Here is a 72,089-nt window from a genome sequence, read left to right on the forward strand (position 1 = left end):
TAGCGTAAAACAGGAAAATGCATGCTAGTAATCCTTGCATCAAAAACCTTCCTGGTTTCTCCCACCGTGATAGTGTTAATAAAAGCTTCTACTTCGTTACGGTGTGGTTCATCCAAGGTGCCCTCAAAGGGTATTTTGCAAACCTCGCAAAATTCAGCTAATGGCATCTCCTTAACAACGTCATATAAATGAAACTCTATTCATGGAGGTGATTTCTTAGGGAAAAAGTAGAAGTTTTGCACAAAAGTATTTGTGAGTAAGAGATTCTGATGATGTTGGTCGCGGAAGAAGTCGGTGAGGCCAGCATTCTCAATCAATAAATAGAAATCCTCATAAATCCCGACTTTCCTCAAGAAGTCATCGGAAGGCCATTCACACGGCCGGACCTCCGCGATGCAAGGCAAATTAAATTTGGGCTTCTGTTCTTCTTCCTATTGTTTTTCCTTTGAGCTTCGACTCGACGAGCCCCTCAAAAGTCTCTTCATTATTTCTGAAAAAATCTGAAATTTTTAGTAACTTCAAATAAAAGTGAACCAACTTCAATAAAATTGATATCAACTACTCCCACAAGTGCCTAGAGCCTAAATCAAGCATTAGAACTACTTGGGACCATATGAATTTGACATGCAAGCTCAAGATCATGGTCACCTATGCAACATAAATTTGCAATGAATAGAGCACTAGAACAAAAACTAATCGGACCAATGGAGGAGTCACATACCAAGGAACAATCTCCCCAAACAGTTTTGCGAGAGGTGCTTTGAGCAAGGAGATCGAAAATCACAGCAACAGGGGCTGGAACTCGTGCTTGAGTTGGTTTTCCATGTTTGTGTGAGGCAGAGGAAGAAGATGGGTGCAGGGATAAGTGGAGGAGGGCCACCGTGGGCCCACGAGGCAGGGGGGCGCGCCCAGGGGGGTAGGGTGCGCCCTCCACCCTCATGGCCAGGTGGCAGCTCCCCCCGTGGTAATTTTTGCACAGTAAATGCTCAAATATTCCCGAAAAAAACATATTAAATTGGCATGGCATTCTGTGGACTTTTATTTTCAGGATATTTTTATATTGTACGGATAAATCAGGAAACAGACAGAAAAAATACTACTTTACTTTATTTCTACTAAATAACAGAAAATATAAAGAGGGTACAGAAGGTTGTGCTTCTAGTTTCATCCATGTCATGTTCATAAAAAAGAATCCACTAACAAGGTCGATCAAGTCTTGTTAACAAACTCATTCCGATTAACATGGAGCCGGAGAAATTTCGAATAACACTATGTTACCTCAACGGGGATATGGACATCCCCAATAATAAGTATATCATATTTCTTCTTGACAGCAGGGAGAGGAAATTCAAAACCTCCAAATATAATCGATGGAATTTTTTCAATAGAGTTGATACTATAAACTTGAGATTGTTTCCTCGAAAAGTGTACCGTATGCTCGTTACCATTAACATGGAAAGTGACATTGCCTTTGTTGCAATCAATAACAGCCCCTGCAATATTAAGGAAAGGTCTTCCAAGAATAATAGACATACTATCATCCTCGGGAATATCAAGAATAATAAAGTCCATTAAAATAGTAACATTTGCTACCACAACAGGCACATCCTCACAAATACCGACAGGTATAGCAGTTGATTTATCAGCCATTTGCAAAGATATTTCACTATGTGTCAACTTATTCAAGTCAAGTCTATGATATAAAGAGAGAGGCATAACACTAACACCGGCTCCAACATCACATAAGGCAGTTTTAACATAATTTCTCTTAATGGAGCATGGTATAGTAGGTACTCCGGGATCTCCAAGTTTCTTTGGTATTCCACCCTTAAAAGTATAATTAGCAAGCATGGTGGAAATTTTAGCTTCTGGGATCTTTCTTTTATTAGTAATGATATCCTTCATATACTTAGCATAAGGATTTGTTTTGAGCACATCAGTTAATCGCATACGCAAAAAGATAGGTCTAATCATTTCAGCAAAGCGCTCAAAATCCTCATCATCCTTTTTCTTGGATGGTTTTGGACGAAAAGGCATGGGTTTCTGAACCCGTGGTTCCCTTTCTTTACCAAGTTTCCTAGCAACGAAGTCTCTTTTATCATAACATTGATTCTTTGATTGTGGGTTATCAAGATCAATAGCAGGTTCAACTTCTGCATCATTATCATTACTAGGTTGAGCATCATCATGAACATCATCATTAACATTTTCACTAGGTTCATGTTCATTACCAAATTGTGTTTCAGCATCCGACATAGAGATATCATTTGGATTCTCAGGTGGTTCAGCAATAGGTTCACTAGAAGTTTGCGAAGTCCTATCATTTTTCTTTTTCTTCTTTTTTGAAGAACTAGGTACATCGATATTATTTCTCTAAGAATCTTGCTCGATTCTCTTAGGGTGGCCTTCAGGATACAAAGGTTCCTGAGTCATTCTACCAGTTCTAGTAGCTACTCTAACAGCATAATCATTTTTCTTACTATTCATTTCATCAAGCACTTCCTTTTGAGCTTTGAGTACTTGTTCTACTTGAGTGGTAACCATAGAAGCATGTTTGCTAACAAGTTTAAGTTCACCTCTAATAGTAGCCATATAATCACCCAAGCGTTTAATCATATAAGTATCTTGTTTTAATTGTCTACCAAAATAAGCATTAAAGTCATCTTGCTTAAACATAAAGTTATCAAACTCATCCAAGCACTGACTAGCAATTTTAGTAGGAGGGACTTCAGCTTTATCATATCTATAGAGAGAATTTACCTTTACTACCTGTGTCGGGATATCGGGATCAGGAGGTTCTTCAGTGAATAAAGAATTGAGATCATATACTTCTTTAACAGGCGGTAAATTAAGACCGTGTATTTCTTCAATAGGAGGTAAATTCTTAACATCTTCAGCTTTAATACCTTTTTCTTTCATAGACTTCTTTGCCTCTTGCATATCTTCGGGACCGAGAAATAGAACACCTCTCTTCTTCGGAGTTGGTTTAGGAATAGGCTCAGTAATTGGCTCTGGAGCTGGCTCAGGAGGTGCCCAATTATTTTCATTTATCAACATATTATTCAATAGAATTTCAGCTTCATCCGGTGTTCTTTCCCTGAAAAGAGAACCAACACAACTATCCAGGTAATCTCTGGAAGCATCGGTTAGTCCATTATAAAAGATATCAAGTATTTCAGGTTTCTTAAGAGGATGATCAGCCAAAGCATTAAGTAACTTGAGAAGCCTCCCCCAAACTTCTGGGAGACTCTCTTCTTTAATTTGCATGAAGTTGTATATTTCCCTCAAGGCAGCTTGTTTCTTATGAGTAGGGAAATATTTAGCAGAGAAGTAATAAATCATATCCTGGGGACTACGCACACAACCAGGATCAAGAGAATTAAACCATATCTTAGCATCACCCTTTAATGAGAACAGAAATATTTTGAGTATATAAAAGTAGCACGATCTCTCATCATTAGTAAACAGGGCGGCTATATCATTTAACTTAGTAAGATGTGCCACAACAGTTTCGGATTCATAGCCATAAAAAGGATCAGATTCAACCAAAGTAATTATATCTGGATCAACAAAAAATTCATAATAATCCTTATCGGGAACACAGATAGGTGAAGTAGCAAAAGCAAGGTCGGGTTTGATTCTATCTCTAAGAGATTCCTTACTCCATTTAATTAGCAGCCTCTTAAGTTCATATATATCTTGGTAGGCAAAAATAGCTGCATAAGATTCCGCATCAAAAAGATAACCCTCAGGAATAGCAGGCATATCTTCATCATCACTTTCATCATTGTATTCAGATTCAATAATTTCTCTTTCTCTAGACCTAGAAATTTGCTCATCTAGAAATTCACCAAGGGGCACAGTAGTATCAAGCATAGAAGTAGTTTCATCATAATTATCATGCATAGCAGAAGTGGCATCATCAATAACATGCAACATATCGGAACGAATAGCAGAAGTAGGTTTAGGTGTCGCTAGCTTACTCATAACAGAAGGTGAATCAAGTGCAGAGCTAGATGGCAGTTCCTTACCTCCCCTCGTAGTTGAGGGATAAATTGTTGTCTTAGCGTCTTTCAAGTTCTTCATAGTGTCCAACAGATATAAATCCCAAGTGACTCAAAGAATAGAGCTATGCTCCCCAGCAACGGTGCTAGAAAAAGGTCTTGATAACCCACAAGTATAGGGGATCGCAACAGTTTTCGAGGGTAGAGTATTCAACCCAAATTTATTGATTCGACACAAGGGGAGCCAAAGAATATTCTCAAGTATTAGCAGCTGAGTTGTCAATTCAACCACACCTGGAAACTTAGTATCTGCAGCAAAGTGTTTAGTAGCAAAGTAATATGATAGTGGTGGTAACGGTAACAAAAGTAAAGACAGTAAAAGTAATGTTTTTGATATTTTGTAGTGATTGTAGCAGTAGCAACCGAAAAGTAAATAAGCGTAATCCAGTATATGGAAAACTCGTAGGGACCGGATCAGTGATGGATAATTATGCCGGATGTGGTTCTCATGTAACAGTTACAACATAGGGTGACACAGAACTAGCTCCAGTTCATCAATGTAATGTAGGCATATATTCCGTAAATAGTCATACGTGCTTATGGAAAAGAACTTGCATGACATCTTTTGTCCTACCCTCCCGTGGCAGCGGGGTCCTATTGGAAACTAAGGGATATTAAGGCCTCCTTTTAATAGAGAACCGGAACAAAGCATTAGCACATAGTGAATACATGAACTCCTCAAACTATGGTCATCACCGGGAGTGGTCCCGATTATTGTCACTCCGGGGTTGCCGGATCATAACACATAGTAGGTGACTATAGACTTGCAAGATAGGATCAAGAACTCACATATATTCATGAAAACATAATAGGTTCAGATATGAAATCATGGCACTTGGGCCCTAGTGACAAGCATTAAGCATAGCAAAGTCATAGCAACATCAATCTCAGAACATAGTGGATACTAGGGATCAAACCCTAACAAAGCTAACTTGATTACATGATAAATCTCATCCAACCCATCACCGTCCAGCAAGCCTATGATGGAATTACTCACGCACGGCGGTGAGCATCATGAAATTGGTGATGGAGGATGGTTGATGATGACGACGACGACGAATCCCCCTCTCCGGAGCCCCGAATGGACTCCAGATCAGCCCTCCCGAGAGAGATTAGGGCTTGGCGGCGGCTCCGTATCGTAAAACGCGATGATTTCTTATCTCTGATTTTTTTCTCCCCGAAAGCCAATATATGGAGTTGGAGTTGGCGTCGGAGGGTCTCCAGGGGGCCCACGAGGTAGGGGGCGCGCCCCCACCCTCGTGGACAGGGTGTGGGCCCCCTGGTCTTCATCTTTGGCGAGGATTTTTTTATTATTTAATCTAAGATATTCCGTGGAGTTTCAGGTCATTCCGAGAACTTTTATTTTCGGCACAAAAAAAAACATCATGGCAATTCTGCTGAAAACAGCGTCAGTCCGGGTTAGTTCCTTCAAATCATACAAGTTAGAGTCCAAAACAAGGGCAAAAGTGTTTGGAAAACTAGATACGACGGAGACGTATCACCGGACAGTGAATCCGCTCTACCTTCTTTGTCCATCCCTGAAAAAATCAGTAGGGAGGCTTAGGCTTCTTCCTCGAATATGCAAGTAAAGGATGTACCTTGGAAACATGAAATAACTTACCAGACTAGCGGGATGGGCCAAGTCGTGCCCACGGTCCTCGGTCGTATCCGGCCACGTCTTGCTGGACTTTAAAAGCACCTTCCAGATGTCTTCGTGCGTAGTGCCGAAGAAATGCAGCAAAGTCTGGTGCTTGGCCGAATCGAACTCCCACAAATGGCGAGTCTGGCTTTGGCATGGAAGGATCCGGCGAACAAGCATCACTTGGATCACATTAACAAGCTTGATATTCTTGTCCCCCATGCTCTTGATGCGCGTCTGAAGCGCTGTCAGCTCGTCTGGCGAAGACCAATCCAGGCCCTTCTCTGGCCAGGAGGTGAGCCGCACCGGGGCTTTGGATCGGAATTCAGGAGCCGCGACCCAGGTGGTGTCACGCAGCTCAGTGACATAGAACCACTGTTGTTGCCACCCTTTGATGGTCTCTATAAAGGTACCTGTTGGCCATGTAACATTGGGCATCTTGCTTTCCATGGCGCCTCCGCACTCTACGTGTTTGCCACCCACCATCTTCGGCTTCACATTGAAGGTTTTTAACCACAATCCGAAGTGTGGTGGGAAGCGGAGGAAAGCCTCGCACACGACAATGAATGTCGAGATGTTGAGGAAAGAATTTGGGGATAGATCATGGAAATCTAACCCATAGTAGTACACGAGTCCGCGGACAAATGGGTGGAGAGGAAATCTCAGCCCGCGGATGAAGTGGGAGATGGACACTACCCTCTCATGGAGTTCCGGGGTTGGGACGATCTGTCCCTCGGCCGGAAGCCGGTGGGCGATTTCCTTGGCTAAATACCCCGCCTCCCGGAGCTTCGTAATATCCTTCTCCTTGATGGAGGAGACCATCCACTTGCCCTGTGCTCCGGATCCAGACATGGTTGGAGTGCTTTTTGGGGGTGGAAAGGATGATAACTTGGGCGCTGGAGCTCGAGAATGGGAAAGGCAGAGAGAGAAGGCGTGGGTGAAAGAGGTGAATCCTTATCTCTTTATAAAGGCAGTGAATATCAAGCGCCTCCCCACTCGCCCTAAAAACTTGCTTATCCCTGATAACCCACAAGTATATGGAATAATTGTAGCCTATTTCGATAAGTAAGAGTGTCGAACCCAACGAGGAGCTAAAGGTAGAACAAATACTCTCTCAAGCCTTATCTGCCACTGATACGACTCTACGCATGCTTAGTGTTCGCTTTACCTAGAACAAGTATGAAACTAGAAGTACTTTGTAGGTGTGATAGGATAGGTTTGCAAGATAATAAAGAACACATAAATATAAACTAGGGGCTGTTTAGATAAAGAAGCAATAAAGTAAATATAGCGAGTGTGGAAAAGTGGTGGTAGGAGTTGTGGAATTGTCCCTAAGCAATCGACTACGTTACTAGACCGCTAATCACTATTGCAATTCTATTTGAGGGAGAGGCATAAGCTAACATACTTTCTCTTCTTGGATCATATGCACTTATGATTGGAACTCTAGCAAGCATCCGCAACTACTAAAGATCATTAAGGTAAAACCCAACCATAGCATTAAAGTATCAAGCCCCCTTTATCCCATATGCAATCAACCTACTTACTCGGGTCTGTGCTTCTGTCACTCACACCACCCACCATAAGCAAATCATGAACATATTGGAAACCCTACAGTGGGGATCCCTCACGCTTGCGCGACACGGAGAGCACTATAGGACATCACCAATAATAAAACATGCAACTCAAACCAATCATAGCAATTCATCAATCACCGATAGAACAACGAAAATCTACTCAGACATCATAGGATGGCAACACATCATTGGATAATAATATGAAGCATAAAGCACCATGTTCAAGTAGAGGGTACATCGGGTTACGGGAGAGTGGACCGCTGAATATAGAAGGGGGAAGGTGATGGAGAGGTTGGTGAAGACGGCGGAGGTATTGGTGTAGATCGCGGTGATGATGATGGCCCCCGGCAGCGCTCCGGCGCCACCGGAAGCAAGGGGGAGAGCCCCCCTGATACGTCTCCAACGTATCTATAATTTTTTATTGTTCCATGCTATTATATTACCTGTTTTGGATGTTTATGGGCTTTATTTTACACATTTATATCATTTTTGGGACTAACCTACTAACCGGAGGCCCATCCCGTATTGCTTTTTTTTGCCTATTTCAGTGTTTCAAAGAAATGGAATATCAAACGGAGTCCAAACGGAATGAAACCTTCGGGAGCGTGATTTATGGAACGAACGTGATCCAGAGGAATTGGAGTGCAAGTCAAGAAGCAGTCGAGGCCTCCACGAGATAGGAGGGCGCGCCCCCTGTCTTGTGGGCCCCTCGGGCGTCCACCGACGTACTTCTTCCTCTTATATAAGTCTACGTACCCCGAAAACATTCATGAGGCACCCGAAACACAATTTCCACCACCGTAACCTTCTGTATCCGCGAGATCCCATCTTGGAGCCGTCGCCGGCATTCTGCCGGAGGGGGGATCCACCATGAAGGGCTTCTACATCAACATCCTTGCCCCTCCGATGAGTTGTGAGTAGTTTACCACAGACCTACGGGTCCATAGTTATTAGCTAGATGGCTTCTTCTCTCTTTTTTGATCTCAATACAATGTTCTCCCCCTCTCTTGTGGAGATCTATTCGATGTAATCTCTTTTTGCGGTGTGTTTGTCGAGATCCGATGAATTGTGGGTTTATGATCAGATTTATCTACGGATAATAATAGAATCTTCTCTGAATTCTTTTATATGATTGAGTTATCTTTGCAAGTCTCTTCGAATTATCGGTTTGGTTTGGCCTACTAGATTGATCTTTCTTGCCATGGGAGAAGTGCTTAGCTTTGGGTTTAATCTTGCGGTGTTCTTACCCAGTGACAGAAAGGGTTGCAAGACACGTATTGTATTGTTGCCATCGAGGATAAAAAGATGGGGTTTATATCATATTGCTTGAGTTTATCCCTCTACATCATGTCATCTTGCTTAATGCATTACTCTGTTCTTATGAACTTAATACTCTAGATGCATGCTGGATAGCGGTCGATGTGTGGAGTAATAGTAGTAGATGCAGGCAGGAGTCGGTCTACTTGTTATGGACGTGATGCCTATATACATGATCATGCCTAGATAATCTCATAATTATTCGCTTTTCTATCAATTGCTCAATAGTAATTTGTTCACCCACTGTAATACTTATGCTCTCGAGAGAAGCCTATAGTGAAACCTATGGCCCCCGGGTCTATCTCTTATCATATTTGCTTTCAATCTACTTTTATTTGCATCTTTAGTTTCTGCATCTATATTATAAAATAACAAAAATATATTTATCTTATCGTACTATCTCTATCAGATCTCACTTTTGCAAGTGGCCGTGAAGGGATTGACAACCCCTTTGTCGCGTTGGTTGCGAGTTCTTTGTTTGTTTGTGTAGGTTCGTGGGACTTGTTGAGAAGCCTCCTACTAGATTGATACCTTGGTTCTCAAAAACTGAGGGAAATACTTACGCTACTATTGCTACATCACCCTGTCCTCTTCGAGGAAAACCAACGCAAGCTCAAGACGTAGCAAGAAGGATTTCTGGCACCGTTGCCAGGGAGGTCTTCGCTCAAGTCAAGACATACCAAGTACCCATCACAAACTCATCTCCCTCGCATTTACATTATTTGCCATTTGCCTCTCGTTTTCCTCTCCCCCACTTCACCTTTGCCGTTTTATTCACCCTCTCTTTCCCAATCTCCTCTGTTTTGCTTGTCTTTTTGTTTGGTCGTGTCTCCATATGCCTTCTATGTGCTTGCATCTTTGCTTGCTAAAAATCTATTGATATGGATCCACTTAAAGTGTTCTACTTGTATTATCTTCGATCCTTATGCGCTTGTGCTAAAACCCCAACTAGCCTAGTTGATGGGAAATCTTTAGATGCGCATGCTCATTTTGTGCGTCATCGTTTGTATGAAAAAGGGAAGGTCTTATGGTTCCATATAAATAGTTTGCTATGCTATGCTTGGAATCTTTATGAAATTTGTGATTTTACTTGTTGCTCTAAGAACCCTAAAAAACACCTTCCCTACCTATGTGAGTTGAATGGTAATGAAATTTTATCTTCTTATGCAAAGGGTGTTTATAGTTACTATGATATGGAACGAATTGAAGAATTTGTCGTTTTTAAGGGTGCTCATGAAGTTGCTTCTATGATTGAAAAGTATGATTTTACTCTTAACAAGTCTGAAAATTTTGTCATACTTAAATATTGCAATGAAAACTTTGCTCATAATGTCCATGTCCAAGAATTTATTGAAAGAATGACCATTGCTTTGGAAGAAAATAATGATATGAATGAATCTATAGATAATGATGATTCCGATGATTTGATCGAAATATCCCTTGATGAACATGATGCTTGCTATCCTTGTGGCCATGATGCCAATATTTATGAAGATGAGTTTGCTATAGTTCCTTATGTTAAACATGAGATCGTTGCCATTGCACCCATACTTGGTATTTCCTTTAATGAAAGGCATGATTGCAATGATTTTACTATAAATTCTCTTGATGTCAATTGTGCTAATAATATGCAAAACCCTAAGCTTGGGGATGCTAGTTTTGCTATGTGTACTACTTGTTGCAATGATCATGATTGGGGCGATTCTTCTTTTGATTTCGAATTTTTTTTAACCCCCATGATGAATCTGAGATTGATAACAGCGTTTGCAACAATATTGAAAGTGGGTTTGGAAGAGTGTCAACTTTAGATCCCACATATTTGGTGTATGTTCAGTCTTATGATATTTTTCATAAAAGTGGGTTTGGAGAGGTTATGACTTTAGTTAATGTTAATCCCACTATTTTGGAAGAGTGTCAACTTTGCATGCATGTGGATCGTGTTGAGAATATTTTATGTGATAGCTATTTTGTTGAATTTTCTTATGATCCCACATGTAATTATTATGAGAGAGGAAAATATGGTTGTAGAAATTTTCATGTTACTAAATTACCTCTCTTCATGTTGAGATTGCTATCACCTCTTTGTTCTTCCTTGCATATGCTAGTTTTTTCTTGCCTTAATAATTTGTTTTCTTACAAGATACCTATGCATAGGAAGTACGTTAGACTTAGATGTGTTTTTAACATGTTTTATGATGCTCTATTTATGCTTCAATTCCTGTCTTTTATGTGAGCATCATTGAAATCTCAATGCCTAGCTAGGGGCGTTAACCGATAGCGCAAGTTGGGAGGCAACCCAATTTTTCTTTGTGTTTTTGCTTTTGTTCCTGTTTAGTGTTAAATTTTGTTTCTACTTTCTATTTAGATGTGTTTTTATCTTTTAATTAGTGTTTGTGCCAAGTAGAACCTATAGGATAAACTATGATGATAGTTGATTTGATTCTGCTGAAAAACAGAAACTTTGTGCTCACGAGAAACAATTCAATAAATCACAGGAACGAGATTTTGCATTGATTCTTTTTGATGCTGATCAATAAACAAATTTTTCAGTACGTCCTATTTTGGTAGGATTTTTAGAGTTTCAGAAGTTTGCGTTAGTTACAGATTGCTACAGACTGTTCTGTTTTTGACAAATTCTGTTTTTCGTGTGTTGTTTGCTTATTTTGATGCATCTATGGCTAGTAAAATAGTTTATAAACCATAGAGAAGTTGGAATACAGTAGGTTTAACACCAAAATAAATAAATAATGAGTTCATTACAGTGCCTTATGTGGTGGTTTTGTTTTCTTTCACTAATGGAGCTTATAAGATTTCCTGTTGAGTTTTGTGTTGTGAAGTTTTCAAGTTATGGGTAAAGCTTTTATGGACTATGGAATAAGGAGTGGCAAGAGCCTAAGCTTGGGGGTGCCCAAGGTACCCCAAGATATTCAAGGATATCCAAAATCCTAAGCTTGGGGATGCCCCGGGAAGGCATCCCCTCTTTCGTCTTCGTTCATTGGTAACTTTACTTGGGACTATATTTTTATTCGCCACATGATATGTGTTTTGCTTGGAGCGTCGTGTATTATATTATTATTTGCTTGTTAGTTTACCACAATCATCCTTGCTGTACACACCTTTTTGGAGAAGCCTATTTGATTAGAATTTGCTAGAATACTCTATGTGCTTCACTTATATCTTTTGAGCTTGATAGTTTTTGCTCTAGTGCTTCACTTATATATTTTAGAGCACGGTGGTGTCTTAATTTTGGAGAAATTGCTAGTCTCTCATGCTTCACTTATGTTATTTTGAGAGTATTTTAGAACAGCATGGTATTTTCTATGGTTACATATTTGGTCCTAGAATGATGAGCATCCAAGTTGGGTATAATAAAAACTATCATAGAAAATGAATTGGATGCTAGGATCAGTTTGATGCTTGATAATTGTTTTGAGATATGAAGGTAGTAATGTTAGGGTCATACTAGTGGATAATTATGAAATTGAGAAATACTTTTGTTGAAGTTGGCAAGTCCCGTAGCATGCACGTATGGTAAAAGTTGTGTGACAAATTTGTTGCATGAGGTGCTCTTTTGAGTGTCTTCCTTATGAGTGGCAGTCGGGGACGAGCGATGGAATTTTTTCCTACCAATCTATCCCTCTTGGGGCATGCGTAGTAGTACTTTGCTTCGAGGGCGAAGTAGACTTTTGCAATAAGTATATGAGTTCTTTATGACTAATGTGAGTCCATGGATATACGCACACTCATTCTTTCACTTAGCTAGCCTCTATTTTACCGCGAAATTTTCGCCGGTAGCATAAACCCATTATTTACCTTCCTCAAAACAGCCACCATACTTACCTATTATGGCATTTCCATAGCCATTCCGAGATATATTGCCATGCAACTTTCCACCGTTCCGTTTATTATGACACATTTCATCATTGTCATATTGCTATTTGCATGATCATGTAGTTGACATCGTATTTGTGGCAAGGCCACCCTCATAATTTTCATACATGTCACTCTTGATTCATTGCATATCCCGGTACACCGTCGGAGGCATTCATATAGAGTCGTATTTTGTTCTAGATTTGAGTTGTAATTCTTGAGTTGTAAATCCATAAAAGTGTGATGATCTTCATTATTAGAGCATTGTCCCAGTGAGGAAAGAATGATGAAGACTATCCCCCACAAGTCAGGATGGGACTTCAGACTTTATAAAAATAAAAGAGGCCAAAGAAGCCCACAAAAGAAAAAAAAGAGAAAGAAAGAAAAAAAGGAAAAAAAGAAAAAAAAGAACAAAAAATGAAAATGAGAGAAAAAGAGAGAAGGGACAATTGCTACTATCTCTTTTTCCACACTTGTGCTTCAAAAATAGCACCATGATCTTCATAATAGAGAGTCTCATATGTTGTCACTTCCATATACTAGTGGGAATTTTTCATTACAGAACTTGGCTTGTATATTCCAATGATGGGCTTCCTCAAAATGCCCTAGGTCTTCGTGAGCAAGCAAGTTGGATGCACACCCACTTAGTTTCTTTTGGTGAGCTTTCATATATTTATAGCTCTAGTGCATCCGTTGCATGGCAATCCCTACTCACTCACATTGATATCTATTGATGGGCATCTCCATAGCCCGTTGATACGCCTAGTTGATGTGAGACCATCTTCTCCCATTTTTTGTCCTCACAACCACCATAATAGGCCACCATAGTGCTATGTCCATAGCTTGCGCTCATGTATTGCGTAAGAGTTGAAAAGCTAAAGTGCGTTAAAAAGTATGAACCAATTGCTCGGCTCGTCATCGGCGTTGTACATGATGGGAGTATTTTGTGTAATGGAAATGAAGCATGGCCTAACTATATGATTTTGTAGGGATAAGCTTTCTTTGGCTATGTTATTTTGATAGGACATGATTATTTGTTAGTATGCTTTGAAGCATTATTATTTTTATGTTTCATAAGCTTTTATCTTGAGTCATTTGGATCTGAACATTCATGCCAAATTAAAGAAAATTACATTGAGAATTATGCTAGGTAGCATTCCACATCAAAAATTTCTTTTTTATCATTTACCTACTCGAGGATGAGCAGGAATTAAGCTTGGGGATGCTTGATACGTCTCCAACGTATCTATAATTTTTGATTGTTCCATGCTATTATATTACCTGTTTTGGATGTTTATGGGCTTTATTTTACACATTTATATCATTTTTGGGACTAACCTACTAACCGGAGGCCCGACCCGTATTGTTTTTTTGTTGCCTATTTCAGTGTTTCGAAGAAAAGGAATATCAAACGGAGTCCAAATGGAATGAAACCTTCGGGAGCGTGATTTTTGGAACGAACGTGATCCAGAGGACTTGGAGTGCAAGTCAAGAAGCAGCCGATGCCTCTACAAGATAGGAGGGCGCCCCCCTGTAGGGCGTGCCCCTCTGTCTCGTGGGCCCCTTGGGTGCCCACCGACGTACTTTTTCCTCTTATATAAGTCTACGTACCCCGAAAACATCCAGGAGGCACCCGAAACACAATTTCCACCACCGTAACCTTCTGTATCCGCGAGATCCCATCTTGGAGCCGTCGCCGGTGTTCTACCGGAGGGGGGATCCACCATGGAGGGCTTCTACATCAACATCCTTGCCCCTCCGATGAGTTGTGAGTAGTTTACCACAGACCTACGGGTCCATAGTTATTAGCTAGATGGCTTCTTCTCTCTTTTTGGATCTCAATACAATGTTCTCCCCTCTCTTGTGGAGATCTATTCGACATAATCTCTTTTTGCGGTGTGTTTGTCGAGATCCGATGAATTGTGGGTTTATGATCAGATTTACCTATGGATAATAATTGAATCTTCTCTGAATTCTTTTATATGATTGAGTTATCTTTGCAAGTCTCTTCGAATTATCGGTTTGGTTTGGCCTACTAGATTGATCTTTCTTCCCATGGGAGAAATGCTTAGCTCTGGGTTCAATCTTGCGGTGTTCTTACCCAGTGACAGAAAGGGTTGCAAGACACGTATTGTATTGTTGCCATCAAGGATAAAAAGATGGGGTTTATATCATATTGCTTGAGTTTATCCCTCTACATCATGTCATGTTGCTTAATGCGTTACTCTGTTCTTATGAACTTAATACTCTAGATGCATGCTGGATAGCGGTCGATGTGTGGAGTAATAGTAGTAGATGCAGGCAGGAGTCGGTCTACTTGTTATGGACGTGATGCCTATATACATTATCATGCCTAGATAATCTCATAATTATTCGCTTTTCTATCAATTGCTCGACAGTAATTTGTTCACCCACCATAATACTTATGCTCTCGAGAGAAGCCTCTAGTGAAACCTATGGCCCCCGGGTCTATCTCTTATCATATTTGCTTTCAATCTACTTTTATTTGCATCTTTATTTTGTGCATCTATATTATAAAATACCAAAAATATATTTATCTTATCATACTATCTCTATCAGATATCACTTTCGCAAGTGGCCGTGAAGGGATTGACAAACCCTTTGTCGCGTTGGTTGCAAGTTCTTTGTTTGTTTGTGTAGGTTCGTGGGACTTGTTGAGAAGCCTCCGACTGGATTGATACCTTGGTTCTCAAAAACTGAGGGAAATACTTACGCTACTATTGCTGCATCACCCTCTCCTCTTCGAGGAAAACCAACGCAAGCTCAAGACGTAGCACCCCCTTCTTCTTCTTCTTCTTCCTTGACCTCCTCCCTAGATGGGAGAAGGGTTTCCCCTCCGGTTCTTGGCTCCCATGGTGTGGGAGGGGCGAGAGCCCCTCCGAGATTGGATCTATCTCTCTGTCTCTCCCTGTTTCTGCGTTCCCAGATTCTGCCCCTTCCCCGTTTCTTTTATATCCGGAGATCCGTAACTTCGACTGGGGTGAATCTTTCGCCCAGATCTTTCTCATAAAATTAGCTTTCTTGCAGAAAAAGAAGAGCATAACCCGCCTTATGGGGGGCCCAGGAGAGTCCAGGGAGCGCCTGCCTCCCTAGGGCGCGCCCCCTATCTCCTGGCCCCCTCGGGCACCGTCTCGTGTTGATTTTACTTCCCAAAAATCACAAATATTACAAAATAATTCTCCGTCCATTTTTATCCCGTTTGGACTCTGTTTGATATGGGGTTTCTGCGAAACATAAAACATGCAACAGACAGGAACTGGCACTAGGCACTGGATCAATATGTTAGTACCAAAAAATAGTATAAAAAGTTGCCAAAAGTATATGAAAATTGTAGAATACTGGCATGGAACAATCAAAAATTATAGATACGACGGAGACGTATCAGCATCCCCAAGCTTAATTCCTGCTCGTCCTCGAGTAGGTAAGTGATAAAAAAGATAATTTTTGAAGTGGAATGCTACCTAACATAATCTTGATCATATGTATAATCATGGCATGAATATTAAGACACGAGTGATTCAAAGCAATAGTCTATCATTTGACATAAAAACAATAATACTTCGAGCGTACCAATAAAGAAATCATGTCTTTTCAAAACAACATGGCCAAAGAAAGTTATCCTTACAAAATCATATAGTCTGGCTGTTGCTCTATCTTCATCACACAAAGTATTTAATCATGCACAACCCCGATGACAAGCCAAGCAATTTTTTCATACTTTAATAATCTCAAACTTTTTCAACTTTCACGCAATACATGAGCGTGAGCCATGGATATAGCACTATGGGTGGAATAGAATATGATGGTGGAGGTTATGTGGAGAAGGCAAAAAGGGAGAAAGTCTCACATCGACGCGGCTAATCAACGGGCTATGGAGATGCCCATCAATTGATGTCAATGCGCATTGTAGGGATTGCCATGCAACGGATGCACTAGAGCTATAAGTGTATGAAAGTTCAACAAAAGAAACTAAGTGGGTGTGCATCCAACTTGCTTGCTCATGAAGACCTCAGGCATTTGAGGAAGCCCATCATCGGAATATACAAGCCAAGTTCTATAATGAAAATTCACACTAGTATATGAAAGTGATAACTCAAGAGACTCTCTCTATGAAGAACATGGTTCTACTTTGAAGCACAAGTGTGGTAAAAGGATAGTAACATTGCCCCTTCTCTATTTTTCTCTCATTTTTTTATGTTTCTCCTTATTTCTTTCTCTTTTTTTCTTTTTGGTGGGCTTCTTTGGCCTCTCTTTTTTTCATGGGCTTCTTTGGCCTTTTTTTTTTATAAAGTCCGAAGTCTCATCCCGACTTATGGGGGAATCATAGTCTTCATCATCCTTTCCTCACTGGGGCAATGGTCTAATAATGATGATCATCACACTTTTATTTACTTACAACTCAATATTACAACTCGATATCTAGAACAAAGATATGACTCTATATGAATGCCTCCGGCGGTGTACCGGGATGTGCAATGATTTAGCATAGCAATGACATCAAAAAGCGGGAAAGCCATGAAAACATCATGCTAGCTATCTTATGATCATGCAAAGCAATATGACAATGAATGCTCAAGTCATGTATATGATGATGATGGAAGTTGCATGGCAATGTATCTCGGAATGGCTATGGAAATGCCATGATAGGTAGGTATGGTGGCTGTTTTGAGGAAGATATAAGGAGACTTATATGTGATAGAGCGTATCGTATCACGGGGCTTGGATGCACCGGCGAAGTTTGCACCAACTCTCGAGGTGAGAAAGGGCAATGCACAGTACCGAAGAGGCTAGCAATGAGAGTGCGTATAATCCATGGACTCAACATTAGTCATAAAGAACTCATATACTTATTGCAAAAATCTACAAGCCATTGAAAACAAAGTACTACGCGCATGCTCCTAGGGGGATAGATTGGTAGGAAAAGACCATCGCTCGTCCCCGACCGCCACTCATAAGGAAGACAATCAATAAATAAAATTATTCTCCAACTTCATCACAAAGCGGTTCACCATGCGTGCATGCTACGGGAATCACAGACCTCAACACAAGTATTTCTACTAATCCATAGTCGCCCACTAGCATGACTCTAATATCACCATCTTTATGTCGTAAAACTATTGAAAGGAATCAAACTTATCATATTCAGCCATCTACAAGTTTATGTAGGATTTTATGACTAACCATGTGAATGACCAATTCCTGTCATCTCTCTAAATAGATATAAGTGAAGCAAGAGATTTTAATTCTTTCTACAAAAGATATGCCCACGCTCTAACAAATATAAGTGAAGCAAAATAGCATTCTACAAATGGCGGTTTTCTATGTGAAGAGAAACATGCAATTCAAACTTCAAAAGATATAAGTGAAACACATGAAGCATTCTATAAAGCCATACTCAAAAGATTTAAGTGAAGTGCAATGAGCATTCTACAAATCAACCAAGGACTATCTCATACCAGCATGGTGCATAAAATAAAAGTGAAAACTAAATGCAAAAGACGCTCCAAGGTTCGCACCTATCACATGAACGAAACGAATACGAAAACATACCGATACTTGTTGGAGAAAGAGGGGATGCCTTCCGGGGCATCCCCAAGCTTAGACGCTTGAGTCTCCTTGAATATTTACTTGGGGTGCCTTGGGCATCCCCAAGATTGAGATCTTTCCTCTCTTCCTTTTCCTCATATCGAGACCTCCTTGATTAGACACTTCATCCACACAAAACTTCAACAGAAAACTCGGTAAGATCCGTTAGTATAATAAAGCAAATCACTACTCTAAGTACTGTTTCAAACCAATTCATATTTTGTTTTTGCATTGTGTCTACTGTAATATAACTTTTCATGGCTTAAATCCACTGATATAAATTGATAGATTCATCAAAACAAGCAAACTATGCATCAAAAACAGAATCTGTCAACAACAGAACAGTCTGTAGAAATCTGAACATTCACCATACTTCGGGCACCCCAAAAATTCTACCAAAATTAGGAAAAATAAAAAATTTGTACAGAAAGACAGTGCAAAAGGAATAGAACCATTTCACTTTCCAGCAAACAACGTAAAATCAAGCACTACAGCCAAAGTTTATTTCCTGCACCGTACAAATCAACAAGCATTGCAAACCTTGGCACATTATTTTTGTGAAAAACTAACGCCCACACGTGTGGGCCTTTGCACATCGCCCACACGCCTTCATCACCACTCATTTTTCCACGTATGAACAGATGACATCAACAGAAATCTGTTTGGTTTTCGGCTTAAAAATGTTTTATCTCCTAATTAAAAAAGCGAATTAAAAATCTGTTTTCACCATTAAATCCGTCTCGACGAGATCTTCAAAACTAGACCCCATGTTGATATATTTTGACGAATTTTTTTTTGCCCAAAAGTTGCCATGATGTTTACACTGTAGTTGCCATAGTGCTTAAACTAAAGTTGCGATGTGGCAATTTTAGTTTGTAGATCATGGCAATTTTAGTTTTTCGATGATGGCAATTCCAGTACTTTGACCATGAAAATATTTTTTTGGATGAACCATGGCAATTTTAAGTGCATGTATCATGGCAATTTTAATTTATGGTGCATGGCAAGTCTAGTTTCTTAATTCCTCGTTTTATAATATGTCAAAATTTACTTTTAAATGTAGAAGAAAATAGCTGAAACATATCATGACAACTTGAGTGTAAACATCATGGCAATTCATGTGCAATAGACACGACAACTTTTAATCCAAAAAAAATCGTCGAAATATATTGATATGAGATCTAGTTTCGAATATCTCGTCACAAGGGATTTAATGGTGAAAACGGATCTTCAGTCGGATTTTTCATTTAAGAAATAAAACATTTTATAAACAGAAATCCAAAAAGATTTCCACATGCATGCATGCGGTGACATGGCGTAGTCTGTGTGCTATAAGGCGTGTGGACGGGTTTGGGTCCCACCACACATGTGGGCGTTAGCGATGTCCTATTTTTATAATACAATGGAATTGTACAAGGGGATATTTATTTTTGATGAAAAGTTTCTATAATCAAGATTCACAAAGTTTCTGTGAGCATGAACAAAGTTCAAGGAGCTCTCCCACTTCAACAATGCTTGTCTCTCTCACTTTCACTTTCCTTTTTGAAAAGTTTTTAGGTTCCCCTCTTTATTTTTTTTGTTTTTAGACTATATAAAAGCACTCAACAGAAATAAATGACTCTCTAAAACTTCCAGGTTGTCTCCCTGGCAGCGCTTTCCTTTAAAGCCATTAAGCTAGACATATAGTGCTCAAGTAATGGATCCACCCGGATCCCAAGGTATATCAAAGCCAATTTTAATTAACAATGATTTATAATTTAGTAGTAAGCACAAAGTAACATATATCATGCAACAACAAAGTCTAACTCTCTTCCTATGCATTGGCATGTCATAAAAGAACAATTCATGTACACATAATAAAGGCCAATGCATAGTATAAACAGTTTCTTGCAATTTCATCGCATGGTAAACATAAAGAGGCGGAGATGTAGTTCCTCTCTCATAATAATTGCAAGTAGGAGCAGCAAGCACATGCATATTATATTCATCAAAATCATCATGTGCAACGGTAAAAGGCAACCCATCAATATAATCCTTAGTAAGCACAAACTTCTCCGATATAGTGTAATTGGGATAATTCAAAAAGATAATAGGACAATCATGTGTGGGTGCAATAGCAACAATTTCATGTTTAACATAAGGAACTATAGCAAGTTCATCTCCATAAGCAACATTCATATTGACATCTTGGCCACAAGCATAGCAAGCATCATCAAAAAGGCGTATTTCAATAGAATCAACGGGATCATAACAATCATCATAGCAATCATCATTCGGTAAGAACGAAGGGGAATTAAACAATGTATGAGTTGAAGAGTTACTCTCATTAGAAGGTGGGCACGGATAGCTAATCCGCTCTTCCTCCTTTTGTTCTTTGCTCTCCTCATCATCTTTTTCATCCAATGAGCTCACAGTTTCATCAATTTCTTCTTCCATAGACTCCTGCAAAATATTAGTCTCTTTTTGGACAGCGGAGACTTTCTCAATAAATGCATCAATATTGTAATTGTATTCATAGTTTTTATAGCAATATCTAAGAATAACAAAATTTTCAGGTCTGTAAACTGAATCATCAAAATCTTCAAACTCTTTAAACATAGATTCAATCTCATAAGCACCCATAAAAGCAACGAATTCTTCTATTTGTTCCACGTCATAGTAATCATAGATACCATTAGCATAAGAAGCCAAGGTTTTATTATCACTGAATTCGCATGAAAAGGGAATGTGTGGAGCCTTCATCCTAGAGAAACAAGTATAATCATATCTCAAGCATAGTTGCCTAGCATACCAATACAACATAGAAATTTGATCCCATAATAGTTTTCCTTTTTGTGTCAAGCGATAAACCCTAAAGTATTCACATTGATCCAAGGTGTCTCCCATAACAAAATTGAATGGGGTTTTCTCAAGATTATCAAAGTAGTACATAATTTCTTTCTCATAACGAGCATCGAGGGTTTTAGGAGGTTCCCCATCTCCATGAGTAGCAAGTACACCTAATTTTTTTGGTATTTCGTGTTCCATATCCATAACTAAAGATAGAGAAAAACTTAGAACAACAAGTAAAATTTACTTAGTGATAAAGAAAACAAGCATACATGAGAATATTCACCCCACGTTGTGACACCCCGGCAACGGCGCTAGAAAAAGGTCTTGATAACCCGCAAGTATACGGAATAATTGTAGCCTATTTCGATAATAAAAGTGTCGAACCCAACAAGGAGCTAAAGGTAGAAAAAAATACTCTCTCAAGCCTTATCTGCCACTGATACGACTCTACGCACGCTTAGTGTTCGCTTTACCTAGAACAAGTATGAAACTAGAAGTACTTTGTAGGTGTGATAGGATAGATTTGCAAGATAATAAAGAACACGTAAATATAAACTAGGGGCTGTTTAGATAAAGAAGCAATAAAATAAATATAGCGAGTGTGGAAAAGTGGTGGTAGGAGTTGTGGAATTGTCCCTAAGCAATTGACTATGTTACTAGACCGGTAATCACTATTGCAATTCTATTTGAGGGAGAGGCATAAGCTAACATACTTTCTCTTCTTGGATCATATGCACTTATGATTGGAACTCTAGCAAGCATCCGCAACTACTAAAGATCATTAAGGTAAAACCCAACTATAGCATTAAAGTATCAAGTCTCCTTTATCCCATACGCAAACAACCTACTTACTCGGGTCTGTGCTTCTGTCACTCACGCCACCCACCATAAGCAAATCATGAACATATTGCAATTCCTACAGCGGGGATCCCTCACGCTTGCTCGACACGGAGAGCACTATAGGAAGGCACCAATAATAAAACATGCAACTCAAACCAATCATAGCAATTCATCAATCACCGATAGGACAACGAAAATCTACTCAGACATCATAGGATGGCAACACATCATTGGATAATAATATGAAGCATAAAGCACCATGTTCAAGTAGAGGGTACAACGGGTTGCGGGAGAGTGGACCGCTGAATATAGAAGGGGGAAGGTGATGGAGAGGTTGGTGAAGACGGCGGAGGTGTTGGTGTAGATCGCGGTGATGATGATGGACCCCGGCAGCGCTCCGGCGCCACTGGAAGCAAGGGGGAGAGGCCCCCCTTCTTCTTCTTCTTCCTTGACCTTCTCCCTAGATGGGAGAAGATTTTACCCTCTGGTCCTTGGCTCCCATGGCGTGGGAGGGGCGAGAGCGCCTCCGAGATTGGATCTATCTCTCTGTCTCTCCCTGTTTTTGCGTTCCCAGATTCTGCCCCTTCACCATTTCTTTTATATCCGGAGATCCGTAACTCCGATTGGGGTGAATCTTTTGCCCAGCTCTTTCTCATAAAATTAGCTTTCTTGAGGCAAAAGAAGAGCATCAACCGCCTTATGGGGGGCCCAGGAGAGTCCAGGGCGCGCTTGCCTCCCTAGGGCGCGCCCCTATCTCCTGGCCCCCTCGGGCACCGTCTCGCGTTGATTTTACTTCCCAAAAATCACAAATATTCCAAAATAATTCTTCGTCCATTTTTATCCCGTTTGGACTCCGTTTGATATGGGGTTTTTGCGAAACGTAAAACATGCAACAGACAGGAACTGGCACTGGGCACTGGATCAATATGTTAGTCCCAAAAAATAGTATAAAAAGTTGCCAAAAGTATATGAAAGTTGTAGAATATTGGCATGGAACAATCAAAAATTATAGATACGACGGAGACGTATCGATCCCCAAGGGTCGGATTACCCACGCCCGTATTGATGAGTATCCCGCAATAAGGGGACACGATCTCTACTTTGACAAGACGTGCCAATGGAACCGCATCTCGAGATGTGGAACAGCAGGCTAAAAACGGTTCGAAATAATGACCGGGCGTGACGTGATGTCACGCTACAGAAAGTTGTCAGCGGATTGGACTCGTGAAATATTATACTATCTACAGTTGTGTGTGGAATTCGTTTTGCGGAGCCGGATACAATTCTTATGTTCAAAGACTATTTTGGAGTATTCGGAGAAGGAACCCGCCTTGCAATGCCGAAGACAATCCGCGCGCCCGACACCTCGTCGCTGAAGCCTGGTTCAGGGGCTACTGAGGGAGTCCTGGATTAAGGGGTCCTTGGACGGCCGGACTATGCAACATGGGCCGGACTGATGGGCTATGAAGATACAAGACCGAAGACTCTCTCCCGTGTCCAGATGGGACTCTCCTTGACGTGGAAGGCAAGCTTGGCGCACGGATATAAAGATTCCTTTCTATGTAACCGAATTTGTACAACCCTAGTCCCCTCCAGTGTTTATATAAACCGGAGGGTTTAGTCCATAGGGACAATCATAATCATACAGGCTAGACTTTTAGGATTTTAGCCATTATGATCTCGTGGTAGATCAATTCTTGTAATACTCATATTCATCAAGATCAATCAAGCAGGAAGTAGGGTATTACCTCCATAGAGAGGGCCCGAACCTGGGTAAACATCGTGTCCCCTGCATCCTGTTATCATCAACCTTAGACGCACAGTTCGGGACCCCCTATCCGAGATCCAAAACCCTGAAAATGTTTTCAATGTTTCCAAAATGTCCTTAAAAATGTTGATATTATTTGGAAAGAGTTTAGACTCAAAACAAGAGAACATGAATAATTTTTAGATTTATTTTGGACTTTAAATTTAAATCAATAAGTATTTGAATTTTGGTTTATATTCATAACATATAGAATATAAATTCAAAAACCTTTGGATCTTTTGATGTGCATTTGGCTAGGTCCGAAAAGGCAATATAAAAATATTCAGAAGAATTTGGTACTATTTGAATTTAGTTTTGAATTTAAAGCAGTGGCAAAGAATTAATAAAAATAGAAACAGAAAACAAAAGAAAAGACAGAGAGCAGGAACTTACCTCGCGGCCTAGAAGCAGCAGCCCAGCCCACCAGCCGAGCCGAGCCATCGTCTTCCTCGCCCCTACTGGAACTGGGCGTGTCGCCCGCGCTAGCGTCCAAGGCCACCTCCTGCTTGCTCCCCCAAGTCTATCATCTCACCCAGGACACACTCGGGAACTCCTCTCGCTCTTCTCTCTCTCAGGATCTCTCTCCCTCCCCTCTAGCTCTCGATTCCGAGTAGCCCCGAGAGCTCCCGCCGGCCACCTCGTCCGCATGGCCACTGTCGACGACATGTCGCACCACCATGTCTACCAAAACCGTCATGATTTTAAGATTCACCAGGCCGATGCACGACTCTGGATGCCCTTCTTCGTCGCAATTATCGTTGCCACCGTCATCAGCATCCACCGACCACCATTGTTCTCATCATGTGAGGTTTACCGCCTATGAGCGCTGGCTACGCTGATGAGATTGTGTTGTTTGATGGAAAATTCTCTGGCAAAATTGATCGATGTAATTCATGGGAAATGGAAAGTGGCACAACCTGACATTAGAGTAGCATTTTCAAGCGCAAGGCTGCAAAATCAGCAAAAGTATGTGACATGCTGCAGTATCTCGTATCAGTGAACCTTCTTGTTAAGCTACCTGGTCTAGATATTCTTGTCCTGCAACCTAGTATACATGATAAAAAGGACGAAATACAAGACACGTTTTCTGAATGAATTGCCATATTGGTCGTCGCCAGATTTCAGAAAGAGAAAAGTGTAACACTTTAGCTGAAAGATGCTTTTCAGAAATCATTTGCTGAAAGATGCTTTTCCTTAATCAATGAGTATGCAAGCGCCACACTTTAGCTCACGAGTGATAGGCTATGATATATGATGATCCAGCGATAGGCTTAACAGGTAACTTCTCTCCACACTGTGATATAGATACATTGTCTTCTGTATGTCGTGCAGACTGGATACCACTCCGAACTTAGCTAAACAGAGAACTCGCATTTTTCTCAGGAGACAACATCTTCCACTGTGCAATGGGATTGGATTATCTCTTTCTAATATGGTCTGCCAATAGCAAAAGAAATGGCCTGCCAAGGGATGGCAAGGTTCAGAATTAGTGCCTTTGCGATCATGGCCAATCTGTTTCTGCCTTGCACCAAACATGTCAGATTACAGAACCCTGTGAAGGGGCTGTACCTCTGCGGCAGCGCCGTGCACCTAGGCGGTTGGGTGATGGGTTGCCCTGGCCCGCAATGCTGCTTCCGTGTTTTTGGATCATCTCAAGGCAAGATAGGTGTCATTCATGGAACATGGAAAATTGCAGCTGACACCAGGGTAGCATTTTCAGGCTAGGATGATCTCAAGATTGCAACAGCCGCAAGAGTATCTTAATATTGTAATCTCTGGTATGGAATGCAAACCTTGTTGTTAAGCTATCTGGTGGAGACACTTTTTCCATGCATACTTACATTATAAACTAAGACATTTTCTAAACGGATCCCAGTACACCTATTCTGTGGAGATCTTTATTTTCTTATGTGGGCGGTAAAAGGGAATATTTCTAAGTTATATGTTTACATCTATTTCCTTCTTTATCGGTATAGTCTCTTGAACCTTAATTGATCAAGAGATGGAGAGCTCCATACATGGTAGGATCTACAATGGATTCCAACAATTTGATCAAGAGATGGATAATTGGAGGAAAGCAACATGAAGTATAACTAGATAAGGAGCTCTCTCAGCACCTGTGTTTGCTTATCTTTTGGCTTCCTCCAATATTCCAGACTGTTCGATAGACTGATTTCACACTTGCGAATCGCTAGTCTTGAATACAATCTTGTTGGGACTATTTATACAATGGACTTCCACGAATTTTTCACCCTTCTTTATGCAGTTGACATCCCTTACCCATTTCATGCAGTTTTAACCATTTTTCGCAAGTGGAAATGAATACGAGCGGTAGGATCGTCACATGATTTTGCACTTGCAGTGTGTGTATTCACATGATAAAACAGTTTCTGGATGGCTTACTCCATACTCATGTCTTGCTTTGGTAACACAAAAACAACATATCATGTGGAATATTTCATCCTTTTGTAAGATGTTGTTTAGATAAAAAAAATAGAGGGTCTGGATGATTTTTTGAATATGTGCATCTTGCAGCAAGATGGAGAGGCCGGGCGTGCCATCTTTCCATCATCTTAAAAATTAACTCTTAAACGTACCCACTCACCTTTTGAATTTGGATATCAGGGGTCATGAGTTCAATTATGCTTTCTTTTGCCATGTTGTATGGACGTAAATTATCCACACTATTCTCATCATGTGAGGTTTATCGCCTTTGAGCCGTGGCTGGTGATCAGATGGCAAATTCTCTGGCAAGATTGATTGATGTAATTTATGGGAAATGGAAAATGACGGTTCACAGCCTGAGACTAGAGTAACATTTTCAAGCACAAGGCTGCAAAAAGCCGCAAGAGTAGCATTTCAAGCACAAGGCTGCAAAAGCAGCAAGATTATCTGTGATACGGTAATCTCTTGTATCAGAATATGAACCTTGTTGTTAAGTCATCTGGTAGAAACACTTTTGTCATGCATACTTACCGGATGATACGAGACTCTATTGCCTTCTTTATCATCTCTTGGACCTTTATTGATCCGATATGAAGAGAACTAGAGCTTCACACATGGTACATTCAAATTTGGATTCCAACAATTTTTTTCCTAGAGATGGATAGTTGGAAGAAAACAATCCAACAGAGTATAGGTAGATAGAGTGATTTTCCACCAGCCGTGTGTTTGCTTATCTTTTGGCTTCCTCCAATATTCCAGACTGTTCAGTAGACTGATTTCACATTTGTGAGTTGCAAGTCTTGAATGCAATCTTGATGGAAGTATTTATACAACATATGTTGATGAACTTCTCACCCTTCTTCATGCAGTTGACATCCCTTGCCCATTTCATGCAATTTTAACCATTCTTCTCAAGTGGAACGAATACGAGCAGTAGGAAGGTCACATGATTTTGCACTTGCGGTGTGCGTATTCTCATGATAAAACAGATTCTGGACGAGTCACTCCATACTCATGTACATGGGTACAAATGGCGAGTGGGCGTGTTGGTGCTGGTTGCGGAAGGGGACGAACAACATCGGCGGTGGAGGTGGAGGGTGTGGATGCAAATCAAGGGGGGGAAGGGGCGAAGTGGAAGAAAATGGGACCGGGAGGAGGGATTGGGTGGGCAGGGGGTGTCGGAGTCCTATGTTTTAGGTGTCCGGACTCCCACAAACCTCCCCATTTTGTCTCCAATTTGTGGGATAAATTGCGTCTTGACCGCCCCGCGAACCAATAAAAGACCATGTTTAATGGCTACTGTGGTCCGGACAGATGCGGGCAGTTTGCGGGTCCGTCTTGGAGGTGCCATAACACTATAGTCGTCCCACACAAAATATGTTGCATGAGTTTGAGAAACAGATTGTTATTTGTCTGTATGGTTATGTTGCAATATTTCATTTGAAACTCCAGAACTGTGGGGATTCACACTTGTCGAAATTAAACCCTTCAGTTCATTTTGCTCCTTTAGACATGAATAATGCCATTTATAATAATCTTGGTTAAGTCTCAGTCGATGCTTTATTCATGAAATCTTACATTTAGATCTGTGCGATTTTTTCCCAGTTTTTCTCTCTCTTACATGTTATGTCACTTAACTGAGACTTGGCTAAATCTCAGTCTACTAAGACCTAGCCACACTTTTTCATAAAAGTGTCCTGTCCACGATCACAACAATCTGTGTAGGCATGCAGGCGTTCGCGTTCGCATCATCCGCATCCGTTATGATTATTAGAGTAGCATGTCAACTAAAGGGAAACAGACCAAATTAGTTTCTCTAGGCTGCATGCTAGCATATGCGGACCATGCGAACGCGTCCGCTTGCATGACTAAATCTGGCCCACCTGAAGAATACCCGATTTGAATGACTTGTAAAAATAACATCATATTGACACACCGGAATAGCCCAACTACACTAGGAATCATGAAGCGAAGCACGCAACCTAAACTGTCAAGTCATTGCCCACCCATTTGCGTGATGTTTAAGGTCCCACTGAAGACTGACAGCATATTCTACTTAATGAGACATATGGGGTGTCCAACCTGGGGTTTGATCCCCAGTGGACTGGGACAACTACCTCATGAGCCTCAGTGAAAACAATAATATTTGCGTTGTTGTATATCTGAATGTGAACCTTGCTGTTTAACCACATGGTACATTGCAAGCACTCTCGTCATGTGTACTTACTTACTTGTGCAAGTAAAATGAATGAGATATGAGACACATTTACAATTTACGACAATCTGTTCAGTAAATATTTATATAACATTTTTAATCATACTCCCTAGTTTAAAGTTGTTTTCTTTTCTATCCATCAGGTCTCTCGAACTTCCAGTTGATGACTCCCAAGTGTGGGAGAGAACACAAAAGGCAATCACATTAGTGGACGCATAACGAGTCTTCAAAATTCTCATTTGTACTAACTTAATCACACCATACTCACAACCAAACCCAAATGTTCAATCTGCTGACGACCAATTCTAAAGCTAGTAGGCATGTAAATACATCTGCTGCTGTGTCTATGTGAGCGTAGGAGTACACCACCAATCTGCAGAGGAAGACACCGGCAATCCCAATATTTGAACTGCCGAGTAAATATCATATGTGCAACAAGCATTCCGTGGCACGTGGTTGCATCTTCTATCTAAAGATTTGAAATGCCACGACAGAATAACCTTTAGGCTACGAACACTGGCTCACCATGTCTTGCTTTTCTCCAATATCTCAGAGTAGTTGGTTGATTGATTTGGCATCCGTGAATAAGTCTTGAACAAGCTAGACCTGAACAGGGGTATATATATAAGTTGGGCATCATGGAATTCCTTCTGTTCCTCATGTGATTGACATTGAACTCCTCATTTCATGAAAGGTTCAGCCTATTTGTTCTTCTTGTTTTCCAAGAGGAAACGAAACATAGAAATAGAATGATCACATGATTCTGCAGCATATACTTTCGCATGATAGAAGAGATGATATTGATCAATACTTATCGCACATTTTCCTAACAAAAATGATGCATATAACCATGCCCAGGGGTGTAACCAGACCCAGGGCTGCTAAGCCATGGCCTAGGGCGTGTGATGTGGTTTTATCGTGGACTGTAGCTATAGCAGCGCACTGTAGCTATTGTGGCTACTGTATATACATTGCTGGCCCGAGCATAGGAGGAACCCGCAAAGTCCTTTTTGGCGGTTCCGTCACCTAGCGGCGAGGAATCCGCCATCCAATGCGCGCGTCAAGATGCGTGCTGCTGGGACCACTTTATTCTCATTTCTGCTATACACTATATATACATCTCCAAATACAGCTAGTGGACCCTGCAATTCTGTCATTGATAGGCATGCATGGTAGGAATGTGACAGTCTACTCACACACTCTCTCTTCTCTTAAATCCACCCTTTTATTTCACCTTTATGAAATTAAATCATCCATATCTTGTAAACCATAAGTTCCTTTATGTTTTTTTTATATTTGAACTCCTGATGCCAGGCCTTTTAAACAAGGCCAATCTTGGATACATTTTAAACACATTTAAATTTCCATGTGTGAAACAAACCTATTTCACTGGATTTTTTGGAAAAAAAAACTATTTCAATAGAAATATGTTAACCCAACCTATTTCACAGGAACCTATTTATCACAAATATGAAACTGAAATGCCAACTTTATGAAATTGATTATGTAAAAATGTGTAACAATTTCTTTTCAAAAGAGTGAAAATCTTATTTGAAAAATGTGCAATTGATATAAATGTGAATTTTTTGTGAAACATGAGAGTGAAATGTAAAATGTAGGTTCTGATTGTGAAATAGTAACCAGAAATGGTGAAATTATAATGTATTAATGCGAAACTGATTTTTTTAGAAAAGAGTGAAATATGTTACTTAAAAAATGTGTAATTGAAATAAATATGATTTTTGTGAAACAGGGCAGTGCAATGTATAATGTAGGTTCTGATTGTGAATTAGTACCAGAAGAAGTGAAATTATAATGTATCAATGTGAAACTGATTTTTTTAAAGAGTGAAAAATGTTATTTTAAAAGTTTGTAATTAAAATAGATGTGATTTTTGTGAAACGGGGCAGTGAAATGTAAAATTTAGGTTCTGCATTGTGAAATAGTAACCACGGAAAGTAAAATTATAATGTATCAATGTGAAACCAATTTTTTGAAAAGAGTGAAATAAGTTTTTCAAAAATGTGAAATTGCAAATAGATGTGATTTTTGCAAAACAGAGCAGTGGAATGTAAAATATAGTGGATCATACATTTTGAATTGTGCAATAGTGAGTACTACAAAAAGTGAAATTATAATGTATTTTTGTGAAACTGATTATTTTTGAAATGTGAAATATATGTTAGAATTTAAATGTGGTCGAAAAATATAGAAGACTGGTCTCATTTTAAAGGTTTTAACGCGAGGAGTTCAAAAAAAGTTTCAAAAAATGAATATATGGTTTGAAAGATATGTGTGTTTTAAATTATCCAAGAAGAAAGAAATGCTTGGATATATTGTATGGGAGAAGGGAGGATGATTCTTTCGCACAATCCTCATGCATGCAAAGTACACTGGTGGGGGCCAGCTGTTGAAGAGAGAGAGAGAGAGAGAGAGTAAAAATACAAAGGTAGGAAATCCAGAAAAAAATGCAATACAATGATACTTGGCGTACAGATTGTTAGATGGCAGCTTCCTATTGGACATCACCTTGCCGGTACCGCGCAATTTTACTTTTCGAGGAGGAACCTGGCTACTACAGTGCCCACACCCATGTCCGTGAAGACTTGAGTGCCGCTCCATCAAGTGAGATAGATCAACTTGCTGACACATGTCGGAACTTGTTTTTTTAAGGAACGTCGAATCTTGTTATGTGTGGCATGAGCTGTGCTCGCCAGAATGGGCCAATTCTGTTTTGATTTCCCATGCGAATGTAGGCCATTTTAGCCAGGCCTATTTCTTGCCAGCTGCGAGATGTAGGTCCGGCACGCCTCTGGCGCGAAGCTACTGGCTGCCCTAGTACTGTAGCTATGGAGTGTTTTTCCTGTAGTTTTTATTGAGGATTTCACTGTTGGTAGTGGTGTTTTTATTTTCTCTGGTTTTTCTTTTTTTATATTCAGTTTTCTTTACTTCTTTTTCAGTTTTACTGGTTCTCTTTGTTTTTTCTTCCGTTTTTTCAAGACATGTCTACATTCTTTGTATACATCTGGAACATTTATACACATTTAACATTTTTTAGATATATGTTTTGATGTGTATTTTTTCATACAAATTTTGCATTTTCGGTAATACATATAGAAGATTTTTTGTATGCATTTACCTATTTTAAATACAGATTAACTTTTTTCAAATATTTTTTTTGGATAGGTGCTAAATGTTTTCCAAATTCATGTTGAAACATTTATTTGGATGATACAAAACATTTTCTTAAACTATGCAAAATAAAATTCACATCGTATAAACATTCTTTTGAAATGCCTTAAACATATTTTGAAACTTGTTGAAAAAAAGCAACATACATTGAATGGTACAAAACATTTTTTCTGAATTTCATGAAGATTTTTCAAAAAAATAAATCACGTACATTTGTTTATAATGTAGGACCAAGTCCCAGTTTGCCCCCTCTTCAAAGCACACAAGAACAAGATCCACATCACACATGTGTCGTACAAGAAAATTATGGTAAGATAGACATATATCTGAAATTAACAAGAGGAAATAGATAGTAGGTAGTTCTTCCCAATCCCTAATGGGAGTCGAGGACTTGAGATGTAGATCTTCCCTCTAGACTGGGTTGGACGTTGAGGCCAGATGGCCATCCAAAGAGTTGTTTTGTCTAGGCTCACTAGTGGAAAACGGGGCATTAGCCCCGGTTGGTAAGAGGTCCTTGGGCTAAAAGAAATAATCCTCCCACCAATGCAACTCGTGATTCGATCCACATCACACATGTGTTGTCCAAGAAAATTATGGTAAGATACACATATATCTGAAATTAACAAGAGGAAATAGATAGCAGGTAGCTCTTCCCAATCCCTAATAGGAGTCGAGGACTTGAGATGTAGATCTTCCCTCTGGACTGGGTCAGAGGTTGAGGCCAGATGGCCATCCAAAGAGTTGTTTTGTCCAGGCTCACTAGTGGAAAACGGGGCATTAGTCCCGGTTGGTAAGAGGTCCTTCAGGCTAAAAGAAATAATCCTCCCACCAATGCAACTCATCGGATTCAAACTCAAGACCTCACGTATTGCCTCGCGCGTAGCTTACCACCCCACCTACACAACACATGTGACTTTGGATGGGATGCTTTCCTTTTGAACTAGCCTATGAAGGACCTTTAGTCCTGATTGGTAACACCAACCGGTATTAATATAGGACATTTAGTTAACACCTGGGTACCTGAGTATACATAGGGTCTTCGTTTGAGGTAGTAACCGTGTCTCATATTTTAAAGGTAGTTCAAAGATGAGCTGAGTTCACCTCGGTTTCAATGTCATGTGCACGTGCTCTAGTCATCAGTCCACTTGGCGCTTGGATGTTGATGTAGGATCCAATGGTGATGTCCATGGGGGTGCTCCGCACCAGAAAGTTTTGGACTAGGAGGCTTGTGGTTGACGACAATGGCTAATCTCTTCTGATTCCTTGTGCATGTATATACTTTGAACATGTACTCTGCTTCCTTGTTCTAAGTGAATGTGCAATGCTCACGCCAACCATTAGAATATTTTTTTGGCATCAAACTAATGAAGTTACTTCATGTTATATTATATAAAAAATTTCTATTAAATAAGTTTCCTCTAGCCAAGGTGAAAGATCTTTTCTTCGTAGTACCATCCAGCAAGCGCACTTTTTACCGAAGCTAACATGGAACTTTCTGCTCCTGTGTATCGATCTTCATGTTCTTTTGCTTATGTTTTTCATGAACGTCAAACCTGCTAGCTAAGTGCTTCAACTCTTAGTTACCTATATCAACATTCACAAGCTACAACCCCCGCAAAAAAAAAATTCACAAGCTACAAGACATGAGACACACGGGGGGGACCGTAGAAGTTGATAGAGAACGTAATATGATGGAGTTTTAACTCACGAAAATGTAGAGAGAAGAGTATTCCTGCTGTTCTTCTCTGGCTATGAATTTAATTTATGTATGCAAAGCAGCCACGGTGTGCGTGGCGGCTATCGGTGGCGTGGCATCCGCGGCGTCGGTGTTGTGCGGTTGGGGCTGCAGTGTTTGCTGGATTTGGGCACGACCCAGATTGGATGACGTTGTGGTTCTCCAACTTGGCCGGATGCATGGCAGGCTATACGTCATGGGGTCAGCCCTCATGGCATTGATCTGCGGTGCTACTTCGGCTGTTGCGGCTGCAATTGTGGCTGTGGTGGTTTGGCCCTAGCAATCTTCGTCCATCATGGTATCTTCCTGTCGAACATCGACCTTTTCGATCTGGCCGCTGACACGTTCCGGTCTTCCCTGTCAGAGATCTATATGGATTGGCAAATGTCGCCCTAGAGATCTAGATCGAAAAGGCTCCGGTTGCGCGTGCTTATATTATCAGCCAACACGGCTTCGAAAGGGCGCGACGCGAAGCTTCGCTTTATTATCGAAGTCGTGGGACATGTCTAAGTCAAGATTTTCAAGGCGTTGATAGAGCTGGAGAAAGTCATGGCGGCTGCGATTGGAGGTCTTGAAGCGTTGGCGGAAAGATGTACTGGATGCGGTGAAGACTGTGTGCTAGGTATTTGGTGGATTGCAACAGCGGCCTTGGCAAGCGGGGGCGGCGGCACTAGAGGTTTGCAATTTTGGTGGTGCTCCTCGAGTACCGAGTCTCGATTCCCACGGTGAAAACCTAAGGTCTGGCCTTTATTGGTTGTACCTGGCATTGAACTTGTTGAAGGCATTGTTTCTTTGGTGAACTTGGACTTTCTCCAGGGTGAAAACTCAAGATCTTCGATCAGGCAATGACAACGCTTATGCATTGTTTCCTTCTTGAAGGCGTTGCTTTTCGGGAACCTTTTTTGCAAGTCGGGTGTTGTCTTTGGTGGTGGTTAGAGGGTTTTTGTTGCTGGTCACCGATCACCATGGCAGGGCTTTTTTCTTCTTTTCTTCTTTCTTGTTTTTTTTTGGCTGTGTGTATCTTTGATGTCTTTGGACATCTTGTTGGTACAGAGGCCGGGTATAATTGGTATCTTCGCGGTATTAATATATTTCCTTTCTCGAAAAATGCAAAGCAGCCACAATATGTGTAGTTTTCCCATATTTTGAGATAGCTGCAAAAAACCTTCTAATTAGGAAATGGGTGTAATAAAAGGGATTTTCAGGGGCCAAACTGTTAGGGTTCAGTTTTCTATCTCGGGATTGTCCCAGCCGCCAGGTTAAAACTGAATCTATAAGGGCATCTCCAGCCGTTGGCCCCCAGGGGGCGTCAAAAAGCGCCGCCTGGGGGTGAGCCGACGCAAAAAATGGCCCTGGGGCGAGTCGGCCCCCAACCGTCGGCCCCCAGGGCCGCCCCTAGGCACGTATTAAAAAAAAGATGAGACGTTCGGCGAAGTTATGATAAAAACTAGTTAAATTTCGGCTAAACATGGCAAATTTCGTCTAAACATGGCAAATTTCGGCGAAATTCGCCATTTTCATGACATTAACCTAATCTAAAAAAAGAAAGGGGTTGAAGTCGTCGCCGCCATCGTCGCCGTCGTCGGCCTTCTCCTCCTTGACGCGGGCGCCCCTGCTGGACCCGGAGTCGCCATGGCGGACTGGCGGCGGCGCGTCATCGTCGTCGTCGTCGCTGTCGCGTAGGACGACGACCCCGTCTTCATCGCGGCCGCGTCGGCGCTCTTCGAAGCGGCGCAGTACTCGGCGAAGTACTTCGGCTTCGCCACGGCGTCGGGCAACGGGGGAATGGGTACTCCCCTGGCGCTGAGCCTCCACCCCGATGGCCCGGCGCGCATGTCCGGCGGCGCCGGGATGTTCGCCTGGAACAGGAGCCATGACTCCTGTTCGCAGAGCGAACGGCGGCCGAAGCTGTTGGCCGCTGCCTCGTCTCCGGGGAAGCGTTCTGCCATGGCGACGGCGGGGCGGTGTGGGCTCAGGGGAGGTAGAGGGAGGGGCCGAAGGGCGGCGCTCGGGAGAGGCAGGGAGAGGGAGGGGTTGGACGGCGGCGAGGGGGGACTGGTCTGGGCACAGGCGAGTGGAGGCCGCTGACTTTTATAGCCGGGCCGCGCCCGTGTGTACGCGTGCGAGGGAAGGGAGGCGTCAGCGCGCCGCCCCGTGAAGCGCCGCCCGTGAGGAATCAATGGCAAGGCTGACCGGCGGCAGCCTTGCCATTGATTCCCCGCGGGAACCGAGGCCATTGGGGGAAGACGAGGCGCCGAGTCGCTGACGCGGCTGGCCCGCGTCTTTTTCGCGCCAAAACAGCTCGCCCCGGCGCCCCGGGCGCCCCCCAGCGCGCCGGTTCGGGCTGGGTCCGCCGGCGCTGTTTTCAGCCCAAGCCGGCGAAAATCGAGCTCCTGGGGGCGTGACTGGGCCGTTTTTTCGGCGGGCGCGAAAAAATCGCCTGGAGAGGCCTTCCTAGGGGCGCGGCTGGAGATGCCCTAAATCGGGATCCCCTTCACACTCTCATAGTCCCATCCCTCCTCATTTCTAGTCCATTGTCCAAACAACATCTGAACCTAGAAACCCGGGCCTGCCATGGCGGCGGCAGCGGACTGGTCGAGCCTTCAGCAGGACCTCCTCAGCCGTATCTTCCTCCTAATCGCATGCCTCGCCGACCGCGTCAGGGCCTCCACCGCCTGCAAGCACTGGCGCCGCGTTGCGCTGGATGACCCGCCCACGCTTCCCTGGCTCCTCACGCCCTCCACCGCCGGCATCTCCTGCTACCGGATCTTGGGCGGCTTAGACCATCCGCGCCCGGCCATCCCCGGCGAGGTCCACGGGGCGCGTTTCTGCGGCTCCTTTCCCGGCGGCTGGTTCGTGGTCGCGCAACGCCACTGGCGCGCCCACGCCCTGCTCAACCTCCGGTCCGGCGAGCGCGTTCCCCTCCCGGACCGCGTGCGCATCCCCCTGTATCCCGGCGTCCTTAAGTGCCCAATAGTAGTCCGCGTAGCCGCCATGTCCGCCCCGCCATCGTCTGGCGACTGCGTCGTCGCTGCCCTAACGTCAGGCCCGACCACCTTGGCGTTCTGGCGGCCGGGCATCGACTGCTGGTTGCGGGCGCCGACGGGGACGCTCGTTCCGTGCGACGCCCAAGACCTGGCGTACCAAGACGGATGGTTCTGGGCCGTCACCCCCCGGGATCTGCTCGTGTGCTACAAGCCGGAAACCGCCGACGGAGACGGCGCCTCTCTTACCATTCGACATCTCGTCTATGGTCACCCAACGACCCCGACGGCGCCCGGGGAGGCCGTCTCCCGCTACCTCTTGCCCTCCGCCTCCGGCGCCCATCTGCTGATGGTGAAGAGGTTGGTCGCGCCGGCGAGAGGCGGCGCCACGTTGCGCTTCGAGGTCTTCAGCCTACACAAGGAACAGGACGGACGGTCGGCTTCCTGGCGCTCCTACCCGATGAGCGGGCGGCTGCTCTTCGTCGGCCGCAGCTGCTCCAAGGCATTCGACACCGGGCACGCCAGCAGCCCGGGCTACATCTACTTCCTCGACGACGTCTACCCTAGGGGTCCGCGCAGCGTCCTTCAGCACAAAGTGTATCCCTGCGTGGACACCGGCGCCTGGTGTTGCTCCCGTCAGGAAATCAAGCGCTGCCTGCCATGCTCGCCTCCCTCCGACAGCTCGCCCTGCATTTGGTACCTTCATTGAGATAGCCAAGCCAAGACAGCAGGTTCATGCATTTTGAGACATCATCAAGATTTATTTCGATCAGCAGGTTCAGTCTGAGACTTGATGGAGTAGATTCCCATTGCTAGTAGTTCCGATCTCGATCAGTTTCCCATCAGTATAATTAGAGCCGGCCGGTGTCTAATATAATGTTGCTCTTATCGCTGCCATCGTCTGTCGTCATTGTTGTAATGGGGTTATGGGAAATTGGAAGTTCCATGCCCAACAATTGGCTGTTTGTACTTGATTTGAAGATTGTTTTCGAACTCATTTCATCTATAAATATATATATTGTTGTGTCATTGTTGTCGTTGCAATATATAAGCCTAGTTATGGAATGAAATTGGAAGTTCCATATCCATTTTGTTGTATGTACTTAACCTGACGACTGTTTTTCAAGCTCATTTCATCTACAAAATTGATAGGAGTAACTCTTTAGACTTTTGGCACCCAGGCGCATATGCTCCTGGTTTTTAAAATGGGTTTTAAACATATTTTAAAATGTCACAAAATTCTGACAAAATGTTTCGCTCGTACATCTTGACATTATACGTACTCACAAAGTCATTTCGCGAAAAACCGTCAATTTTTGTGTTGCATGTGAAAAAGACAAAATTTAGTATTAAAAAGGGCTCTTCAGGAGACATTTCTTTGTCTTCTTTACACAAGTCACAGAAAATGCCGGTTTTCCACAAAACTTGGCGTGCGCATATAGAATATTGAGATGTATGCATCAAATTTTTGTTCGGATTTTTTTGACATCTTGACATGTTTTTCCAATGACAGGAGCATATGCTCCCATGTGCCAAAGTGAATTTCCAATATATATACACGCACATACTCGCTGTTTGATTTCTGCGTGCTTCTCATTTTTTTTCTGGCTCTCCTAGCTAGTAGTTACTATTTCAATCATGTAAGAGATATTCTGCAGTCAATTCAAATTGAGATTTGAGATTCATCTATAATGCGGAAATAATATTTCCGTAGTATAGATAATGTGCAACTGCATATTTTATGTGCGTTCAGGTTTTTTTTTCGAAAAGGGGACTCCCCGGCCTCTGCATCAGAACGATGCATACGGCCACCTCAATAAATAAAATAGGTTCAACAAAGTCGTATAGTCTTCAACAAAATAAAAGCAAGCTCACCTAGAACCTCGAAGCTAAACCAAGAAAAAACCATAAGCCAAGAAAAAGCCATAAGCCACAACCGGCTGGTAAAATGAAGATAAGAAAACTAATTGCCTATCCTATTACATGACCGCCAACCAAACCGGTTGAAGATATCCCGCGCTACCATCTCCCACCGGACAGATCCAGTAACCAAACGCTCCCTGGCCTCCGTCGGAGTGAGTAAGGACCACATACGGATCAGCGCCGTAGCACGGAATACAACCTGCAAAAAATGAATAGTAGTTATCCTGTTAAAAATCAAGTCATTTCTGCAGTTCCAAATTGCCCATAACAACGCATACACTCCTACACGAATATGCCTAGCTGTATCGGACTCTATCCCATCCAGCCACGTTCCAAATAATGACCCAACCGTACTCGGAGGAGTGATGTTAAAAGCAATTTGCACAGAGCGCCACAGAATTCTCGCCAAAGGACAATCAAGGAAGAGATGCTTAATGGTCTAATCATGATCACAGAAGCTACACCTAGTAGATCCAGTCCAATTGCGCTTGACCAAGTTGTCATTTGTTAAAATTACCTGTTTATGGACAAATCACATAAACACTTTAATTTTTAAAGGCACATGTACTTTCCACACATGTTTGGTACTAGGAATAATAGTGGAGTTGATGACATCGTTGTACATCGACTTTACAGTAAATTGTCCATTCCTAGTAAGCTTCCAACAAAGCTGATCGGGCTGCTGAGCTAGCTGAACTTCCATCAGTCTACGCACCAGATGGAGCCAAGCTTCCCATCTCTCACCAACAAGCACCCGCCGAAACTGAATATTAAGGGGAGTGGACTACATAATTGTTGCAACTAGCACATCACATCGCTGGACAATACGATACAGGGTTGGGTACTGTATTGCTAATGGTGTATCACCCAGCCAATTGTCCTCCCAGAAACGTGTGTCATTGCTATCACCGATGATAAACTTTGTTCTATTAAAGAAGGTTGCCTTGACTCTCATAAGCCCCTTCCAAAACGGCGAATCAGATGGTCTCACTGTCACCTGTGACAAAGTTTTGGACCGCAGGTACTTGTTACGAAGAATCTACGCCCACGTTGCATCAGTCGGACCCGAAAGCTTGTACAACCACTTACTAAGCAGGCATCTGATCTTGACCTCAATATTTTCGATACCCAGCCCCCCTTGGTCCTTTGGTCGACAAATGACATCCCACTTGGCGAGTCTATACTTTCTCTTAAGTTCATCACTCTGCCAAAAGAATCTTGATCGGTAGAAGTCTAGTCTTTTCCTAACCCCAACTGGAACCTCAAAGAAAGATAGTAGGAACATCGGCATACTCGTGAGCACCGAATTAATAAAAATTAACCGGCCTCCATATGACAGAAGTTTGCCCTTCCAGCAGCATGTAGCACAAGTTGTATGAGACGACCTTTAATTTGTTCGCTTCTGTGTATCTTTTTGCAAGTCTTTGCTCAGCTGAATGCATGGTTTATGTGTGTTAGCGGAATATACTTATTATATGTCTCTGGCAGAAATACATGTGGATGCATGCCAGTCTTCCAATACTAATCATGTGACCTCATTTGAGTGGAAATGGTTAAGACGCATTTTCCTTATCAAAAACCTCTCCTTTCATCTAATACTAACTAGTGCCAAAAAAAGCACGGCGCCACGCCGCGCTTGTAGCGGAGCCCGTTGAATTTTTGGTGCTCATTTGGTTAAAGAACAGAATATCGAGTGGAGAGAAGAGGTTGATTGACTGACAAATTATTATTTGTCAAATAGTTTCAAGAACGCAACTGAACAAATAATTTTGTGAAACCAAAAGAATTATATAATACTAATGACTGTAGCCAAGGAAAGTAGTGTTACATGATCACAGTTGTAGGCCTTGCGAGATATAATCTTAGCTTTGATATTCCACTTTATAAGATATTTAGAATGACAAAGCAAAATCAATAATTTAAGCACAACTTGTATTGTATCTACGATCTAGAAAAGAAAGCTATTCCGCATGCAATTTTCTCTTCATCATGATATGAGGAAGTAGCAATACATGTGGATGCATGCCAGTCTTCCAATACTAATCATTTGATCTCATTTCAGTGGAAATGGTTAATTAAGATGCCTTTTCCTTATCATTGATTCCACATAAACTGTTGTCACCATCGTGTTGCCTGGACTGGGCCTCTAGTGAACATCTTTAGCCAGTGGAGAAGTGTGCATTTTTAGGAGTAAGAGGGTCAAACTACATGTGGTCACGCGATTGAGAAGCTATTATACGGGGCCATATTGATGAAATAGAACGGACCTGTGTATAGCTGGTCGGACACTTGCACAACTTCATGACTATGGTCATGACAAGCAGAGAAAGGAGGGCGGGGCGGGGTTGGGGTGGGGGGGGGGGGGTGGGGTGGGGTGGAATAAGCACTTTTAGATAGACGAATCTGTGGAAGGATCTGTGCGTGAGGAATTTGTTACCATAATACAACTCAGATTTGTGCCCAAGGAATTTTTTCTTTGAATAACTGAGGGTTCCCACCTATATATATATATATATATATATATATATATATATATATATATATATATATATATATAATTTATTTATATTTTTGCGGAAAAACTTTCAATCTATTCATCTTCAATCATGGCAGTACAACGAATGCCAGAAATAAAAATTACATCCAGATTCGTAGACCACCTAGCGACGACTACAAGCACCGAAGCGAGCCGAAGGCGCGCCGCCGTCATCGCCCCTCCATCGCCGGAGCCGGGCACAACTTGTTGTAGTAGACAGTCGGAAGTCGTCGTGCTAAGGCCCCATAGGACCAGCACCCCAGAACAGCAACCGCCGCCGATGGAAAATAACGTAGATCGGAAGGATCCAAACCGAAGACACACGAACGTAGACGAACAACGACGAGATCCGAGCAAATCTACCAAAGATAGATCTGCCGGAGACACACACACATATATATATTACTCAGGGGGGTTCAACTGAAGTTTGAGTGTTACAGAGTTACAAGGGTGCATCGTTGCGTAAGTATATGTATCAGCGACATGACATAGCGTGTGCCTTTTGACTAGGATATGGAAACCTATGAGTCCAATGAGTGAAATCATCAAAAACAATTACGAACAGTCAAACTAGAGGGGCCCGACTCATTGCGGGAGACCTTGGCGTTATGTGACTCCCAACTATTCCATAGTATGGCGAGTAGGGCAGTCGTCCAAATGTGCAAATTGAGCCTCAGGGAGTAGCAACATCCCAAAGCATGTGCACTGAATCTGGAGCGTCGGCAGAGAATGAACATGTGTAGTGCGTCTTCCACGAGCGCGGAGCATCTTGGGACGATGTTGTTTTTTCGCAAGTGCTTGTGCAAAAAGATCCGCCTCGGTGTTGAGCTTGTCGCGGGAAGTGCAGACAAGCGAAGATCTTGGCTTTGTTCGGAGCTTCGGAAGAACAAATTAGGAGAGCATTGTGGTCAACCTCCTCCTCGTGCATGAGTTGAGCATATGCTTCTTTGGTGGAGAAGTCGAGCCCATGGTTGAGGAATCTGAAGTTGGGCCGGTTCTCAAGGAAGAAGTCCTGCAACCGAGAGAGCAACAGATCCAACTACATAGTAGCAACATGGGTTAGGCGATTTTGCAGGTTAGTAAGTAAACCATTATGCAGTACATGTGAGACTACGGCGGCAGTGTTTGTAGAGTGGTTAAAAAGGTTAAGGAATTGGAGTTCCCAAGGGATTTGTTTGGAGGGAAAGGACTTACAAGAACACAATGGCCAGCACATCCAACTTTGGAGCGGCCTCGTTACGAGATGGTATGTAGTGTCTCCTTTATTGATACGAAAACAAAAACATGGGGTGGATACAAATGTGTGGCTTCCACAATGCCCGCACGATAGATAAATATGATTGAAATTACCATGTACATCTACCCTAGAAAACTCGTTATTACATCATAAATATTATGAAATGAAAAAGTGAGAGTTCAATTTTAAAAGGAAAAAAAATGTTGAATAACGGTGGCCAACAGTTGAAGAGAAAACAAGTGGTTCAGTGACGTATTGCAATCAAGTTTTTGTTGACCATAAAAAATGTTCTAGTGTAACACATATTCAGAGTGTAACACTAACCCATTCACTAAAAACACATCAGAAAAATAAAAATGTATATAAATAATTTTTGTATTTGCAACATAAATAGTGCTTGGCCACAAGTGCTAGCAGTGTCAAAGAGTTTTGAGGATAGACAAATGTATGGATATAAAGATCAATGTATGTCAAAATTGACTAATATTGATTGTTTATGTTTTTTCGTTAATTGGAATTTATTGAGAAACTTGCCAATTGATGATAACATAAGTTATGACGAAGGGTCAAGAAGTTCTCTCAAAACGGTTCCTTCCTAATTCCCACACCCTCCGTGTCATTAACATGGATTAGTTAGTAATGGTTCGATTCCTCTAACTGAACATGTAACTTTATATCTTTCATAGGGTGAAATTCGTTGTTGGGGATGGAACGACAACAAGGTTTTGGGAGGATACTTGGCTAGGAGAGACACCGCTAGCCCTACAGTACCCTACCCTGTATAACATTGTGCAACGTAAGGAGGATTACGTGGCTACAATATTACAGACGGTACCTTTGAATATCCAGTTCTGGCGGGCTTTAGTAGGGGAACGATGGATTTCCTGGCTACATTTAGTGCAGCAGTTGATGGACGTTTAGCTCGCAGCCCAAGCAGACATCGTGCACTGGAAGTTGACGGGGAATGGAGTGTTTATGGTTAAATCTATGTACCTTGACCTTATTAATTCTGGCCCAATCCCAAGATCGATACACTTTTGGAAAGTTAAGGTGCCTCTGCGCATCAAAATTTTCATGTGGTTTGTGCATAAGCAAGTCATTCTTACCAAATATAACTTACTAAAGCCACGATGGGTCAGTAGTTCACAATGCTGCTTTTGTGTTCATGACGAAACAATACAACATTTATTCATTGATTGCCCTCTCGCAAAGTTACTTTGGCGATCTATCCGTACAACTTTTAATATAACACCTCCATCTAGCATAGATGCGTTGTTTGGGACGTGGCTAAATGGAGTGCAACCGGACATTGCGTCAAATATTCGGATTGGAATATGCGCACTTTTTTGGGCTATATGGAACTGCAGGAATGATTTGATTTTTAAAAGAATGCATATTCTAAACTTCTTGCAGGTTATTTTCAGAGCTACGACATGAATCTGTTCGTGGTTGCTACTCACTCCTACGGCCTCCAAGGGGCATTTGGCTACTGGGTGCAACCGATGAGAGATGGTAGCACGGACTATCTTCAATCGGTTTGGATGGCGGTCGCATAATAGGATAGGTCCTTGATGTCAACTGCATCTAGCCGGTTGTGGCTTTGCTTTTTTTATTATCTTTGTTAATTTTGTACTCCTGATGTGAGTTGTACTTTAGATACCAGACTTTGTTTTCGTCGAACCTTTTTAATAATATGGCTGCATGCATCTTTCGGATGCAGAGGCCGGGGGTAATCCTCCTTTTCAAAAAATGTAACTTTATATCTCATAATTATTGAATTCCCAATCCTCTAGTTAATTACTTCCAACCAAAGGAGTTGTTAGTAATGATTTGATTCCTCTAACTCACTTTATATATTAAATGGCAAGATACTAATAACAAGTTGATACCAAGTAAACCCAATCTTTAAAAGAATACAATGTGAAGAGCTAGTTGAGACATCAAGGATGCACACAACCAAAGTATTAATAAACAAAAATGGACATGACCTAATAATCATGCCAAAGCAATCAATGACATGTGGCAACAAAACCAGAAGATCAACCACTTCCATTGACAGAACATCTATTCCAAGGAATGCCACACCACAGGTTTTCACCCTAATAGAAGTTCTAACCAATCTCTATGTAATGCCTTTAACAACGGGACAACATGTAATCATCGTCATTGCCAAGTGCAACAAATGAGGTCAGAGAAAGTGTTTTCACCACAGAGAGCGAGAGTCGGTACTCATAGAACACCACTGAACCAAAGACACAATGTGTTGCCGAGCAAACATGCCCATGCCATCAGAACATTAACAACATGAAATACGAGTCTGATGTCCATGCGTCATATTACCTACCTTACCAGAGGACCAATAGGTCTGTAGGACATGCTGGGGCACCTTTAAGACCAAAGTAAACAAACAAGTCCACCGGTTGAGCCAACAAACAAGATGGCATGGTCATAGTAGCGCCTGTCATACTATGGCCATATTGGAAATAGTCGTCCATGTGGCCTTGCCACGAGACCAAAATCATGTATGTGCAAAACATGCGGCCAGACAGCGCTCGCAACCATCTCCATTTACCTCCATCAAGCATTCCACCAACATCGATCTCGCGGACTAGCAGACACCAAGAGGAAAGCATCCCACCCAGATTACGTAGGCCACACAGGGCACCATGGATTAGGGGCGAGAATCATGATCTCCAATGGTGTTGGATCGTCGTGTAAAGGATGCGATGCCACATGAACCTCCAAAGGAGAACAAAGCTTACTGCACATGCGCCCTCACAGAGATGGTCATCAGCCTAGGGTCACTCCATTCGGAGCGGTGGTTTCGTCGTATGCACATACGAGTTTAGAGGCACCTAAGATGCGGCTTGCAACACAAGGCTGCAAATTTGTCTTTCGGAACCAGGAATATGTACCACCTCTACAAATAATTATTGTTGGTAGGAAATGGGGTCCATCGAGAGAATGAAGCCTCGTCACCGCTATAGTCTCCATGGGGTTTTCCCAATAGCATCCTTGGTGGCACCGAGGAAAGCATGCTTGGAGGTAGGGGAGTAAACTGGAGGTCATGGACGCAACCTGTGTCGCCTAGGAGGGTGACGTGGGGACGATCTAGCTTTTCCGGAGCCAACTCATGGGAGATGTTCCTCCTGATTCCTCTGTACATTTTTTCATTCCGATTTCAACCAATAGTTACTTCTCCGTTTTTTATGTCTGGTAGAATTTCAAGAGGTATTGCCTCCTCCAATGAACCTAATGACTAAGGAGTATGGATATGGAAGTATTCAAAAGAAAAAAAAACATGATGGTGTAGTATCAATTAGGTGTCTAAAGGGGGTGGTGAATAGACTACAACAAAATTAACCCCTTTTAATTGGAAATTTTAAGATAAGTACCCCTAATTATCTACAACACCCTAAGCATGCAAATCTACGGAAATAGAGGAGAAGCAAAACATGCAATTAGTAAAGGAGTAAGGGGGCGGGGGGGGGGGGGGATTGCAAACATCGTGATTTTTCCCAAGGTTCGGAATGATGGAAAATTTATTCACGACAATGGCCGGCAGGCGGTTACTCAATGCTGTAAAAAAATATACTGATAAGTGGCAGCAGTGGTGAATTTAATTCCAACACTCACGTTGTTCTTGTGGAGCTGACAGATACATATTCTCAGTATGTTACAACATTCGAAGAATAGCAGGTCCAAAGCTACATGGTATGTGAACTTTGCTTCTGTACACCCCCTTAAATAAATTAACGGTGGAGATTAAAACACACCCGTTCAATCAAAATGGGTAATATATCCCATTAAATATTAAATGCTAGAGCGGTTTCATAGAGCTATGACCCTTGATTACGATTATTGTTGAGTGAATTTCGTGAGTGCCTATCTCTAATCAGCTCTACCTCAAGAAAACTGAGTTGGCTGGGATCTTCTACAGCAGCCTGCCGGTGGCTGGATTTCACAACAGATTACATACATCAGTAGACTTCTCGTTGTGATATTTTTCATGTCCTTGCTACCCCTTTTTTTACGAAAAGGAGGGAGTACCCTCAGCCTCCACATCATGTGAATGCATGTAGTCAATATGGCTCTGCCCCATCTAGATATGTCCGAATATTAGTCCTTCCTGTTCGATTTGCTTGCAAGCCTGAAGTAAAGTGTCACTGTTTGAAGATATCAGAACTTCTTTCAACCACATCCAATTTTTTTAGAGCAAACCAATATAATTGGTTTATGTTAGAAACTCTCCACAATTATACCAGTGTGGCTTTTATATATGGCTTGTTGTTAAAGATCTGACATTTCTGAACCTGAATTTCCAGTGATTGCTCCATCAAACATATGAAATAGATCCACTCACATTAGGTACCAATGCATGAATAATTCGTTGGAGTGAATATGTGTTTTGCAGGGTGCGTCAACTTTGTACGGTCCACACACCTTGAGTGCACACATTCAAGAGTTTTAGAAACTTGCCACAGCTATGGTTGCAATTTGCAAACAAGGAGATCCCAGCAACAAAAATCCTACCTCCTGACATGGTGGACAAGCAAATCGGACTGCTGCCAGGCGTCATTCTTGACTCCACTCCTCCTTGTGTTCACTTTGGGGATGTCAGCTCCGACGTCGCAGCAAACTCAGACTTCCGGAAGGGCAGTTCCTGAATGCTATATTCCATTCGGCCTGTCCAAGGAATGATCTTCGAACCGATGTTACCTTCGCGCTCGTTGAGAGGCAAAATGGTGACAACTGGATAACTGTCTACGACGATGTCTTTGCATTTCAAGTTGTCAAGGCCTTCGAAACTCAGTTCGGAGAGCTTTGCGGCGCTAGAGTGGATCATTCCTGAAGATGATGTCCCTGGTGTTTATAGGATGTGGCATTTCGGTGCTTCCATGCCGTTGATAGGGTCGATCGAGCATTTTATAGGTACCTCGTGCGCGTTTGTAGTGTGTTAAGCAATACAATACTTGTGACGATGTCCAAGAACTGCTGCTCTTTATGCTTTTTTGTTACAAGCAAATATATAGCGTGTACGTACATTAGGGAAAATACATCGCATGTTCATATTATACTATCATGTGGACATATCTACTGTTTTGCAATAGCTTAGGCCGTTTCAGGATACTGTATGTAGGTCGTGGGTTCACTCGCGCATTACTTCCCCTCTGTTGGTAAAGCCCATCTCCTTTTACCTTATTCCTCAAGAACTGAGTTAGCAGTGGATTCGGCAAATTTGGACTCGATTTGTTCCCCCTTGAGACTATATAGTTCAGATTGTACCAGCATGCAGATTGGATGTATATGTTAAGGCTAAGATGCATGCAGATTGGATGCCATGTTCTATGGACATATAACTTATCCATGGTTGACCATTGTTCTCATCATGTGAGGTTTACCGCCTTTGAGCAGTTTGATGGCAAATTCTATGGCAAGATTGATAGATGTAATTCATGGGAAATGGAAAATGGCAGTTCACAGACTGGCACCAGAGTAGCATTTTCAAGCACAATGCTACAAAAGCAGCAAGAGTATGTGAGGTGTTGTAATTTCTTGTATTGGAATGTGAACCTTGTTTTTAAACAACCAAAAATGGACATTTTTGTCATGTATACTTGCATGGTAAAAAAAGATGAGACACCAGACGTGTTTTCTGAGTGAATTGCCATATTGATTGACACGATTTTCCATAAACCACTTGTTGAAAGATGTTTTTCAGTGATCGGTGAGTATGCACTGCACTTGAGCTCATCAGTGATAGACTATGATATGCCGACTCACCTGATCTTGAAAGGTAGTTTGCTTAACATGTAATTTCTCTTCATACCGTGTAATATATATGCATTGTCTTTTGCATGTTGCGGGATAGCATTCTGTATTTGCCGGTTGTAAAAACTTTTTTTGCGGGGTTCTTTCACTATGAAATGGAATTGGATTTTCTCTTCGTAATGAGGCAAGGGATGGTATGTTCGAGTCACATGCATATTAAATTGTTCTTTTACACCTTCTACTTGGGTATGGAGAGACGTAGAGCTCCATGCATGGTAGGATCAATGTGGATTCTGACAATTTGATCCAAGAGAGTAGCATTTCAAGCAGTAAGAGTAGCATTTCAAGCACAAGGCTGCAAAAGCAACAAGATTATCTGTGATATGGTAATGTCTTTATCGGAATGTGAACCTTGTTAAGTCAACTGGTAGAAACACTTTTGTCATGCATGCTTACCTGATGAACTGAGACACTACTTCCTTCTTTATCATCTCTTGGACCTTTATTCATCCGATATAAAGAGAACTAGAGCTTCACACATGGTACAATCAACGATGGATTCCAAAAATTTGGTCGTAGAGATGGATAGTAGGAAGAAAGCAATCCAACGGAGTATAGCTAGATAGAGTAATTTTCCACCAGCCGTGTCTGCTCATCTTTTGGATTCCTCCAATACTCTAGACTGTCAGTAGACTGATTTCACATTTGTGAATTACAAGTCCTGAATGCAATCTTGACGGAAGTATTTATACAACGGGTGTTGATGAACTTCTCACCCTTCATGCAATTGACATCCCCTAACCATTTCATGCAGTTTTAACCATTCTTGGCAAGTGGAACGAAAACAGGCAGTAGGATGGTCACATCATTTTACACTTGTAGTGTGTGTATTCTCATGGCAAAAATAGTTTCTTAACGAGTCACTCCATACTCATGTCATGCTTTGGTAACACAAAAACGATATAGCATGTGGAATATTCTGTCCTTTTGTAGATGCCGGTTGGATAATTTTTTGAGTATATATCTTACAGCAAGATGGTGAGGCCAGGCGTACCTGAATTACATTCAATCTTTTGTTTTTATTTTTCTGCGAGAAAACTTCCGATTATTCATCATATATCATGATACTACAAGGAACACTAGAAATAATAAAAATTATATCCTGATCCGTAGACCACCTAGTGACTACTAAAATGTTGGAAATATGCCCTAGAGGCAATAATAAATTGATTATTATTATATTTCCTTATTCATGATAATTGTTTATTATCCATGCTAGAATTGTATTGATAGGAAACTCAGATACATGTGTGGATACATAGACAACACCATGTCCCTAGTAAGCCTCTAGTTGACTAGCTCGTTAATCAATAGATGGTTACGGTTTCCTGACCATGGACATTGGATGTCGTTGATAACGGGATCACATCATTAGGAGAATGATGTGATGGACAAGACCCAATCCTAAGCCTAGCACAAGATCATGTAGTTCGTATGCTAAAGCTTTTCTAATGTCAAGTATCATTTCCTTAGACCATGAGATTGTGCAACTCCCGGATACCGTAGGAGTGCTTTGGGTGTGCCAAACGTCACAACGTAACTGGGTGGCTATAAAGGTACACTACGGGTATCTCTGAAAGTGTCTGTTGGGTTGGCACGAATCGAGATTGGGATTTGTCACTCCGTGTAAACGGAGAGGTATCTCTGGGCCCACTCGGTAGGACATCATCATAATGTGCACAATGTGACCAAGGAGTTGATCACGGGATGATGTGTTACGGAACAAGTAAAGAGACTTGCCGGTAACGAGATTGAACAAGGTATTGGTATACCGACGATCGAATCTCGGGCAAGTACCATACCGCTAGACAAAGGGAATTGTATACGGGATCGATTGAGTCCTTGACATCGTGGTTCATCCGATGAGATCATCGTGGAACATGTGGGAGCCAACATGGGTATCCAGATCCCGCTGTTGGTTATTGACCGGAGAACATCTCGGTCATGTCTGCATGTCTCCCGAACCCGTAGGGTCTACACACTTAAGGTTCGATGACGCTAGGGTTATAAAGGAAGTTTGTATGTGGTTACCGAATGTTGTTCGGAGTCCCGGATAAGATCCCGGACGTCACGAGGAGTTCCGGAATGGTCCGGAGGTAAAGATTTATATATAGGAAGTCCTGTTTCGGCCATCGGGACAAGTTTCGGGGTCATCGGTATTGTACCGGGACCACCGGAAGGGTCCCGGGGGCCCACCGGGTGGGGCCACCTGCCCCGGGGGGCCACATGGGCTGTAGGGGGTGCGCCTTGGCCTACATGGGCCAAGGGCACCAGCCCCAAGAGGCCCATGCGCCTAGGGAACCCTAGAGGGAAGAGTCCTCAAGGGGGAAGGCACCCCGAGGTGCCTTGGGGAGGATGGACTCCTCCCCCCCTCTTAGCCGCACCCCTTTCTTGGAGGAAAGGGCAAGGCTGCGCCTCCCCCCTCTCCCTTGCCCCTATATATAGTGGAGGGGAGGGAGGGCATCCGTACCTGAGCCCTTGGCGCCTCCCTCCTTCCCGTGACACCTCCTCCTCTCCCGTAGGTGCTTGGCGAAGCCCTGCAGGATTGCCACGCTCCTCCATCACCACCACGCCGTTGTGCTGCTGCTGGATGGAGTCTTCCTCAACCTCTCCCTCTCTCCTTGCTGGATCAAGGCGTGGGAGACATCGTCGAGCTGTACGTGTGTTGAACGCGGAGGTGCTGTCCGTTCGGCACTAGATCATCGGTGATTTGAATCACGACGAGTACGACTCCATCAACCCCGTTCACTTGAACGCTTCCGCTTAGCGATCTACAAGGGTATGTAGATGCACTCTCTTTCTACTTGTTGCTGGTCTCTCCATAGATAGATCTTGGTGACACGTAGGAAAATTTTGAATTTCTGCTACGTTCCCCAACAGTGGCATCATGAGCTAGGTCTATTGCGTAGATTCTTTGCACGAGTAGAACACAAAGTAGTTGTGGGCGTCGATATTGTTCAATATGCTTGCCGTTACTAGTCTTATCTTGATTCGGCGGCATCGTGGGATGTAGCGGCCCGGACCAACCTTACACGTACGCTTACGTGAGACCGGTTCCACCGACAAACATGCACTAGTTGCATAAGGTGGCTGGCGGGTGTCTGTCTCTCCCACTTTAGTCGGATCGGATTCGATGAAAAGGGTCCTTATGAAGGGTAAATAGCAATTGGCATATCACGTTGTGGTTCATGCGTAGGCAAGAAACGTTCTTGCTAGAAACCCATAGCAGCCACGTAAAACATGCAAACAACAATTAGAGGACGTCTAACTTGTTTTTACAGGGTATGCTATGTGATGTGATATGGCCAAAAAGGATGTGATGAATGATATATGTGATGTATGAGATTGATCATGTTCTTGTAATAGGAATCACGACTTGCATGTCAATGAGTATGACAACCGGCAGGAGCCATAGGAGTTGTCTTTATTTATTTGTGACCTGCGTGTCAACTTAAACGTCATGTAATTACTTTACTTTATTGCTAACCGTTAGCCATAGTAGTAGAAGTAATAGTTGGCGAGGCAACTTCATGAAGACACGATGATGGAGATCATGATGATGGAGATCATGGTGTCATGCCGGTGACGATGATGATCATGGAGCCCCGAAGATGGAGATCAAAAGGAGCAAAGTGATGATGGCCATATCACGTCACTATTTGATTGCATGTGATGTTTATCATGTTTATACATCTTATTTGCTTAGAACGACGGTAGTAAATAAGATGATCCCTTACAACAATTTCAAGAAGTGTTCTCCCCTAACTGTGCACCGTTGCGACAGTTCGTGATGATCGGGTGTTAGATTCTAACGTTCACATACAACGGGTGTAAGACAGATTTACACACGCGAAACACTTAGGGTTAACTTGACGAGCCTAGCATGTACAGACATGGCCTCGGAACACGGAGACCGAAAGGTCGAGCATGAGTCGTATAGAAGATACGATCAACATGAAGATGTTCACCGATGATGACTAGTCCGTCTCACGTGATGATCGGACACCGCCTAGTTTGACTCGGATCATGTAATCACTTAGATGACTAGAGGGATGTCTATCTGAGTGGGAGTTCATAAGATGAACTTAATTATCCTGAACATAGTCAAAAGGTTTTTGCAAATTATGTCGTAGCTCACGCTATAGTTCTACTGTTTAGATATGTTCCTAGAGAAAATATAGTTGAAAGTTGATAGTAGCGATTATGCGGACAGTAGAAAGCTTATGTCCTTAATGCACCGCTCAGTGTGCTGAACCCCAAACATCGTCTGTGGATGTTGCGAACATCGGACATACACGTTTTGATAACTACGTGATAGTTCAGTTAAACGGTTTAGAGTTGAGGCACCAAAGACGTTTTTGAAACATCGCGAAACATATGAGATGTTTTGAGGGCTGAAATTGGGATTTCAGGCTCGTGCCCATGTCAAGAGGTATAAGACCTCCGATGACTTTCTTAACCTGCAAACTCAGGAGAAAAGCTCAATTGTTGAGCTTGTGCTCAGATTGTCTGAGTACAACAATCATTTGAATCGAGTGGGAGTTGATCTTCCAGATAAGACAGTGATGGTTCTCCAAAGTCATTGCCACCAAGCTGTTAGAGCTTCGTGATGAACTATAACATATTAGGGATAGATATGATGATCCTTGAGGTATTCGCGATGTTTGACACCGCGAAAGTAGAAATCAAGAAGGAGCATCAATTGTTGATGGTTGGTGAAACCACTAGTTTCAAGAAGGGCAAGGGCAAGAAGGGATACTTCATGAAACGGAAAATCAGCTGCTGCTCTAGTGAAGAAACCCAAGGTAAAATCCAAACCCGAGACTAAGTGCTTCTGTAATAAGGGGAACAGCCACTAGAGCAGAATTACCCTAGATACTTGGTAGATAAGAAGGCTGGCAAGGTCGATAGAAGTATATTGGATATACATTGTGTTAATGTGTACTTTGCTAGTACTCCTAGTAGCACCAGGGTATTAGATACCGGTTCGGTTGCTAAGTGTTAGTAACTCGAAACAAAAGGCTACGGAATAAACGGAGACTAGCTAAAGGTGAGCTGACGATATGTGTTGGAAGTTTTTCCAAGCTTGATATGATCAAGCATCGCACGCTCCCTCTACCAAAGAGATTGGTGTTAAACCTAAATAATTGTTATTTGGTGTTTGCGTTGAGCATAGACATGATTGGATTACGTCTATCGCAATACGGTTATTCATTTAAGGAGAATAATGGTTACTCTGTTTATTTGAATAATACCTTCAATGGTCTTACACCTAAAATGAATGGTTTATTAAATCTCGATCGTAGTGATACACATGTTCATGCCAAAAGATAGTAATGATAGTACCACTTACTTGTGGCGCTGCCATGTAAGTCATAATGGTATAAAACGCATGAAGAAGCTCCATATTGATGGATCTTTGGGCTCACTCGTTTTTGAAAAGTTTGAGACATGCGAACCATGTCTATTGATGTATATGCATGAAGAAACTCCATGCAAATGGACCGTTTGGACTCACTTGATTTTGAATCACTTGAGACATGCAAATCATACCACATTGGCAAGATGACTGAAAGCCTCGGTTTCAGTAAGATGGAACAAGATAGCAACTTGTTGGAAGTAATACATTTTGATGTGTACAGTCCAATGAGTGCTGAGGCATGTAGTGGATATTGTTATGTTCTTACTTCACAGATAATTTGAGTGGATGTTGAGTACATTTACTTGATGAATCATGAGTCTGAATCATTGAAAGGTTCAAGTAATTTCAGGGTGAAGTTGAAAGATCATCGTGACAAGAGGATAAAATATCTATGATATGATCATAGAGATGAATATCTGAATTACGAGTTTGGCACAGAATTAAGACATTGTGGAAATAGTTTCACAACTAATACAGCCTGGAACACCATAGTGTGATGGTGTGTCCGAACATCATAACTGCACCCTATTGGATATGATGCATACCATGATGTCTCTTATCGAAGTACCACTATAGTTTATGGGTTAGGCATTAGAGACAACCACATTCACTTTAAATAGGGCACCACGTAATTCCGATGAGATGACACCGTATGAACTATGGTTTAGAGAAACCTAAGCTGTCATTTCTTAAAAGTTTGGGGCTGCGACGCTTATGTGAAAAGTTTCAGGCTGATAAGCTCGAACCCAAAGCGGATAAATGCATCTTCATAGGACACCCAAAACAGTTGGGTATACCTCCTGTCTCAGATCTGAAAGCAATAAGGGATTGTTTCTAGAATCGGGTCCTTTCTCGAGGAAAAGTTTCTCTCGAAAAGTTGAGTGGGAGGATGGTGGAGACTTGATGAGGTTATTGAACCGTCACTTCAACAAGTGTGTAGCAGGGCACAGGAAGTTGTTCCTGTGGCACGTACACCAACTGAAGTGGAAGCTTATGATAGTGATCATGAAACTTCGGAACGAGTCACTACCAAACCTCGTGGGATGACAAGGATGCGTACTACTTCAGAGTGGTACGTAATCCTGTCTTGGAAGTCATGTTGCTAGACAACAATGAACCTACGAGCTATGGAGAAGCGATGGTGGGCCCGGATTCCGATAAATGGCTCAAGGCCATAAAACCCGAGAGAGGATCCATGTATGAAAACAAAGTGTAGACTTTGGAAGAACTACTTGATGGTCGTAAGGCTGTTAGGTACATATGGATTTTGAAAGGAAGACAGACAATGATGGTAAGTGTCACCATTGAGAAAGCTCGACTTGTCGTTAAGATGTTTTTCGACAAGTTCAAGGAGTTGACTACGATGAGACTTTCTCACTCGTAGCGATGCTAAGAGTCTGTTGGAATTATATTAGCAATTACTGCATTATTTATGAAATCTTGCAGATAGGATGTCAAAACATTGTTTCCTCGACGATTCTTGAGGAAAGGTTGTATGTGATACAACCGGAAGGTTTTGTCTATCCTGAAATATGCTAATAAGTATGCAAAGCTCCAGCAATCCTTCTGAGGACTGGAGTGAGCATCTCGGAGTTGGAATGTATGCTTTGATGATGATCAAAGATTTTGGGTGTATACAAAGTTTATGAGAAACTTGTATTTCCAAAGAAGTGAGTGGGAGCACTATAGAATTTCTGATGAGTATATGTTGTTGACATATTAATGATCAGAAATGACGTAGAATTTCTGGAAAGCATAAAGGGTTATTTGGAAAGTATTTTTCAATGGAAAAGCCTGGATTAAGCTGCTTGAGCATTGAGCATCAAGATCTATAAGGATAGATTAAAACGCTTAATGGTACTTTCAAATGAGCACATACCTTGACATGATCTTGAAGGTGTTCAAGATGGATCAGTCAAATAAGGGAGTTCTTGCCTGAGTTGTAAGGTATGAAGTTAAGACTTAAAGCTCGACCATGGCAGAATAGAGAGAAAGGACGAAGGTCGTCCCCTATGCTTAAGACGTAGGCTCTTCAGTATGCTATGCTGTGTACCGCACCTGAAGTGTGCCTTGCCATGAGTCAGTCAAGGGGTACAAGAGTGATCCAAGAATGGCTCACAGGACAGCGGTCAAAGTTATTCTTAGTAACTAGTGGACTAAGGAATTTTCTCGATTATGGAGGTGGTGAAAGAGTTCGTCGTACAGGTTACGACGATGCAAGCTTGACACCTATCCGGATAGCTCTGAGTAGAGAGACCGGATACATATAATGGAGCAATAATTTAGGATAGCTCCAAGTAGAACAGTTGTTTGGAATAGCTCCAAATAGAGCGTGGTAGCTGCATCTAGGAGATGACATAGAGATTTGTAAAGCACACGGATCTGAAAGGTTCAGACCCGTTGACTAAAACCTCTCTCACAAGCAGAACATGACCAAACCCCAGATCTCATTGAGTCTTGATCACATGATGATGTGAACTAGTTTAGTGACACTAGTAAACTCTTTGGGTGTTAGTCACATGGGGATGTGACCTTGAGTGTTAATCACATATCGATGTGAACTAGATTATTGACTCTAGTGCAAGTGGGAGACTGTTGGAAATATGCCCTAGAGGCAATAATAAATTGATTATTATTATATTTCCTTGTTCATGATAATCGTTTATTATCCATGCTAGAATTGTATTGATAGGAAACTCAGATACATGTGTGGATACATAGACAACACCATGTCCCTAGTAAGCCTCTAGTTGACTAGCTCGTTAATCAATAGATGGTTACGGTTTCCTGACCATGGACATTGGATGTCGTTGATAACGGGATCACATCATTAGGAGAATGATGTGATGGACAAGACCCAATCCTAAGCCTAGCACAAGATCATGTAGTTCGTATGCTAAAGCTTTTCTAATGTCAAGTATCATTTCCTTAGACCAGGAGATTGTGGAACTCCCGGATACCGTAGGAGTGCTTTGGGTGTGCCAAACGTCACAACGTAACTGGGTGGCTATAAAGGTACACTACGGGTATCTCTGAAAGTGTCTGTTGGGTTGGCACGAATCGAGATTGGGATTTGTCACTCCGTGTAAACGGAGAGGTATCTCTGGGCCCACTCGGTAGGACATCATCATAATGTGCACAATGTGACCAAGGGGTTGATCACGGGATGATGTGTTACGGAACAAGTAAAGAGACTTGCTGGTAACGAGATTGAACAAGGTATTGGTATACCGACGATCGAATCTCAGGCAAGTACCATACCGCTAGAGAAAGGGAATTGTATACGGGATCGATTGAGTCCTTGACATCGTGGTTCATCCGATGAGATCATCGTGGAACATGTGGGAGCCAACATGGGTATCCAGATCCCGCTGTTGGTTATTGACCGGAGAACATCTCGGTCATGTCTGCATGTCTCCCGAACCCGTAGGGTCTACACACTTAAGGTTCGATGACGCTAGGGTTATAAAGGAAGTTTGTATGTGGTTACCGAATGTTGTTCGGAGTCCCGGATGATATCCCGGACGTCACGAGGAGTTCCGGAATGGTCCGGAGGTAAAGATTTATATATAGGAAGTCCTGTTTCGGCCATCGGGACAAGTTTCGGGGTCATCGGTATTGTACCGGGACCACCGGAAGGGTCCCGGGGGCCCACCGGGTGGGGCCACCTGCCCCGGGGGGCCACATGGGCTGTAGGGGGTGCGCCTTGGCCTACATGGGCCAAGGGCACCAGCCCCAAGAGGCCCATGCGCCTAGGGAACCCTAGAGGGAAGAGTCCTCAAGGGGGAAGGCACCCCGAGGTGCCTTGGGGAGGATGGACTCCTCCCCCCTCTTAGCCGCACCCCTTTCTTGGAGGAAGGGGCAAGGCTGCGCCTCCCCCCTCTCCCCTGCCCCTATATATAGTGGAGGGGAGGGAGGGCATCCATACCTGAGCCCTTGGCGCCTCCCTCCCTCCCGTGACACCTCCTCCTCTCCCGTAGGTGCTTGGCGAAGCCCTGCAGGATTGCCACGCTCCTCCATCACCACCACGCCGTTGTGCTGCTGCTGGATGGAGTCTTCCTCAACCTCTCCCTCTCTCCTTGCTGGATCAAGGCGTGGGAGACATCGTCGAGCTGTACGTGTGTTGAACGCGGAGGTGCTGTCCGTTCGGCACTAGATCATCGGTGATTTGAATCACGACGAGTACGACTCCATCAACCCCGTTCACTTGAACGCTTCCTCTTAGCGATCTACAAGGGTATGTAGATGCACTCTCTTTCTACTTGTTGCTGGTCTCTCCATAGATAGATCTTGGTGACACGTAGGAAAATTTTGAATTTCTGCTACGTTCCCCAACATAAAAGCACTGGAGCGAACTGAAGGCTCGCCGCCGTCATCGCCCCTCCTTCACCGGAGTCGGGCAGAACTTGTAGTAGACAGTCGGGAAGTCATCGCGATAAGACCCAACAAGACCAACGCACTAGAACACCAACCGCCGGCAATGAAGAGAAGGGGAGATCAGAAGGATCCAATATTTAGACACACGAACGAAGACTGGATCCATGGAGATCCATCAAAGACCAATAACGACCGAATCCCATGAGATTCATCATAGACACAACTCCACACGCCCTCTGGCAACGCTAGATGCATCAGCAGGATGGGGCCTAGGCGGGAGTACCTTGTTCTATCTTCAGAGAGCCGTCGCCATCACGCCTGCCTGACTAGGACACAAACTAGAATCGATCTCAAAGAAATGCCTAAAGATGGAATAGCAACCCTCCTGTTGGCAAGGGGCAGAGCCATCGAGCCTCCATGGCCCTAAGGCCACCGAGACGAGGCGAACCGGCGGCGGCGGCGGCGAGAGGTCAAAAAACCCTAATGTCCTGTGGACTCGCTACAAGAGATGAAGGGGTACGCACGCTCCACCTGACACGGCTTGTTAGTCTCAGAATTACATTCAATCTATAGTAAGACAATGATTTTAAGTTATTTTTCTTTTCATGCGTTTTCACCAAGATATTCACAGATTTAAAATAGATTCATTTCTCGTAGATTTAAATTAGACAACAATGTGTACATCCTCACAAAAAAGGAGACAGTGATGTGTACAGTAACCGTTCTTTTTAAGGTAATAATGTTTTCTATCCCAACTAGAGTAGAATATGTGGCATGAGTTCGAGAAACAGATGGTTCTTGGTCTATAGGTCAATGTTGCAATATTTCATTTGAAACTCCAGAACTGTGGGGATTTGCGTTTGATGGCTCTCAACCCTTTGTGCATTTTGCTCCCTTGGAGATGAATGATGTTTCTTATAGAAGTGTCCACAACCACAATAATCTGACTAGGGTTTCTGGGAAATGTGTTTCTGGGAAATGATGTTTTTTAAATCAGACTAAATTATAGTTTATCTTGGCTGCACGTGAATATACGTGGACCATGCAGATGCATCCGCCTGTATGGCTAAATCTGGCGCAAGTGAAGAATATCCGATTTAGATGACATAAAACTTTCTTGTAGAAAATAACATCATACTTTTTTATGAAAAGGCCTATGGTCATATGTTAAGTATCACAAGTCTTACAAATTCACCCTTGAAGAAAAAATTACATCCAATTCCCTAGGTGTGCCGAAATATTCTTCTTCCTAGAACCACTGGTGGCATTATCTTTTGTACGCCGTGCAGACTGAATACCACTGTGAACTTAGCTAAACAGAGGAATGACATTTTTCCCAGGAGAAAACATCTTCCACGGCGCAATGGCATTGGGTTCTCTCTTTCCAATATGGCCTGCCAAGGGATGGCAAGGTTCAGAATTAGTGCCTTTGCGATCATGGCCACCTGTTTCTGCATTGCAGCAAACACGTCAGATAACAGAACCCTGTGAAGGGGTTGTACCTCTGCGGCTGTGGCGCGCATCCAGGCAGTTGGTTGATGGGGTGCCCTGGGCCGCAATGCTGCTTCCATGGTTTTCGATGATACCAAGGCAAGATAGATGTAATTCATGGAACATGGAAAAATGCAGCTGACACTAGGGTAGCATTTTCAGGCTTGGATGATCTCAAGGTTGTAAAAGCAGCAATAGTTTCTTGATATTGTAATCTCCGGTATGGAATGCAAACCTTGTTGCTAAGCCATCTGGTAGAGAAACTTTTTTCATGCATACTTACACTATAAACTGAGACATTTTATAAACGGATCCCGGCACACCTATTCTCTGGAGATCTTTATTTTCATATTTGGGCGGTAAAAGGGAATATTTCTAAGTTATATATGCTTACATCTATTTCCTTCTTTATCAGTATAGTCTCTCGAACCTTTATTGATCTGATATGAAGAGAAGTAGAGCTCCATACATGGTAGGATCTACAATGGATTCCAACAATTTGATCAAGAGATGGATAATTGGAGGAAAGCAACATGAAGTATAGCTAGATAAGGAGCTTTCTCAGCACCCGTGTTTGCTCATCTTTTGGCTTCCTCCAATATTCCAGACTGTTCGATAGAGTGATTTCACACTTGCGAATCGCAAGTCTTGAATACAATCTTGTTGGGACTATTTATACAATGGACGCCGACGAATTTCTCATCCTTCTTCATGCAGTTGACATCCCTTGCCTATTTCATGCAGTTTTAACCATTTTTCACAAGTGAAGATGAATACAAGCGGTAGGATGGTCACATGATTTTGCACTTGCAATGTGTGTATTCACATGATAAAACAGTTTCTGGATGACTTGCTCCATACTCATGTCATGCTTTGGTAACACAAAAACAACATAGCATGTGGAATATTTCGTCCTTTTGTAAGATGTCGTTTAGATAAAAAAATTAGGGGGTTTGGATAAGATTTTGAGTATGTGTATCTTGCAGGAAGATGGAGAGGCCAGGCGTGCCATCTTTCCATCATCTAAAAAGTTAACTCTTAAACGTACCCACTTACCTTTTGAATTTGGATGTCAGGGGTCATGAGTCCAAATATGCTTTCTTCTAAATTAAATTCAGTATATGGATATCCTAGAATATCAGAGGCAGACAAGAGACCATAGTAAAAATTTGCCTTTTTATGCATTTTCACTAAGATATTCATAGAGTTAAAATAGAGTTATTTCTCGTAGATTTAAATTATATAATGGTGTGTACACCCTTGCAATTAAAGGAGACAGTGATGTGTGCAGTAATCGTTGTTTTTAAGCTAATAATGTTTTCTGTCCCAACTAGTCTGTTGCATGAGTGCGAGAAACAAATTATTCTTGGTCTGTAGGGCTATGTTGCAATATTTTGTTTGAAACTCCAGAACTGTGGTGATTTGCACTTGTCAGCTCACAATCCTTCGTACATTTTGCTCCCTTACATGAATGATGGTTTTAATACAAGTGTCCATGACCACAGCAATCTGACTAGGGACTGTCCGCATTGCGATTATTAGAGCAGCATGCTAATTAAGTAGATTAAATTAGTTTATCTCAGCTGTACGCGGACATACATGCACCATGTGGATGTGTCCGCCTGCATGGCTAAATCTGGCGCACCTAAAGAATGCCTGATTTAGATGACATTAAACTTTCTTGTAAAACAACAACACCATCTTATTATTTTTGCGACATAACAACATCATATTGACACACCCGAATAGTCCAACTACGATTAATGGACACATAACGATTCTACAAATCAGCTCTTCAAAATTCATTATTTGTGCTAAGCTCATGCCATACATACATCCTAGGATCGACGGCAGGTTCTAAAGCTAGTAGGCATGTACATACATCGGTTGTGTATACACGAGTGCAGGATGACACCGCCAATCCAAATATTTGAACTGCCGAGTAAATAGCCTATGTGCAACAAGCACTCCGTGGCACGTGGTTGCATCTTCTATCTAAAGATTTGACATGTCGTGTAAGAATAACCTTTCCGCTAAGAACACTAGCTCCTCATCTCTTGTTTTTCTTCAATATTCCAGAGTTCTTGGTTGATTGATTCGGCATACACGAAAGTCTTGAACAAGCTAGACCTGAACAGGGGTATTTATAAGTTGGACATCATGGAATTCCTACTGTTCCTCATGCGATTGACATTGAACTACTCATTCATGAAGTTTCCAGACTATTTTTTTCTTCTCCTTTTGTAAGGAAACAAAACATGAAGATATAATGATCACATGATTTTGCAGCATTCACTCGCATGATAAAAGAGACGATAAAACAGTTCTTGAATGATTTGATCAACACTTATCACACACTTTGCTAACAAAAAATGCATATAGCCCTATAAATACCGACCTGCCTTCTTCGACAAAGAAAATATACCCAGGTCCAAAAAAAAAATCGCGTCTGTGAAGACTAGAATTGCATGTAGATAGGTTCACTTTTTTTTTTCAGATCTGTAAGATAGGTTCACTTGCATTGCATGTCCCTATTTGTGTTTCACAGAATACAACTTCTTTATTTGTGGCATTGGCCTTGTTCACTAGAAGTTATCAAATTCTTTTTTGAGTGACATGGACGAGCAAAAAAAGTGACAATGATGTGTACAATAATAATTCCTTTTAAGCTAAAATAATGGTTTCTATCCCAACTAGAGTCGTCCCCGCATAATATGTTGCATGAGTGCGAGAAACAGATGGCTCTTGGTCTGTAGGGTCAAGTTGCAATATTTCATTTGAAACTCCAGAACTGTGGTGATCTGCGTTTGTTGGCTCTCAACCCTTGGTACATTTTGGTTTTGCTACCTTGGACATAAATGATGTTTTTTAGAAAAGTGTCCACAACCACAGCAATCTGACTAGGGTTAGGCGGACACATCGTATGCATTGCGATTATTAGAGCAACACACTAATCAAAGCAGACTAAATTACTTTATCTTGGCTGCACAGGGATATAATTAAGGGGAACATGCAGACACTTTGGCCTGCATGGCTAAACCTGACGCACGTGAAGAATATTCGATTTAGATGACAAATAATACTTTCTTGTAAAAAGTAGCAACACTCATTTTTTTCAAAAGGACTAAAGCTATATCGTGTGCAGCAATAAGTAACCTCACCTGGGTTTATGATGAACCTGTCTTGGGCCTACCTTCTGAAGGAGGAGGAGAAGAAGAAGAAGAATGACCCTGGCAGCCTAGCTACGCCCTTGGGTGTGGGCACATGCATTTTTTTTTGTTAGCTAAATGTGTGATGAGTATTGAGCAAGTCATTCTAAAACCGTCTTACCATCTCTTTTATCATACAAGAGTATACACTGCAGAATCATGTGATCGTTCTATTTCCATGTTTCGTTTCCTCTTACAAAACGAGAAGAAAAAAAATAGACTGAACCTTTCATGAAATGAGGTCCGCATGAGGAACAAAAGGAATTCCATGATGCCGAACTTATAAATACCCCTGTATAGGTGTAGCTTGTTCAAGACTTATTTACAGATGCCATATCAGTCAACCGAGTACCATGAAATATTGGAGAAAAACAAGAGATGAGGAGCCAGTGTTCGTAGCCATGCTTGATCCTGTCCTCCCAAGTCGCTCGATCTAGTCAAGAGGAGGTTGTTTTGTTCGTCATCGATCCCATCCTTCACCTCGCTCAAAACCTATCCTGGCTGCCAGCAGGAGCGCAAGGGGCCAACATCCAGAAGGAGTGATGCACGGGCCGACGGCCAGCAGTAGCAGCCATGCATTCGGAGCGGCACGCGGCAGTGGCAGCGACGCTCGCCGGCGAGCAAACCTCGGCCTCGGTGGGTGATGCGGTAGAGTTTTAGTGTTCAGAGAAAAGGCTAGCAGACACAAATGGTTCTTGTTTTTTTATTTTAGTGAGAATGCCTTGAAACTCTACAATGACATTCTCATGTAATTTGTTACATATTTGACAAGATATTTTGAGGTAGTTAGCTTCAATCTAAGTACCCATGAAAGTGATAACATTACGGGACAGTCTGCTCACCAAAATAAGGACATGCCACTGCAGGATCTTCTAGAAACAATTAAACTAAATCTTCATTCAGGTATGTTCTTAGGTTGTTTCTATTTAAATATTTTTTGCACTTCTCTTTTATATGGTTATTATATTTAGGATTATAGTATAAAAGTAGGACTTGTGTGCATTTTAGTGTATATGGATTACTTTAGTTTTGCATCGAATTTTTTTTATGCTTTTGGATGGTCCCACCCCAAAAGTGTTCCGTCCTAAAGTAAGTATGCATGACAAGAGTGGCTTGCGAAGTACCATGTGGGTAATAAACAACATGGTTCGCATTCAGATATACAACAATGCAAATATTGTTGTTTTCACTAAGCACTAAAGTCGTAGAGCTTCAAGGTTGACGACCAAAAACATATTCTTCTTAATGAGACATAAGGGGTGCAAATATGGTGTTTGATCCCTATGGACTGGGACAACGACCTCATGAGCATCAAACCACATGTTTAAGGTGGCACCTGAAACATCATGCATATGGATGGGCAAGGACTTCTTTCTTAAACACAGACAGACGCGGACGCTCATACATTCATCCCTATGAAAGCATATGCATGCACATCCTACCCCTACGAGCACCTCCGAGACACTGAGACGGCACATCATCTTGAGAGCGATGAAGTCGCCACAGACGCCATAGTAGTCGAATGGAACATCTTCACATCTTCTCTCACTGAACGCACATCTCTGAAAGGACTGAAATAAATCCAGAAAAATACGACCACCAATGACAAGTCTAGAACTTGAACCCTAGTGGGTTGGTTCCACCACAAGGAACCTATATATCTGGCTACGCTCAGCTCACGGTAGATGACAAGTCTAGAACTTGACAGTTTAGGCTGGTGACTTTGCTCCATGTTTCCTAGTGTAGTTGGGCTAATCCGGTGCTTCAATATGATGTTATTTTTAGGAAGAGGATTTAGAGCACTCGGGTGCTCCACCCCCTATATGAGTATTAAATTCAAAAACAAACCTGGGAAAATTTAAAAATTCTAGAATTTTGGGATATCAAACCTAGGTGCCCAATGTACTTCCGTGTGAACTTTCATGAAAAAAATACCCAAATATGTATTGACGGTGAAAAAGACAAAAAAATTCCATGTATAGAAAAAATTGTTTGATATATTTTAGTTCCAACTGTATTTTCTTCGCCACTGATGTTTCCTGATATTTTACGTTTTGAAGAAAACTTCACTCGGGAGTAAATTGGGCACGCAAGCTTGATACCCCCAAGTCCATGTTGGAAATATTAGCACCTTATCAATTAATCTAATCCACGAGTAAACAATAAGCATGGTAACCATAGTATGCATCTCATACCGATACCTAAGCATGTGAGCACGGACAATACATGGAATCAAAACATCTATGAACACATCATATACGGCTAGCACATGAACGAGTAAATGAGGAATGAACAAATCCTACCCTCCGATTGGCCAGGCCAATGCGGTGGCGGCAGCTACAACCTCAGCGTCGTCTGTGGCCTTCTTCTTGGCAGCGACATTGTAGACCATGGTGTCGATGCAGGGGAAGTAGTGGAAGCATAGGAGGGTGGAGACAGGGACGAATCGGGAGTAGTCACATCGAGAAACTTCCCAAAAATCTTATTGTCGCTCTCCCGGGCAAGATCTCGAACGAGAGGGTCCCGGAGGCACCTGCTCTCCTGACGAACTGTGCACGCAGTTGTCAAAATGGGATCGCCAAAAGCAGCACGTAGAGAGGAACAGTAGATGTGGCTAGACGAGGAGCCCTGCCTCGAGATATGCGGGAATCGATTCCTTCAAAAGACCAGGGTGATCTATGACACCTTGGATGTAGTCTGGCATTGGAGCTTGGCTGCAAGAAGACACTAATGCACGGGGAAAACTTTGAACCTAAGGTGTGGCGTAAACATAACAAGGCATTGATAAAGGTCGAGAGCTTAAAAAGGGATCCTCGGATGTCCGACATGGGGACTCTTTGGATACACCTGGACGATCCTCGAGATCAGAATTGAGAATATATGTTGAATCAGCTTTCAAGACTAACGACCGAAGATTAATCAGTACGGAAGAACCGAGCGTCTCCGACTTAAAGACCGGTTCAGGGGGTACTCACCATGTCTTCTCCTGGACAGGAGGGTCGGGCTGAGGACCCCCGTGCTTGTTAATTATTGGGCCTCTTTGGGAAACCCATGATGTATACAAAGAAGATTCCGCAAGACTTGACGCACAAGACAAGGACTCTTCTAAATCCTTGGCCTCAGGTGTATTATATAAACCAAGGCTAGGCTATTCAATAGATCGTCTCATATTCATTAGAATCTTACACAACAATCTCGTGATAGATACATGTACTCTCAACAATACCCCATATCAATACATTCAAAATCAGGAAGTAGGGTATTATCTCTATGAGAGAGCCCGAACTGGGAAAAATCTCTGTGTTCATGTTACCATCATTTCAAGACACCTAGATGAGGACCCCTACCTCGAGGTATGTCAGAATCGACTCTGACACCGTCGTCTCTCTCTCTCTCTCTCTCTCTCTCTCTCTCTCTCTCTCTCTCTCTCTCTCTTAGTGCCTACACACATGCATCAGGCCAGGAGGCTCTCCTGCCTCGCGCCAACCTGACACTTAGTCTTCACTCCGGCCGGCGAGCTCCTTACCTCCGGCTACTACTCCACCACTGGCCACCGACCTTTGCTCCACCTGCCGCCCCTCCGGCCACTGGAAACCCTAATGGGATCTACGGTAAGAGGAAAGGGGAAATCTCGCTCGAGCTATTGAATAGAGGAGGCACGCAGGCGAATTTTGGTCAGTCTAGGTTGATGCAGCGGCTGTTGTCGATGCAATGGCGAAGGTTGACGGCGGCGGCAGAGCTCGGGCACTGAGGCATCGTGAGGTAGAAGATAGAGACGAGGAGGAAATGGGGGAAAGTGAAAAGGGACCCCTAGCCCTATTTATAAGGCTGGAAGGATAAGTGGCATGCGCGGGAATCGAGGAGGCTAAAGAAATGGATATGTGACAGCACAGACGCCTTGATTTTCGGAGGTTCATTAAAAGAGAAGGTATATTAAGGTTTGGGCCTTGTGTGAAATTAATGACAGGTGACGTCACGGCGGGTTACCACAATCCTAGGATATGACATCGTGGCGGGTTACAAGATCTCGCAAGAACAAATGAGGAAGGATTTTTCTAAGAGTTTAAGATTGATATGAACAAGTTCACATCAACCTGTGGCCTAATGTTGGGGATATAACTATTGGGTATGACCCGCCCAGCAGGGGCCGGGTCATACCACTGGAGGTTCGTAATGACAAGGCCCATGAAGATGGCGGTTCACGAAGCAAGCTTACTGAAGGCCCAAGACCCAAAGGCGACTTGAGGCCCACGGGCGTAAACCGCCATATGTTAACTTGTATGTTAAGGAAAGTGTAGATTCTGTCACCGAGCCGGACACGTTGTGTATGAGCCGGCCGGGACTTTGTAGGCCGCCGGGCATCATCCTATGTACATAAAGGGGTGACCCCGTGGCGGTTTAGGACAAGAAAGAAGAGATCAAGAACTAGGTCAAGCGTATTTGCCCCCTGGTAATCAAAGCTCAAGCAATACAACCCTAAACTGGAGTAGGCCTTTACCTTGCGAGGGCCTGAACCAGTATAAACTCTCTGTGTCCCTTCTCCCGTTTTAACCCCTTCAAGCTAACTACGTTGCGATGGCTCCACACCTAAGTCCTCCTGCTAGGGCATCTGACGTGATAATTCCATGACAGGTACTGAACCCCGAGGTGCGCTTACGTGCAGGTCATTAACACTCGCTATTTTGGCTGATTCTGGCCCGTTTCGTGGACTATTACTCACCATTTCAGGGTCCTGGAGCGATTTTTATAGTTGTTGAAGCCCAAGGTGCGATACGTGTTGTTCATCAATACTCGCCATTTTGGCCGATTCTGGCCCGTTTCATGGGCTATTACTCATCGATTTGGGGTTCCGGGGCGATTTTTATGGTTACTGAACCCCAATGTGCGCTTACGTGCATGTCATTAGCACTCGCAGTTTTGGCCGATTCTAGCCCGTTTCGTGGACTATTACTCACCATTTTGGGGTCCCAGAGTGATTTTTATGGTTACTGAAGCCCAAGGTGCGATACGTGTCATTCATCAACACTCGCCATTTTGGCCGATTCTGGCCCGTTTCATGGGCTATTACTCATCGATTTGGGGTTTCAGAGCGATTTTTATGGTTACTGAACCCCATTATGCGCTTACGTGCATGTCATTAGCACTCGTAGTTTTGGCCGATTCTCGCCCATTTCATGGACTATTACTCACTGTTTTGGGGTCCCGAAGCGATTTTAATGGTTGCTGAACCCCAAGATGCGCGTACGTGTCATTCATCAACACACACCGTTTTTCCCGACTCTGGCCTATTTCATGGGCTATTACTCACCGATTTGAGGTCCCAGAGCGATTTTTATGGTTACTGAACCCCACGGTGCGCTTACATGTCAGTCATCATAACTCGCCGTTTTGCCAGAGTCTGGCCCGTTTCATGGGCTATTACTCACCATTCTGGGGTCCTGGTGCGATTTTCATAGTTTTTAAACTCCAATGTGCGATTACGTGTAGGTCATCAACACTCGCTGTTTTGGCTGATTCTGGCCCGTTTCGTGGACTATTACTCACCATTTTGGGGTCCCGGAGTGATTTTTGTGGTTGCTAAACCCCAAGGTGCGCTTACGTATTGTTCATCAACACTCGCAGTTTTGGCTGATTCTAGCCCGTTTCATGGGCTATTACTTACGGATTTGGGGTCCCGAAGTGATCTTTATGGTTACTAAACCCCAAGGTGCGCTTACATGTCATGGTCATTAACACTCGCAGTTTTGGCCGATTCTGGCGCGATTTCCTTGATTGACGATCCCCAGAGTGCGCTTACATGCCATTCATCAACACCCGCCGTCTTTGCCGATTCTCACCCATTTTCTGGACTATTACTGAACATTTTGGGATCCCGGAGCGATTTCCATGGTTATTAACCCCCAAGGTGCGCTTACGTGCTCATCATTAACATTTGTAGTTTTGGCCGATTCTGGCTCGTTTCGTTGACTATTAGTCACCGTTTTCGGGTCGCTGAGCGATTTCCATGGTTGGTGAACCGCAACGTGCACTTACATGTCGTTGATCAACACTCACCATTTTGGCCGATTCTGGCCCGTTTCATGGGCTATTACTGACCGTTTTCGGGTCCCGGAGGGATTTCCATGGTTACTGAATCCTAAGGTGCGCTTACATGCAGGTTATCGACACTCGCTGTTTTGGCTGATTCTGCCCCGTCTCATGGGCTATTGCTCACCGTTTTGAGGTCCTGGAGCGATTTCCATGATTGACGATCCCCGTGGTGCGCTTACGTGTCATTCATCAACATTCGCCGTTTTGGTCGATTCTGACCCATTTTGTGGACTATTACTCACCGTTTTGGGGTGCCCAAGCGATTTCCATGGTTACTGAACCCGGGGTGCGCTTACGTGCAGGTTATTAACACTCGCTGTTTTGGCCGATTATGGCCTGTTTCATGGACTATTACTCACTATTTTGGGTTCCGGAGCGATTTTCATGGTTGCTGAACCCCAAGGTGCACTTATGTGTTGTTCATCAACACTCACAATTTTGGGGTCCATAGAAATTTCCATGGTTACTGAACCCCAAGGTGCGCTTACGTGCAGGTCATTAACACTCGCCCTTTCGGCCGATTCTGGCCCATTTCGTGGACTATTACTCACCGTTTGGGGGTCCCGAAGCGCTTTTTATGGTTTCTGAACCCCAAGGTGCGCTTACGTGTCATTCATCAACACTCGCCATTTTGTCCGATTCTGTCCCATTTCATGGGCTATTACTCATCAATTTGGGGTCTCAGAACGATTTTTATGGTTACTGAACCCCAAGGTGCGATTACGTGCAGGTCATTAACACTTGTAGTTTTGGCCGATTCTTGCTCGTTTCATGGACTATTACACATCGTTTCGGGGTCCCAGAGTGATTTCCATGGTTGCTGAACCGCAAGGTGCACTTACGTGTCGTTCATCAACACTCACCGTTTTGGCCGATTCTGGCCCATTTCATGGGCTATTCCTCACCGTTTTGGGATCCCGGAGGGATTTCCATGGTTACTGAACCCCAAGGTGCGCTTACATGCAGGTCGTCGACACTCACCGTTTTGGCTGATTCTGGCCCGTCTCATGGGCTATTGCTCACCGTTTTGAGGTCCTGGAGCGATTTCCATGATTGACGATCCCCGAGGTGCGCTTACGTCTCATTCATCAACATTCGCTGTTTTGGTCGATTCTGACCTGTTTCGTGGACGAGTATTGATGACCGATAGGTAAATACACCCCGAGGTTCATCTATCTTGGAAATCGCTCCGAGACCCCATGATGGTCAGTAATAGTTCATGAAACACGCCAAAATCGGCCAAAACTACTAGTGTTGATGACCTACACATAAACGCAACTCGGGATCGTCCACGAAACAGGCCAGAATTGGCCAAACCTGCGAGTGTTGATGACCAATAGGTAAATGCACCCCGAGGTTCATCAATCGTGGAAATCACTCCGAGACCCCAAAATGGTGAGTAATAGTTCACGAAACGCGCCACAATCGGCCAAAACTGCTATTGTTGATGACCTACACGTAAACGCACCTTGAGGATCATTAATCGTGGAAATCGCTCCAGGACCTCAAAATGGTGAGCAATAGCCCATGAGACGGGCCGAATCAGCCAAAACGGTGAGTGTTGATGACCTGCACGTAATAGAACCTTAGAGTTCAACAACCATGGAAATCGCACAGGGACCCCAAAACGGTGAGTAATAGCCCATGAAATGGGCCACTATCGGCCAAAACGGGGAGTGTTGATGAACGATACGTAAGCACACCTTGGGGTTCAGCAATCATAAAAATCGCTCCGGGACCGCAAAATGGTGAGTAATAGTCCATAAAACGGGCCATTATCAGCCAAAACGTCGAGTGTTGTTGACTTGCACGTAATCGCATATTGGAGTTCAAAAACCACGGAAATCGCATCGGGACCCGAAAACGGTGAGTAATAGCCCATAAACAGGCCAGAATCGGGCAAAACAACGAGTGTTCATGAATGACACGTAAGCGCATCTTGGGGTTCAACAACCATTAAAATCGCTTCGGGGCCCCAAAACGGTGAGTAATAGTCGATGAAACGGGCCAGAATCGGCTAAAACTACGAGTATAAATGACCTGCACGTAAGCGCACCTCGGGGTTCAGTAACCATGGAAATTGCTCCTTACCCCAAAACGGTGAGTAATAGTCCATGAAATGGGTAAGAATCGTCCAAAATGGTGAGTGTTGATGAACGACACGTAAGCGCAACTTGGGCTTCAGCAACCATAAAAATCACTCTGGGACCCCAAAATGGTGAGTAATAGCCAACGAAACGGGTCAAAAATCGGCCAAAATAGCGAGTGTTAATGACCTGTACGTAAGCGCAACTCGGGGATGAGTAACCATGGAAATTGCTCCTTACCCCAAAACGGTGAGTAATAGTTAAAGAACGGGTCAGAACCGGCCAAAACAGTGAGTGTTGATGAACGATACATAAGCGCACCTTGGGGTTCATCAACTATAAAAATCGCTCCGGGACCCCAAAATGGTGAGTAATAGTCCATGAAACGGGCCATAATCGGCCAAAACGGTGAGTGTTAATGTCATGCACGTAAGCGCACCTTGGGATTCATCAACCAAGAAAATCGCTTCGAGACCCCAAAATGGTGAGTAATAGTCCACAAAACAGGCTAGAATCGGCCAAACCTACGAGTGTTGATGACGGATAGGTAAATGCACCCCGAGGTTCATCAATCGTGGAAATCGCTTCGAGACCCCCAAATGGTGAGTAATAGTCCACGAAACGCGCCAAAATCGGCCAAAATAGCTAGTGTTGATAAACTACACGTAAACACAACTCGGGGATCATTAATCGTGGAAATCGCTCCAGGACATCAAAATGGTGAGCCACTACTAGGGAAAAGGCTAGCAGCAGCGCGAGTTTTAGATGTATCAGTAGCGCGGGGATAGGCGCTACTAATAAGGCGCTATAGCTAACATATAGCAGTAGTGCATGCTCACCGGCGCTACTGCTACACAAGTGTAGCAGCAGCGCTGTTTGCGGAAGCTCGCTACTGCGCTTTTCCTTGACGCGCTACTGCTATCGCGGCGCTGCTGCTAACTTTTGTACACTCGCTACTGCTAATTTAAGTAGGTTTTTTTGTTATTTTTTTGGCATATTTGTTTTGTATTTGAAGAGGCTTTATAGAAGAATCTTTAGCACATAGAATTGTCATCATGATACACATACAAATGTCTGCGAGACCACAAATGTAATCATAGCATGTACATACAAATAGTCTCATCATAATCATCATCCAACACAAAGTGATATCTTGTCATCATCTCGAAAATAGCGATACATGCAAGTCTCGAATACTTGCAACTACAACAACGTCATCCATCTAAACAAAAGTATACACAAGAAGTGCTATCACTATGAGTGAGAGCGGAACTATGCAGTACATGAGGTGGCGGTTACGAGTCCTCTCTCGCGCTAGCGTGAACGTCAAGTAACTAGCTTCTCCATCTTGTCTGCTTTTGAAGCCTTTATGGCTGGCGCCCATGTACCCATTCACTTGCGCCTGACACTCATGCCACTCATTGTACACCCCCGAAACCTTCCCTTTGTACACGACATAGCAATTCCATCTCGCCATCAAGAAACTAGGTACCTGTTAGAGATGCATGTTCATGAAGAGGATGTACAATCATATATATGCAACAAAATATACTAGAGCAACACCGAAAAAGAAAGGGTTAGCAACTAGATGCAACATACAGTACGCAAATTAATTAACTAGAGGTACGCAGGTCATCGCACGCAAACTAACAAAGTAGCGTTACGCAAGTTCGGCATGGACCGTGGACATCACAAAGTTTCATCGCTACAAGAAGTATACAAGTTCAACCGACACATATCATCATCATCGACATCATAAAT

At 42.8% G+C, this 72,089-nt stretch overlaps 1 protein-coding gene across 1 annotated transcript; it reads left to right on the forward strand.

The window, feature by feature from the left end:
• The first annotated feature begins 35,714 nt into the window (after positions 1–35,714).
• Positions 35,715–36,833, forward strand: LOC123116270 (uncharacterized). The gene has a single exon (XM_044537251.1). It carries the CDS (start codon positions 35,715–35,717, stop codon positions 36,831–36,833), a length of 1,119 nt encoding a protein of 372 aa, XP_044393186.1.
• Positions 36,834–72,089: the final 35,256 nt, after the last annotated feature.

This window comes from Triticum aestivum, chromosome 5B (genome assembly GCF_018294505.1).
Source record: "Triticum aestivum cultivar Chinese Spring chromosome 5B, IWGSC CS RefSeq v2.1, whole genome shotgun sequence".
Lineage (NCBI taxonomy): Eukaryota > Viridiplantae > Streptophyta > Magnoliopsida > Poales > Poaceae > Triticum > Triticum aestivum.

Coding starts and splice junctions, on each gene's coding strand:
- LOC123116270 (XM_044537251.1), top strand. CDS start 35,715: ATGGCGGCGGCAGCGGACTGGTCGAGCCTTCAGCAGGACCTCCTCAGC.